The 60,948-nt window shown below is 41.9% G+C and overlaps 1 protein-coding gene across 1 annotated transcript; it reads right to left on the minus strand.

Moving 5' to 3' along the window:
- Nucleotides 1–30,777: 30,777 nt before the first annotated feature.
- PSKH2 (protein serine kinase H2) lies at nt 30,778–49,137 on the minus strand. The gene is made up of 3 exons (XM_058529001.1): nt 48,680–49,137; nt 43,403–44,069; nt 30,778–31,083 (listed from the first exon to the last, which is right to left on the minus strand). Exons 1-3 carry the CDS (start codon nt 49,135–49,137, stop codon nt 30,778–30,780), a joined length of 1,431 nt encoding a protein of 476 aa, XP_058384984.1.
- Nucleotides 49,138–60,948: the final 11,811 nt, after the last annotated feature.

Genomic DNA, 60,948 nt, shown 5'->3' on the forward strand with positions numbered 1-60,948 from the left:
ATGGGATTTGGAGAGGATAGTGTCTATTCAGATATATAGTGTCTATCTCCTAGGGTTGTTATGATTCTTAAATGAGTTGTTGTTTGTCAACTGCTTAGAACAAGGTCCGGCACACAGTAAGCTCTATCTTAGCACTTGCTAAGTAAAATAAATAGATACCTATACTCAGTGGACAAGCTTGACGTCTCATACCCATCATATTTCTCCTTCCTCACACTCACTATCTTCTTTAACTCATAATTCCTCATATGCGTCCCTGAAACAGCTTCTGCCTGGCTCTTGACTTCACGCTTCATGGGGAGCAGGGGGAGGTGGGGTACCATAAACGAGGGGAGACTGGAAAGCACTTCTAAAACTAAATAACAATGCAGTGAAGCAAATCCTAAGCACCAAGTGGATGTCACAGACAGTAAATGCTCTGAGTTCAGAAGAGATTGAAAGTTCTGTGGGCAAAGTGATGGTGAATGTATAGAGGACGGAAGAAAGAATAGAATGAGACACAGAAAGGATGTGAAGGGCGCGTTTCAGAAGACAGAAGCCATGGCGGAGAAGGCTCAGAAGCTGGAAGCACAGAGTGAGTCCAGCAACCAGTGTGTCCCGCAAGGTTTCTGCTTCACAAAACCGCTGCCTCTCGTGTTGTCAGTTCAAGTCAGAAAATGTGCATGAGTGTGTCGATGAGATGAGTACGCTGATTTCATAAAAAATGTCATTTTTCCACGGTCTTGAACTCAGCATCTCCAATCTCCCATTAAAGTAATTTCTCTTTCAGATCAGAAACAAAGTCTCATTTCCTTGAGCCTCAGTTTTTATTGTTTCTAAGCGTGCACATTACTGATCCTTCTAGTCTCAGAATTTCTGTTCTGTGCCTGCAGTCATTTTTTGGATAAGGAAATTATTTATAATTTTAAAATATTTTATCTGTTAGGTAGTCTCTCTTTCAGGAGGAACGAAAACTCTTATTTTTTATTCTGGAAATATAGCTGCTTCTTCCAAATTTCGTCTGTGGGCACCTGTTCTTCACTTGATTTCATGCAGACACAATAATAGAAGCACTCTATGTTCTCTCAGCTGCCACAATTTAGACAAAGCTACTATAGGTTTTATTATATTCAGTAGGAAAAAAAATAAAGCTCTTAACATTCTCCGGTATTGCTTTTGCAATTTATAAAAAGGTTAGTAAAATGGCGCTCTGAAAACACTCTCACCTTCCACCACAGGCAATATATGTCCCCAGGAGAACTGCTGTTGGCTTTGTGGCGGATCCTAACTCGCTCAGTGGAAACGCCCCTTCCAAATCGGTGGTCACTGGTTAATTCGGACTCCCTCGCTCCTTCACAACGCTTCACATTTTTCCTTTCTCCCTGTTACTGCAACTGTCTGTTTAAGGCTGCAGAATGTTAATATTTTTAAATTTTGTATGGCTCTTCAGAAAAACATGAACTAGTCCTCCAGCCTCTCCACATCAGCAGTTTCCTTGGATCGGTGTTCGGCTTTGATCCATCAGGTTGGGTACAATAAAGGGGGTTTAAATCTACCCTCTGCTTCCGCCAAGTGGCCCCACAGTGCAGGGGGGGTAGAAGAAAGGCCTTTGACCCTCCGTGCTCTTTCTCCGTCTCTGCCTTTCCCAACCTCACCTCCAAATGATGGAGAACGTCCCATCGTGTTTATCTTTGTGTCAGTTCATATCTTGTGTTATTTTTCTAATGTTTTGCTCCTTTTGAAACTCAATGCAAACATTACCCTGTGGTGTTCTCTCTTTCCTCTCGGGGATCTCTGACTCAGAGGGAGCCGGGCCCTGAGAGAACACGCACATAGGTAAGTCCAACCAGATCCTCGCTGGGCTGGAGGCCTCCGTACCGATGAAAGTGGACCGGGAGCTGTCCTCCTCATTCAACGCATTCTCCTCTTCTTCCCGGGCACTATCTAGAAACTGAAGGTTGTAGCTGCCCACACTTCTGCTAACAGTGGCATGTGACCCCACTTCTCACCAATGGAATGCAAGCAGAAGTGATGTACGCAAAGTCTGCTTCACTTGGTTAGTAGGAAATTCCCTTCCTTTGACTTGCTCTGTTACCTCTCTGTGCTGACTGGACACAGATACATCTGAAACGCAGCTTCAGCTACCAGACAAGCCAGTGCCCTGGGAAAGGGAGGAAAATGATGGAAGCAACGTGTGTTCCTGAATGACCGTACAGAGCAGATCTGTCCCCAGCCTCAACCAGGTTGACTGCTGCATGAGAGGCAAGAGGCTCCAGTCTTTGGCAAGTCACTGTGTGTTGTACATTTCAGTCTTTTTTTCTTCAGCAACTAAGCTTTTACTCTGATTGTTCCTCGGAGCCAAGACAGATTTATTCCTTCTCCTCCCACATTATCCCACGGGGGATGCAAATGCCCTGTGGGTGTGGGAAGGAAAACACATCTCTGCTGGCCTCTGCTACAATCATTCCCCATACAGCCCACTCAATGTTTAATGCACTCACATCTTGTACAATGCTCTGGATGAGGCACTGTGCAAGAAATGATGCCAGTCTTGCTTGCTCAGAGAGGAGAGGAAAACACACCCTACATGAGGGATCACGAGACACCTCAAAAAGGATATAATGTCCGATGGGGCCTCATGTGTGCAAAGGACTTCACAGATAGAGATAAAGGAATGGAAATTCTAAGCAAGAGAGAATACACTAGCAAAGAGACAGAGGCAAGAAAATTCCTCAGCTTGGCTAGAGCATGATGGGCATGGAGATAAAACCAAAAATATATAGTTGGAGGCCATTTTTGGAGAATTAGTAGATGGGAAAGACAGGTCTAGGACAGTATAGAGAGCCCTGAATGGCAGGCTTTATCGTTAGACAACAGGAAGACACTGAAAACCTCCATCTCCAGGTATCATAATTCAACCAGGCCTAGACAAGTACTCTTTCCTCTTTTTACTTGAAGTGACTTTTGTTGCTGTTTGGGGACAAGTGGCATCATCCATTTAGTGAATTTCCTTGAAGATAGAAGGTGTTTTATAAATATCAAAATTAAAGCACTACTAATATTTTCAAGGCTATTATAGACCACACCACTCAGTTACTTAGTATTCCTATGAGAATGCCAAATTTTTCCATATCTACTTTTCAGTCTGATCAGTGAATTATATGAGAAATATTAAGCTGATTGAAATGTATTTAGAACTATATGAATTCTAAATCTGTACATTTAGAGTGTGTTTTTCCTTGGTTGGCCACACTGTCAAATCAAAATTCATACTTACATGCTCTAAACAAGCATAGTTGCTTTTTTAGATTGCATTTAAGAACTGTAAGTAAGAGGAATGTACATATTTCCTATTTATTTGTGTTTCAATGACACCCTTAACAGTGATGGTGTCTTTTCTCTACCACTTGCAAAACTAATTCATCATTATTTCTCCACAAAAGTGGTGCTGATGGGTTAGCATTTACAAGCACACCTAGCATAAGATTCATAATAATATTCCTTTTTCTGCCTGAGTTACTATACAATGATGGTAAGAATTATAAATGTATCAGGTGAGCTTCAATTGATTATTTTAACAGGATTATGGGGAAATGATGCCTCACTGCAAAATTTTACCCGAAGATTACTCTTACTTCTGAGAGTAAAATTGCTTTCAAAATCCTTAATTCGTGAGGCCAGCCCCGTGGTGTAATGGTTAAAGTTTGGCTGGCTCTGCTTCAGTGGCCCAGGTTTGCTGGTTTGGATCCCAGGCGTGGTCCTACACCACTCATCAGCCATGCTGTGGTGGTGACCCACATACAACATAGAGGAAGATTGCCATGGATATTAGCTCAGGGATACTCTTCCTCAAGCAAAAAAAGAGGAAGATTGGCAACAGATGTTAGCTCAGGGCCGATCTTCCTCAGTAAAAAAAAAAAAAAAAAAAAAAAAAACCTTAATTTGTAACAATGTTACCATAATTAAAAAGTGGAAATAAAATCTATAGATATTTTAGATAGATAAAGATGATAGATCAATTGATAGATGGATAGATTTTTTTCTGAATTATATACAGTCTCAGTCTGGCCAGATACCTACCATCTCCCCCATCACCCCCGCCACACTCACCCCTGAAAACTGTGCATCTTACCTATGAGTCTGGTGATATAGAATAAGAGAAGATGAGGGAATCATGATACTAAAAATCACTAATATTCTTCTCAGGGAAAAGGCGAAAAACTACCTTCTATTAACTCACTTTTTAAGTTATTTTCCAGAAACTCTAGTTCCTAATGCCCCACCTATCCACACGACATTAGGATCTCAACTACACCACTGCATATCCCCTTGCCACTGTCCTCGGAAATATTCCAATTTCTCGCTTACTACAGAAAAAAAAAAATCACTCTTCCCTCATCCTGTTGAATTGTTATTCTCCCCCTTCATTACATACTTCGACTAGCCTATTAGTCTACTGAGACTAGCCTATTAGTCTACTGAGTTGGGCCAAGGATGCACAGAAGTGTCATGATCTTAAGCACTGAGAATTTGGAGCTTCAAAGTTCCTCCTGGGTAACTGATCTCAACTCCAGCCTGACATGCTGATCTTCCTAAAAGCCAAACGAAGAGGATTTGATGAAGGAAGAAGCAAAGAATGGAATTAATTTGTTCAGCACCAAACATCCGAGAGAAATTCGTGTGACCTCACAAAGGAGAATGTGAAATGTGTGCACATCTCCAAGAGCATATTAAATCTGTGACAAATAACTACAGATTAATCCTAAAATCCAAAACAAAATGAACTACCCTGACCCACTCAGTTTCAATATAACATAAATAAATAAAATACAATAAACAAAAAAAAATGTACCTAAGAGAAAAAGAATAGGAGTTAAGACCTGGAAATATTTCCACTAATGAGACTAATTTGCTGTTTGAGCACTTTCACTGTCTCTTAGCATCTTTAGGTTCCCCTCCTCTCGCTGTTCCTTTTCTTCTATTTCCATTGGATTTTAATAATGGAGTATTAATACTTTCATCAGCAGGTATACAATCCCTGCTGACCTTGTTCTGTTATTACCTTCCACAAAACATGTGCCAAAATCCAGGTCTCTTGATTTCCCGGGGCTCTGACTTACCCCAAATCTGAGAGCAGCCTGGCTCTTGCAGCTGTTCTCACGACCCCTACCAGTACATCCCACCCAAGCCTACACACAGACCTTTTGTCACCCGCCCTCTGGACTGAGATCCTGGTCCAGAGTTAGTGTTCAATCAATGTTAGCTGCTCTGTCATCGCCACTATCGTCATCATCACCATCACCATCATCATCACCATCATCATCTGTAGACGTCCTGATTCCTTGTCTGGATTTCTGACCCTTAGCTCCCTAGCTAGTTAGCTTAGGTTAGCACTCCTGTATAACTGGTGGTACGACCTCTCAATTTTGCTCAGAAATACAGAACCTACGTGACTCCTCCCTATCTTAGCCAATTTCCCTGGCGTTCACTGTCAGGCCTTCCTAAATCTTCATTATCTTTAGTTCTTCCTTCCATAGAATCACACTTTGTTAGAGGTAGAAGGCACCTCAAAGATCATCTTGTTTAACCTCTACTTTTTAAAGGTGAGAAAAGCAAAGTTTAGAATTAGTAAAGAGAGTAACCAGAAGTACAACGCACTCTTCCCTCTGGGAGCCCGCCGCACCTTTCCCTACGGCCATGGTTCTCAGCCAGGAATGATTATTGACCCCCAGGCAGTGTCTGGAGACATTTTTGACTGTCACCACTGGGGAGGGGAGGTCTGCTACTGACATCTAGTGGTCTTTAGCAGCATCCTTGGCCTCTACCCACATTTAACCCTACAATGGTCAAAGGTGTTATCTCATGTAGGAGGAAAATGAGGTCAAGAAGTTAACCCAAGTCACTCAGCTAGTAAGTGCGAGAGCCATCAGTCCCAGGCCTTTCTGACTTCCAGGCACCATTGACCCTCCACCGTGGCGTCCTTCTGAAAAGAAAAGTAAAGAATTGACCTGCACTGTTAGTATTATATTATATTACATTATATATTAAACCATATTAGCATTATTTTTTCATTTTCCCAACATTAGACCATTTATAATTCTGCTGAATTTTACAAATATAAACTCATCTCCCCAGGGGAAGAAAACGACCACTGTCCTCACTTGGCGAGGTGAGGAAGTGGCTCCAATAAGTGGCATTGGGACCTGGGCCAGGTCTCAGGGCAAGTCCTGCAGAGATTCACCAGCTCAGCAAAGATGAGACCATCTTTCAGACAACACTGGGGTCAGAATAAGTTACCGTATTTTGTTCTCATTTTAATAAGAACTACACGAGGAAAGAGAGATGTTTCCTGGACTTGGATGCACTTTCCTTTCACGAGCTGTTTCCTCTGTAAGTCGATATGCCCCGGGGGACTTCTACCAAAAAGGGTGGCCTTTCTGTGTGCTCTGCATATGAGGCAGGTGGCAGCAGGTCCACAGAGCCCTGACAAGATGGTGGAGGGACGGGAATAGGAAGAAAACAAACATGAGAAACAAAAGTCTCCTAAGAAGGTCTTTCAGAGTTTTATCCTGTCAGCCACCTGCAGAAGACAGAGAAGCAAAATGAAACCCTTCAATTTCTAAGGTGGAATTTTGATCCAGAGAGTGGCAGATGATTTCACGGCTCATGCTCTGACATTCAATATTTTTCAGACTCAGCCATCGGCACCCATGTTCTCTGTCCAACCCAGGATCTCATGTTTTATCAATGATTCAAAGTGCACTCACGACTTTTTGTGTTATGTGCAACCTACACACACGGACTTAATTTGCAAAATCATAACAGTGTTTTGGTGGGATCATGTTGCCTCAGTGGAATCTGGTTGGTGATTTGTCTTCAATCCTTATAATTGCTTGAGTGACATGAGACCTAGAATAGTCAGGGAGACCACAATTACCATAAGTAATACTTTGAGGCACTGCAGCTCCATTTTTCCTTTCTCTTGCCCCAGCATTATTTCTAATTTAGCACTGATATCTTTATATTGCTTATTCGCTTACCTGACTGATTCTTCTAGAAGCATATAAATTCCTTGAAGATAGAAACCACGTCCCATTTTTCTCTTTACTCCCAGAGCCTAGGATAGTAGCTGGCACAAATTAATTGTTTAATAAGTATTGGTCGAGTCATCTAATGAATGCGTAAATAATTAATCGCATGAGTGAAGGAACAAGCCATGACCACTGGATTTCTCAGTAGGTCTTTGTCTGCCATCAATAAGGCCACAGAGCCCACATTTTGCACTATTAGAGCATCAGAGAATAGACAAAGGAAGAGTCTCTGAAATACCAGGAAACTTTCTCTGGGGGAGAAAACTAAGCAGCTTCTGAACACTTCACTCAGAACTCTGAATAAAGCGAGCAGCTTTCCAGGGCTTATTGACTGTGTGCACTGGTTAACTTGAGTGTCACACTGCTGAAGACAATATACTCGCCGCTCCAAAACCTCAACAGAAACGAGAGGAGCCAATATTGCTCGAGCACAAGGAGCTCTGGTTCTTCTACCTCCCAGAGATTAAATACCTGTGCATCGGTGGCAACGAACTGGATGAACACCACGATCCCGCTAAGCTGGAACATTCTGTCACCACCAGGGCAAACAATAAGAGAACTCTAGAGACACAATTCCAAAATAATCTTAATGTCGGCATATCCATTCTATTCAATCCACAGTCTCTGCATGATAACTGGCAAGTTGTTTATCTTCCTAGTTTCCGTTTTCTTATCTGAAAATGGAGATTAACAAGTAAGTGAGTTTATAGCACTTGGCAGGGAACCGGACACACAATAAACAAATGTTGACTGATAAAGTTTATAATATTGTCCTTGATATTAAAGACACAAAAAACAATTATTACAAGTTCAGAGTGCTACAGAAACACAACGAAAGTACCCAACCCAGTACGGTGCTGGGGGAGTTCTCCTGAAGATGTCGCCTCATCTGAGACTTTGAGCATAATTAGGAGTTTAGGTGTCATCAGGTGAAGGGGGAGATGGCACTGCAGGCATAGGGGACAGAATGAACACAGGCATAGAGGTCAGAAACCACACGGTGTAGGCCAGAAACCACAAGCTGTCTGGTGTTGCTGGAGTCCAAAAGCTGGAGACACAGCAGGAGAGGCAGACAAGGGCCATCAGGGAGGGTTTTGTTTTGTGATGACAGCCACTGAGCTATGTTAAGCAAGGAGCCACTTGACCATATCTGTCATTCAGAAAGAAAGTTCTTGTGGCTGAGTAAAGGATGGGGACGACGTTGGACTTGACCCGAGCCCTGTGCTCGTGGACAATAGCGAAGCTTTAGAAATCCCTTTTGTGTTCTGGAAACACTTACTTCAGGGAAGTAAGTCCCCATATGACTGAGAGAAGACTCATGGATGCCCCCTTTCTTTACCTGTGACAAGGCCACACGCAGACCCTCCAAATGCCCGTTCTTTGCTTCATAAATAATTAGCTGAACTCTTTTGTTCTCACTGATGAATCAGAACAAAATGCTTGTCAATCAAATTTTGGTTAAGGTGAACTTTGACCCCTATCAGCTTGAGCCAGCATGCAGCCCCTCCTTAACAACCCCATCTGAGAATGTTCTCTGATACACGTCCGATCATGCCCCTCCCATTCATCCCACTTTCCCACACCCAGTTCTTTCTAGCCTTGCTTACTTCTCCCCCTAAAAGAAATACCCTTTCCATGCTTGCCGATCTCAGGGTCAGAGCATTCTCCCTATCGCAATCGTCCATTTCACATCCCCCACCTTGCAATAATCCTTTTGAATAAAGTCTCTCCTTACTAAGTTTGCTTTTATTTTTCAGTGGACTAGACGGAAATAAGCCTGGCGACCACGAGGGGACATTGCACTAGCGCAGCCCAGAGTTGATGAGCATCTGAACTAGGACGCTGAAGTGGTATGGGGCAGCAGAAAGCGTTTACAAGAGAACTAGGTGGGAACTGGCGATGCGCTAGACAAGGGAGAGAAAAAAGAGTTCGCACTTTGCCTGGGCGCCCTCGCCGTGTGTGTGATCTCTCCCTGGGAGCCCCTGTCAGAGCCACCTGGTGCCTCCTCTGTGCTCCCTCTGCACCTACTGTGTCCCCATGTCCCCAGCCTGTGCACCATGTAATCATTTGTTTCTGTCCCTGTCTCCCCACAGGCTGTGAGCTCCCTGAGAACAGGGTTATGATTACTCACCCCTGTACGCCCAGGACCGAGCAGAGAGCCTGGTGGCCTCGAAATGGTCACCGGGTGTTTAATGACTTGAATTAGAGATTAATTCATAAAACTGACTTGTGATTTTTCAAGACATCTGTATGTGCCCACGTTCTCATTAAATAATTATAAAGTATTCAGGGTAGAAGCCCTCTGGCTTCTGAATTGACATAAATGACGGGAAAATCATTTCAGCTAATATTTATTCTAAATGTACTGTGTGCCAGGCACTGTGGTGGGCAGTTTGAGTGCTCTGTGTCCTTTAATCTTCAAAGAAATCCTAAGAACCGGATATAAACACTATCATCCTTATTTGACTGATGGGGAAACTAGGACTGAAAGAAGGTAAGCCATTTTCACTGAAGACGCAGAGCTGGGATCCTCTCCGTGTGGCCCAGAGAGCACACACTCAATCCCTCCGTCTTCAGTCTCAGGATGGCCATGACCAGCTCATCACAGGAGGGACTGCTCATCTCTCCCCATGAAGGAACATTCGAATAATTACATTTCAAAAAGAGAGAGAGATCATGAAAACGAGCAATGGAACTCACTCTTTCAGGCAAATGCCAGAAAGACAAAAATGGCTTGAGAATGTGCATGCCATCTTTACAATTCCATAGAAATGCCGACTGAGGGATGAGATGGGATCCGGGAACCTTGATGAATGACACTAACCATCATTCAGTGTAAGAATTACCTTCCAAAGAATTGCAGCCAGGGACACAGAAAAAACTGAAAAGCATCATTTTTGCACAAGTGTTTGCTTTTCCAAAACACTCTGTGTGCATTTGCTTGGCCCACTTCTGCATTTAAACAGCTGGAAAATGCAGAGATTTAGAACAGCCAGCGTGGCGCACTCTGGAGCTGATCCTCTGCCAATGTGGCATTTCCTCGGGCACAGCCTCGCAGCAGTGCGATGGGACTGAGAGCGACCAGCACTTCAATTGCCCCGAGACATGTCTTATATTATTTCAGCTGACACATCCTCGAGTGATGGCCGTGTCATAGACTTTAAACGTACAAAAAGCATGACTAACACTAGCCGTGGGCGCAGCCAGCTTCCAGAAGAGAATAGAGACATTTAAGAACGAGAATGACCCTAAGGTCGCCTCCAACTGAACTGTTTCCTTCTGAGAGGTCGTGGTTGGGTTAACTCTGTTTCCTAACCTCTGAATGGGGAGTAATAATATCGGTTTCTGGTTCTTCTGAGGATCAAAGTGATGTGTAAAAAGGACTGAGGTCAGGAATTTGTGTGTAAGCATTGCTCCACTGACGTTCTCTAGTTTTTCTTGCTCTTATATAGGTTTGTGTGTGTGTGTGTGTGTGAGGAAAATCAGCCCTGAGCCAACATCCATGCTAATCCTCCTCTTTTAGCTGAGGAAGACCAGCTCTGAGCCAACATCCACCGCCAATCCTCCGCCCTTTATTTTTTCCCCCAAAACCCCAGCAGATAGCTGCATGTCACAGTTGCACATCCTTCCAGTTGCTGTATGTGGGACGCAGCCTCAGCATGGCCAGAGAAGCGTTGCGTCGGTGCACGCCCAGGACCCCAACCCAGGCCGCCAGCGGTAGAGCGCGTGCACCCAACTGCTAAGCCATGGGGCCAGCCCTCTTGTGTAGGTTTTTGAACTGAATTTCAAATAATCAAGTTCATTCCTAGAAAATATAATCAAGCAAAATTAGATATCTTTCAATAAATATGATGAAAACATAAACAAGGGTGATGTGATGAGAATAACTCTTGATCAATGACATCTCCTCTGAGGAGGTAGGATTTGAGAGGCCCAGATGTGAGCCCTGGGTCTGGGACAGCTCATGAGGTTGGTGCAGAGGCCGGGACCCCAGGCAGCAGACTGCTGCAGTGATCGGGCCTAGAAGCTGCACCAGACAATGAATTGAGCTGGTCTGGAGTCCAGCTTTCTAACTGTGCCCCATCCAGTAGCCTCATGAACGTCATTTTGTGCACCTCTGTCTCCTCATCCTTAATAAGTTGTTCAGACTGCTCAGGTCATTTGCAAATCAGATGTTTATACTGGTCTCCTGTATATATGCTCTTTCAACTTTGGACAACATTGCAACTTAGTTCTGATTTCATTGAGATCCCAAAAGGTGAAAAACAAAGGAGATTGCCCTTGCTAATGTGGGTGGGCCTCATCCAATCAGTTGAGGGCCTTTAGAGCAAAATCTGAGATTTCCTAGAGAAGGAATTCTGCCTCAAGACTGTAACAGAGAAATCCTGCCTGAGTTTCCAGCCTACCAACCGGCCCTACACATTCCAAACTCAAGACTACAGCATCGACTCTTGTCTCAGTTTCCAGCCTGTGGCATGCCCTACAGACTTCGAATTTGCCAGTCCCTACAATTGCATGACCTAACTTCTTAAAATAAGTCTATATTGATAAATTTTAAAAATCCTGAAAAGTGCTCTTTTTGTTGGATTCCCTCTATAATCTTTCTCTGGGAAAAATATCTTTCCTTCTTGATTGAACAAACAAATGAACAAAAAAACACAAACAAAACAGCAAGAGCTTCCCCTTCGCGTTTGTCCCCTCATTGGTTCCAGGCTGTGTCATAACACCATTTATTCTGTTTCCAGGTCGTGTGCTTTGTGATTGCATGCTGTAATGTTACAGCAGAGCCTGGAATGAAAACACAGTCATGATTTGTTCAAGGTTAAAATCAACACAATATAGGGGCTGGCCCGGTGGCGCAAGCAGTTAAGTGTGGGCATTCCGCTGCAGTGGCCGGGGGGTTCGCTGGTTCGGATCCCGGGCACGCACCAATGCATCGCTTGTTAAGCCATGCTGTGGCAGTGTCCCATATAAAGCAGAGGAAGATGGGCACGGATGTTAGCCCAGGGCCAGTCTTCCTCAGCAAAAAAAAAGAGGAGGATTGGCATTGGATGTTAGCTCAGGGCTGGTCCTCCTCACAAAAAAAAAAATCAACACAATATGGTAAATATATATATAAATCAAGCATTGCTTCCAAAAAAGCTTGATGTTCGGTCTGTTATTCATTAATCTAGTCTTCTAACTGCAGGGAGGTTTTTGTATTAGGGAAAGAGCTACGAAACAGAGAGTTTGATTCCTAGTCTGCCATAATCTCGGACAATTTAAACAACCTTTCATGGTTTATTTGATTGTGAACAAACACCTGACGATCATACATAGTCATCGTTTTAATCCTGTCAGGGCCACGCCTCACAGCTGACAGCCTTCTGCCTGTGATGAGTCAGGCGGGGGCTCTGGGAACACAGTTCACGTCCCCGAGAACAACCGTGACTCACTCACTTCACCTCCTTCTAACCTATCTTTCTCAATGCAGGTTTCTTTTGCAAACAGTAGAAGTGGACTTCCAGTCCCTAAGGTGGCCTGAGCTCACGGGAAAAAACGTCACTCTTCTGAAGACATGAAAATTCTGGATACTGTACAAGAATGGAATGTTTAAAATGCGTCCCTGAGGGGGCCGGCGCCCTGGCCTAGTGGTTAAATTTGTGCGTTCTGCTTCGCTGGCCCAGGGTTCATGGGTTCAGATCCCAGGTGCAGACCTACACACCACTCATCAAGCCATGCTGTGGTGGCGTCCCACATACGAAGTAGAGGAAGGTTGGCACAGATGTTAGCTCAGGGCGAAACTTCCTCAGCAAAAATAAAAATAAAATAAAATGAATCCCTGAGTGCAAATGGGGGGAAAAGCTTCTCAGGTACATTTTAAACGAAGCCAGAAGTGGTGCCAGAGCCACGGGCAGAAGCAAAACCAGAGAGGCCGTCGGCCATGAGCTGGACTAAAGCCTCGGGCTGGAAGTGGACTCTGAGCCCCTGTGAGGACAACAGTCCCCCTGGTACGCAGGGGGTGGGTGCTGAACTGAGGAATTTTCTGTGTAAATCTGGGAGCCTTGGGAGGCCCCCCAGTCCTGAGACTACACACCGACCCACCCGCCCCTCCGGGCTCAGGGGGACAGGCACAGGCACAGGGGCCCTGGGCGGCAGGAGACTCACTCCTGAGAAGCCAGAGCATCGAGGCCCAGCCTGCGTGAGTGCGGGGCGGGAGGTGGTGCCGCCCACCTGAGGCCCTGCCCCAGAGGAGGAATTGTCACCCAGACCAGTTCAGACCTGCAGAGGCCACTGTGAACCCACCCCACAGGGACACTGTCACAGCCCCGGGCCCCAGGGAGACGGCCACGGAAAACGGTTTTCACGTGGTTGAGCTCACAGTCAAAGATCACAGATGGCCGAGGGAGTGAGCCGCCATGGAGAAAGCCAGAGGATGCACCAGAGGACAGAGGATCCTGCTCAAGAACTTCTGATCACAGGGCAACCCGAAATAAAAGAAGGCCTAATAACAAAGCTAACAGCTATTGAGCACTTACTGTATACAAAGTGTTATGCTGATTGCTTTACATTTGTGATCTCATTTGTTGCTCACAGGAACCCTTTGAGGAGGCATCACTGCCATACTTTATTGAGGAGACGGAAGCACAGGGAGGTTAAGTGACCTGCCCAAGATCACACAGCTCATGACCAAAGGAGTCAGAATGCAAACCAGGCGGTCTGACCCCAGAACCGCTGCCTTTATTCAGCCTCTGCACTAAACTTCTTCCCTAGTGGGGTCTCTAAGGCAAGAGGTAATGAAAAGAGCAGAAGAATTAAAAAATAGAAATATAATTGTTGGAACAAAGCTCAATGAAAAGATTAAACAGTAGATTGAACAGAATTGAAAGCATTAGCAGAACTGGAAGCTAGATTTGGGGAAATTACCCAGAATTTGACAGGGAGTGATAAAGAGAAAAAATTAAATAGTTGGAAGATAAATGAAGGAGTCCCAATGTTTATTTACTAGAAGTAGCAGAAATAATTAATATAGTCCGTCAAGGAGAGAGATTTGAAGAGCAAATTCTTCTTTGAAGAAGAATTTCTCAGAATTAAATGTTAAAATTCACAGTCAGGTACACATTTGGTCTTTGACAATCTGATATTATTTTAATCATCTCGGCATTTATTAACAATATGATGTACTGCAGACTTATCTTCTCTGAAACTCAGTTTTCCCCACCATGAAATGGGATCATGAACACTATTTCAAAGGCTCTCTTTAAAGACCAAATGACATTTATGTCTGGAACACCTTAGCCCGGGTTCTAATACACAGGGACACTCAATATCTAGTAAATCAAAATTTATTGAAGTCATCAAATATTTTCTTATCATAATCCTATTTTTCTGATATGTTTTCTCCCCTCTTCTTTTGTCAAAGTTTTCTGAAAATAAAGAGGCTCATTGCAATGCATCTTCTTTGTTCCTAGGAGTACTACTATCTTGATTTATCTTATACTATCTTGATATAGAAGACAGTGAGTATTTAATAAAGGTTAGGCCTGAAAATATAAGAAAAATGGAACATTTTGCCATATGGTAATAATATCTATGTATAATTTTTAAATGAAAAATCTATTTTGTAACCTTCTAAAATGTATATCTATAATCCATTTACTTTTTGAAGAATATACAAAGACTTTATAAAAGTAAAATATGGGTTTATAAATGGTGCCCTTTCCTTAAGCTTCAGTTTGAACTAGCGTCACTCCAGACCTCCAAAATACGAACAGACGAATGCCTTATGGCGCCATCTGGTGTCAAAGGGTTATTAATACAATCTGCTCTACTACAAACAAGCATCCCTATGGTAGGTATACAGAGATTTCAGGAGCCATTATTAGGAAGGGGCCGCGAGAGCCTGCGATGCTAGGTTAGAAGTCCTTCGTCTCTGCTAACATCACGCTCTGTACATATTACCTATTGAGTCCATGTGCTTTGTTCCCACACCCGCCCATTTCCACTGCCCTGGACAGGTAGGAACCCAGTCTCACTCGTCTCTGCCACGCTGTATGAAGTACCTGGAACAAGGTAGGTGCTAAGTAATTCTGAATAGATAAGAATAAAAATATCAAAAATTTGGTAGAATTACACTGCCACTTACGAGGAAAAATTTTGACGCCCAAAATGATCACCTTCCAAGATAAAGGTGTATCATCACAAGAATAACAAAAATCTCTGGTGATAAAACTATACACAATCATTTCTTCTGTAAGTTGCTTTAATTGAGGCTTTCAGCATTTTGAGCTTGATAGCCTGATTGTGTTGTCAAGGGTCCTTATTCACAGAAAATGCCTCACATTTGTGTGGCACTCTAGAGGCTGGAGAGATGTGAGGGGAGCATTTGCTTAGTCAGAAGCACACGTGGGTCTCAACTGTCTCCATCTGTATCCTTAGGGACGGCATACCCAGCTCCAGCAAAGAGTTACCCATCTGTTTGTTTGCTTGTGTTTTTGCTCATTTGTTTTTCAAGGGTACAAATTGTTTTTTTTGTTGTTGTTGTTTTTGTGAGAAATATCGGCCCTGAGCTAACATCTGTCAATCCTCCTCTTTTTGCCGAGGAAGACTGGCCCTGGGCTAACACCCATGCCCATCTTCCTCCACTTTATATGAGACGCCGCCACAGCATGTCTTGCCAAGCGGTGCGTCGGTGCGAGCCCAGGATCCAAACTGGCGAACCCCGGGCCACCGCAGAGGAGCTCGCACCCTTAACCGCTTGGACCACTGGGCCGGCCCCCCGAATGGTCTGAAATATTTCAACGAAATAGAGTAAAAAATTGGTATTTTCATTGCTTGTGAGAAGTTGCCAGCTACTGGTAATAAAAGTTTTCACATTTTCCACTTCTTTGATAAGAAAGCACCTGTTAGACACAACGACTTCCCAAAATCGAGCAAAGCCACTTGACTGCAGCCTCCCTGAAAGCAGAAACAAGTTGTCAGACCCACAAAATTCAGTGAGAGCAGTTGTAGACACTCCAGAGTAACAATAAGGTCAATTTCCTTTCTTTTATCGGTATTTCAGTTCACAGAAATGTGGGAGCAGATGGACAGTCTATTCCTGCCCCTGCCTCAAACTGAAGGTCATAACCCACCACTACTTGTGGTCTTTCAAGCCTCACCCTGACCAGGGTCCTGCAGCCCTCTCCCGGCTCTGGTGTCGGCAGCAAAGGGCAGGATGGGGGTTTACCAAGAATACTTCATTAAAACAAGCTGTTTTGGGGCCAGCCTGACGGCACAGCAGTTAAGTGTGCGTGTTCCGCTTCGGCGGCCAGGGGGTCGTGGGGTCAGATCCCGGGCACGCACCGACGCACCGCTTGTCAAGCCATGCTGTGGCGGCATCCCACATAAAGTAGAGGAAGATGGGCACAGATATCAGCTCAGGGCCAGTCTTCCTTAGCAAAAAGAGGAGGATTGTCATGGATGTTAGCTCAGGGCTGATCTTCCTCATCAAAAAAAAAAAAAAAAAAAAAGCTGTTTTGTACAATTTACCAGTAAATTGTAGAATAAGGTGTTTCAGCTCTGGAGTTTTTGTTTGTTTTCTTCCTAGTGGGTAAAACAAAAATGGGGAGAGGAGATGAATTAAAAAATCTTGCCGAAATAGCATAACACACTGTCCTTGCATAAATGTTTAGTTCTGTTCTCTACCCTCTAATTCATCTTTGGGATCATTTGCCACTGGAAAGTAAAGGAATCCAAATTAAATCAAGATATGGTTTTTCACCTATTGGAGTAGGCCGGATTCCTTTTAAACTACCAGTACCCAAATATATTGGCAAGGGTGTGGGAGGTATAAATTTATATGAAACTTTCTAGACAGTAAAAAGTGCATGCCCTTTTACATAGCAATTCCCTTCTGAGGATTTATCCCAAGAACAAACGTAGAAAGAAGGATGTTACAAGAATTTTCATTATACCATTTATTTACAATAACAAAGTTTTGGAAACAATCTAAAAGCTCAAAAGTAGGATAATGGCTAAATAAGTTACAATATATCCACATGATGAAGCGCCATATAGTCATTTTAAAAAGCGTATGCAAGAATATTTAAAGAGACAGAAAAAATTCACAATATAAAAGTAGAGGGAAAAAAGCACACTACCAAGCAGTGTGTACGTATTTATGAAGTATGGCAATGTGAGTTAGATGGCTCTGGGTGGTGTTATTATGGGTAACTTATCTTCTCTTTTTGGTTTACAGACTTGTACAATGAGCATGTATGTCTACTGTAATGTGAAAAATAAACAATAAAAGTTATATATAAAAAGTTAAAAGGAAAACGAGTCACATGTTGGATAGAGTCATGAGCCTGAATGAAGAAACAGCAACAGCCATTGTTCTTCCAAGATAATCGTAACTCTGTATCTGCAGCTCAGCAACTATAGCAGAGGCCAGCCAAGGGTCATCGCTGTTTGTAACCCAGGTGATGGGATTCCACGAATCTACTTCTGCTTTTACTTTCATAATAACTGATACTAATGTTGTCCTGTAGCAGGACTATAACAGGCAATGCACACGTGGAAGGTTTACGCTGAGAAAAACGGTGAGAATGGGACTCACACGATTGTGGCAAGACTTCGCGAAGGGACTTTGTTGGAAGCTGCAGCACGCACAGTGTTTCTTAACCTGAAGGCTACAGCGTGACCACAGCACAGGGCGTGTGGTGCGTGTAGGGAAGGGGGAGGAGACTGGAAAGATGCCTTTAAGTGTCCTGGAAGACTAGAAAGATGGCACGAAAGGACTTTTGTTGGAGTTTGCATATATTCAGTAGGTTACTGGCAGGACTTTTTTCAAGCGTTTTAAGCACACTGATGCCACAGTTTAGATCTGTGTTTTAGAACTGTGTGTGTGTGTGTCTGTGTCTGTGTGTAACATGGAAGATTAATTGAAAGAAAAGGAACCAGAGGCAGAGCTACCAGTCTGGAAGCTACTGCAGCAGTGCAGAATTTAGAAAAATAAAAATAAATGAAAAAGCCTGAAATAGGGCTAGGAGAACAGTAATGGAGAAAATGGAGAGGATTAAAGAGGCGCCGTGGAGGTCGGGAGAATGGGGCTGGGTGATCAGATGGACCCAGACGGCGACTGAGGAGATATTTAGAAGGTGACTGTTCAGGCTGTGATGATGCGATCAGCACAAGCCATGGAGGTTTTGATCATCACAGTTCGCATGAATAGAAAACGTCCCACAACTACAATCTGCTCCCCTTTAACAAGGGACTACGTGCCACGCCATCCTGGCTTATTATAGCGACAGCGAGCCCCTCCAAACCTTGGAGGACATGGCATTTGTTACTGTATGTCCAGCTGCCTCTGCAGTAAGCACAAGGTTGGAAGAGCAGTGGTGTGGATAATTTAAAACAGGACATTTTTAAAGTATCAGTTTTAGAATATAGTTATGTTCATGAAAGAAGCAAATTTTGACCTGGCCAAAAAAAAAAAAAAAGAATTCATTGTATTTATAGGTTTTTTGCCATTGCTGCTGCTGCTGTTTTTTCTTTTTTTTGTTTGTTTTTTTAATAATTTTTATTTATTTTTTTCCCCCCAAAGCCCCAGTAGATAGCTGTATGTCATAATTGCACATCCTTCCAGTCACTGTATGTGGGACGCGGCCTCAGCATGGCCGGAGAAGCGGCGCGTCGGTGCGCGCCCGGGATCCGAACCCGGGCCACCATCAGCGGAGCGCGCGCACCCAACCGCCAAGCCACGAGGCCGGCCCTGCTGCTGCTGTTTTAAGTGACATGTGAAGTGGACATTCTCAGCTTCTCCTTGAGCCTCACGTCATCTCTCGTTCGGGGGGGGGGGGCCCACTGGGCCCGAGAGAAGGGCAGATGGATGGGGTGGTGGTTAGTCATCGTCCAGCAGGAAAGCCACGTGACCAGGAGTCATATGTCCGCCTCACTGGCTCCTTGTGGAAGGACAGCCAATCTTCTGGGCAAAGCGTCCGTGCATTTTCTGCTCCTTGACTTGTATTGACTGCATCTCACTTCTCATTTTCCTCTTGTATATTCACAATGGTAATGATCATTGGCTGAAACAAATTTCAGAATTGGCAAATCTTTTGAAAGTATATATAATATACTATGTATAATATACTATATATAAAATATATAGTTATATATAAGTGTATATAATATTGACCATTAACTTGGAAATGCCACTACAATCTATTGAAAACAAAATAGAACTTAAGACTTAAAATAGAATAGTAAATATATAGTTATATTATTCTTAAAGATTAAAGTTGATTTTACCAGAACAAAATTTTTTAAGAAAAAGTTTTTAAAGAATAGTGCCTTGAATATAGAGAAGGCTGGAAAAAAATTATGCTGATTTGCTGATAGAAAAAGGTGATATTCTGCCCCCAAAACTATTCAAGGATCATTATGAACCTTGGGCTTCAACCCTTCCCTCTCTGATTATCTTTATAATTACCTTCCCTCTCTTGATATCTTTATGATTATATCTCCAAGTTGATCCCTTCTCTCTGTAACTAGAAGTGGTCTTTCCCATTTTTAAAAAAGCAATCCTTTTCCTAAGTTGTAAACTATTAGCATATTAGGCATTGCAAAGAAAATGATGCTATCTTCCTGTTTTTTCTTCTTGACAAATTATAGACTTGGCTATTGACCACAAATTATACTCTTAACCATCTTGCAGAGAAATCTGTTGGGAATAACAACATTATTTGTGGCTTTTATTGGCCTTTCCTCTGTGGACCAGATTCAATTCAGCTTATGTTCCTGAATTCAAAGCAGAACTCAGGATATTCAATATAATCGATAACAAAGCTATCTGACTGTGCAGATCATTAGAAATAGTCTTTTGATAGCTTACATGAATGATCTCCAAACTTTCTTATCTAGTCCTTATCAGTAAATATATTTATATATTTATATTTACTTTAAAATTATATGCAAATGCTACTATCTGAATACATTCTTTAGGAAAAATACACAAAACTAGAAATTTCAAAAGGGCAAGCTAAAGATTTTAAATTTTATTTACTAATAAAAATATTATTTGTTAATAAAATATATTTTACTTTCATTAGAATATATATTTAATAAGATCCATATGATTAATGATGCTTCATTATTGTTGAAAACCTTGTTTAACACTTTCTAACACTGTAATTAGATGTTTGTCTCTAAATGAGATGCATTTCTCTGCTTGTTTTCAATGACTGTCACAGTTGTAAAAGATGCCTCACATGGATGCATTCCAGTGGAAGTAACGTATCAAAGCCTGCATTTTCTAAATTGCGACACCCAGATTTCAATTCATCCACCAATTATGTAAAGGTTTTTGATAAAGCTGTATCCATAGGTTTCCTTCTTCCCTGAAGGCTTGGGTGGGTAGAAAGGTTGAGGATCCAGTCTGGACTGATTTTTGCCCCTTTTCTCTTTTTCCATCTAGCAGCCACAAGGTATTTGTTTAGAAAACTTTAAAGAAAGCTCTATTTTCAGAATCGCCCATAGCTGAACATAGAAAACAGTTGCTTCCGTAATACTGATCTCTCACGGAAAATGGTTCCCACTAGGACAATGCACTTTCCACTAAGAAGACCACTTTCTGTGCTGGCTTTTGTACATAAAGCACTTCACAGCTGGCATTCGTGCAGAGTCACACTTCCAAACAGCCACCTTCCTCCCTGGCTGTCCTGCCAGAGGGCAGTGAGCACGGCCCCCTCAGCTGTTCGCTCTCCTGCTGTTGGGATCGCCAATGGAGACGGGCCATCCCGCAGAGAGGTGCCAGTCCCGGGCCCCTGACTTGGCAGGAGGCTGGATTGGTGAAAACCTCAAGCCCGAGCAGGGATTCACAAGGTCACTCTGGGGTGCCTCCTCCACTCTGGAGGGTAGCTTTGCTTCAGCTTGACTCTGGCTGGGGAAGAAGGGTCCTGTGGTTTCTCTAACGACATCGCAGTGTATGCCAAGAAGTGACTATGTCCTCGACTCCCTTCCTTTTTGTTTTCCGTTTCCCTCTCTCTCTCCCCTGCCATCCATCCCCTTCTCACTGTTCTGCCTGTCCCTAACCCAGACTGGGGAATACGAGTAGCTGGTATCTACTGTGGCAGGAAGTGTTCTTAGCACTGCAGTGATGCTCATGCAGGCGTCTAGCCCTGAGCTTCACTGACCACTTTCAGACGTGAGCCAGCTCTGGCAGGGAGCGAGCCGGGCTCTTCTGAAGTTGCTCTAAACTGTGGCCAGAGCCGCCACAGAGAGCTGGTACCAGGAAACCTGCCTGGGGCGTGAATCTAACTTTAGACGGTTTGTGAGAACAGGCAGATCTCTCCCTCTGCATCCAGAGAACCACCCAACTGAACCCCGCAAGTTAATCCCCTGGATGGCTCCACACACACGCAGCAGCATCTGCGCCCTCCTGCTCCCAGCTCTCTGCCCTGTTGTTTAAATGCAGGAGGTACTGATGTTGAAGGGGCAGGAGGTGTGTGTGGTTAAGGACCCAACATCAAAGTCTACCATCCTTCCACCCTGCCCAAACCTTTGCAGCATCACAGGAAGCAGATGAAATCGGCTGTTCTCTGGTCCTGCTGCAGCACGTATCCAAGAAAAGAGTTCCTGCTCTGGCTCTGTTCCTAAAACTAGGATTTTCTCTTGCCAACGAGAGGAGACTCTCTTCTATCTGTAGCTAGATCACTTCTTTTCTCAAGAAAATGTGTTAATAATTGGTAAGAATTCCTATATAAAATAAAGTCATAGGCAGTCACTTTTTAACATGTAGATTAAGAGGCTCTATCGTCACAAACTAGGAATGCTTTTAATAGACCGGGAACCCTATGCTCTGCTATCTGCTGGAAGGAAGGGCTGGCGATCTTTTAAAGTCAAAGTCGTCACTTTTGTCAGATGATCCCCAACTTCTAACTAGCATAAAGATATCGATTCTACTCAATATGTTAATTTACCCAATTACCCTAGAAATAGTTCTTCATGCCCATTTTAGAAAAAGATACACCAAGAACGGACACTATTTAATAGTAAAGGTTCTGTGAAGCTTTACTGAAATTTTTTTACATCTGAAGTAAATATTTTTACATAGACACAAAAGACTTTACAAATATAAAATTATCTCTGCCCTTGCTCTGCTGTGGCCCTAATTGCCCTTTCCTCTGGCACCACAGCAGGCTCCAATTTCTGGAGGAAATCCTGGCAGCTCCCAAGGATGTGCCCTCATCCCACCTCCACGTGGAGGGGACATAGCTTCTCTTCAGCATGTGTGGGGCACAGGGCTGACAAGCTGTGTGACAGGCCATCATCCCGGTTCCTGTCACTAGGTCAGCCTGAAATCATTGCTGCGTAATGCAAGCCAAAATTGTGTTGAGAAACAATATTTTTGGCATATCACTTGAAAGATGTGTAAGCTATCCCTTTGGATTTCTTTGGGTTTCCTAAAATCCCTCTCCCCAGTAATGCAGACAAACATGAAGTTCCATGCCTGGACCATAGGCTCTGAGCAACCTTGATCTGTTTTCACAAATAACCGGTTGGCCTCATTGAGGGATGTGATGAACAAGAGACTCATTGAAAATTCTCACTGTCTTTACTATAAAGAAGTTGCTAATTACATGGCACATCCTCTACAGGAAAGCCTACAAGAAATTTGCTTTTGAGTCTCAGAGTCAGGAATGAAAGTGCTTCCTCCGAGCAACTAATTAAAATTACTTTTTTTTTAATTTTTACAGACACTTTGAAGCATGTATCTACCTGTTTTCCTCCTTGAATGGACTGTGGGAAAGTTGAAAGTCAAATCTGAAGTTTATCCTTAGCAAATTACCTTCCACAATTTATGGTTTTTAAATTTTTTAATGTCTTTATTTATAATTTTTGTGTAATTATTTTACCTTCTAGCTTCTCCCTGTCCCTTCTACTTAAATTTTTATTTTTTCCTGCTTTCCTCCTCCACTCAGTTCAAATCAATTTTTATCTCATTTTTATCTATTGATACAAGATACCTTAAAACATCTGAAACAGGGAAATGAATATGCAAATAAATAAAGATGGGAATATCTGGTACTTTGAATTAATTATTTCTCAGAGGCAAATAAAATTTCTCTTTTTTCCTGAATTGATATACCAGAAATAATATGTAATTTTATAGAACTGTAAAATTGTATAGAATGTTCTTCAAAACAAATCCACTAGTTAATATTGAAAGCCCCATTTCATGGAAGATTGAAAGTGGAGCCCCAAAGCCGGGGCCAAAGGCAACAGAAGAGGAAGACAAAGGTTTAGGAAGGCAGCTGAGGGCAGACACCAAGTGTTACTTCCAGAGCAAACCATGGGTGATAATTCCCGTCTGCAGTGGGTTGAAGAGTGACGCCCCTGAAAGATATGTCCAAGCAGAACCTCAGAAAGTGACATCATTTGGAGTAAGGGTCACTTAAAACATAATTAAGGTAACGGTCTAGAGAGGAGACCATCCTGAATTAAAGCAGGCCCTAAGTCCAACAACAAGTATCCTTATAAGAGATAGAAAAGGAGAGACACAGAGACACACAGAGGGGAAAGCCACATGAAGACCAAGGCAGAAATTGAGACAGCCACGAGCCAAGGAACCCCAAAGACTCCAGCAACAACAGAAGAAGGAGAGAGACGCGAAGCAGATTCTCCCTCAGACCCACCCAAGGAGTCAAACCCGTCCATACCTCCATTTCAGACCTCTGGCCTCCAGAACTGAGAGAGAATAAATTTCTGGGTTTTTTGTTGTTGTTGTTGGCGTTGTTGAGGAAGATTGCCCCTGAGCTAACACCGGTGCCAGTTTTCCTCTATTTTGTACGTGAGCCACCATAGCATGGCTTGATGAGTGGTGTGTAGGTCCGCACCCGAGAACTGAACCTGGGATGCCAAAGCGGAGCGTGAAAACTTAACCACTACGCCATGGGGGCAGCCCAAATTTCTGTTGTTTTAAGTCACCCAGTTTGTGATCATTTATTACAGTGGCCCTGGGACACTAAGGCACCATCTTAAGTCTCAAGATTCAAGTTCACACTAATTCACGTTTTAGGTTTTAGAACCTTTCTCTGTGGACTTAATTCTTGGTTAAAGAGATTTTTTTTCAAGTGAAGCTTCTTCACTTTCAAAAAATATCCCAAATGCAAATCAGTAATTATTTGTCATATTAAGTTGAAGATGTTTGTACTTTAGCCTAAATATTTTAACTTTCCAGGAGTTTATACTCTTAAAAGACTATTCACCATCACATTTTGATACGACATATTTTTTATTTACTTATTTATTTTGTGAGGAAGATCAGCCCTGAGCTAACATCTGTTGCCAATCCTCCTCTTTTTGCTGAGGGAGACTGGCCCTGGGCTAACGTCCATGCCCATCTTCCTCTACTTTATGTGGGGCACCTGTCACAGCATGGCTTGATGAGTGGTGCATAGGTCTGCACCCGGCATCCAAACCTGCGACCCCCAGGCCGCCAGAAGCAGAGCGTGCGTGCTTAACCGCTACGCCACCAGGCCGGCCCGATATGACATATGTTAATAAACAACAGTATGATATGCAACAGAATGAAAAAGCACAATTCACGTGTGCATAATTTCTATTACTCAGATTATGTCAATCAAACATAGAACTCCTCAAAATATGGTTATCAACCTTCTGCATATGTAAGGAAAGTAGAGCTGTTTGACAAACTTTTTCTTTTTGGTGAGGAAGATTGGCTCTGAGCTAACATCTGTTGCCAATCTTCCTCTTTTTCGTGAGAAAGATTAGCCCTGAGCTAACATCTGTGTCCATCCTCCTCTATTTTATATGTGGGATGCCGCTACACATGGCCTGATGAGCAGTGCTTATGTCCATGCCTGGGAATTGAACCTGCCAACCCCGGGCTGCCAAAGTGGAGTGCGCAAACTTAACCACTATGCCACTGGGCCGGATCCAACAAACATTTTTAAAATATGCAAGCAAAGATATTAGCAAGCTATCTCATAACTGCCAGGAGACAGAAAGAGTAAGGGAGAAAATTCTAGGATAGAAGAACTCAGGACAAATAATAGACAAAATCTAAATGGAAATTAGTCAGTGGCAAAAGACAAGTTAATATTAGTGTTCAGGGTAAACTTGTTTTTTCCTATTTTAGGAAAAAAATAGAAGTGATTTTATAAAATTAATGAGAAGAAATGTGAGATTTAATGTATTTTTTATAGAATAACCTAGATATTCTTTTTGCTCTATCCGTATTAACCCTGGTCAAGTAAAGGAAAGAATACCCAAATATTTAGAAATTAGTTTGCAATACCTCATTTCACCAGGGGATGGTAGAATAAGGTCAAAACATAGGAAAATGTGCTGTTTACATTTTTCTCTCAGGAGTTCTCAACAAAGTGATAGGTGTAATTTGTAGAATTGTCAAAATCTTTTTATTCAAAAATAAACTTTAGGAAGATGATATGGCTGGTTAGCAGTGTGGTTGATTTGCTTGTTAGTCTGCTTCATTTGGTATGAGGAGAGGAGAGAGAGGAGAACCCCACCCTGGGACATTAACATATGACCCACAAGTTTGTTGTCACCTCATATCAACATAACAAGAAGTTAAGCCTGTGAAAGAACTATGAATTTCCCAGAGAAACAGTTAAAAACAGAGTTGATTTGTAAAAAGTTGGGGAGAAGAGAATTTATGACCCAACCACAAGCTTCCACTCAAAACCCTTAAAGGGTTGGAGAACAGTCACTGAGGGTCCAGGCATGGCCGGCAGGAGAGAGAAGGGTGGTTCACCTGCTCATGAACACTCCCAGTGTGCACCCCACTAGGCGTCCTGCACCCCTCCGAGCTCATCCACCCGACTTCTACAAATGGTCGAGAGATTTAGAGCTTCCCCACGAGCGAAGGAGCCGTGGGGGCAAAGGCAGACAGGGAACATTCCACATTTCATTGTCCAGTACTAACTGAGGGCCTGCTACGTGCAGACCACCAGGTTCTGGGGTTCAAAGATAAAGAAGATCTCGTCCCTGCCTGTGAGAAGTTAAAAGTGTAGGGAGTCAAGAGCCACTGTCTGCCTTCAGTCCTTCCATCCTGTAGGTTCTCTCACTAACGGTCCCCATGACAACAAGCGCTCTGACCCTGAGGAACAGTGGACTCGGGGTCAGGCTCCTCTCTGGGCCACTGGGTCCTTAAGTCTCCCTCTCTCTGGGTTCCTGACCCTTCTTGTCTGGGCCCCACTGTCTGGTCCCAGACAGCCTCGCTGGATCCCAAACTCCCAGCCTCTGCTCATCTCTGAGGCCTGACCCACCTCCTAGCCCAGCCCTCCCTCTCCTAAACCTGTTCCTTGCCCCAATATCCTCTGTTGGCCCCCAGTAATCTGGTCCTGACTGTGGACTGGAAGATGTCTGCAGGTGGGCCCTTTAAGTCTGGCGTTGATAGAAAGGCACCTCGAGGCAACCTACATAGGCAAAGGCCGTGAAAGTAAATTATCCACGGAAATTACAGATAGTTGCACCATAATTTCAAGTAGTACTGTATCCCACTGTTTCTTTGTGTCAGTATAGACAAAATTTAAGGCATCAGAGTCTGCCTTTTGCATTCTTATCTCCTGGAAGTGATCCAACATAGAGATGAAGGGAAGAGTTCTGAGTTTCTAATTCCAGATCAGCTGTGTCCCTGCTGTGTGACCAGGAATGAGTTACTGCACATCTCTGAGTCTAAATCTCCTCATCTGTAAAGCCACATTAGGAATAATACTACCTTGTAGGTTTGTCGTGAGGAGTATATCAGATAATATACATTAAAGGTCTTGGGCATAGTACTTGGCAGAGTAAGTGTTCAATAAATGTTAAGATAGAATAACATGGCTGCATGTTAAATAATTCAAGGAGTCTAAAGTATTCACATTATAAATTCTTATTGCTTGTTTTCTATCCTGAAATTTTCAAGGATAAAATATCTAACTATAAAGAACCAGCTTCCACATCTGATTACTCAATCCCCAGTTCCTCTAAGGTCAAGCTTCTCACTTTTTGATGTTGTTCACCTCCTGCCACTTGCAATTTTACTTGGATTTTCTTTTTACTATAGACTTAAAGCAAATACATAAATTAAAAATTTTTAAGGTAGAAATAGGTGTATGATGAAAAGTAAACCTTTCCCTCCCACCAATTCTTCTATTCCTATTCTTTTTTTCCAGAGATAATCACTATCTTTATCAATTCTTACAAATCTTTCAAGCTTCTGAAGATATTTTTTCACACAAATGAGATCACACCATAACTCTGCCCTGCACCTTGCTTTTCCGTGTAACACAGTAACATGTCATGTAACATAACATGCAGATGTACCGCAGCATTTTCCGCGGCTGCAGAGCAGCCCTTTCCTTAGATGTAACGTGTTTTCTTTAAGGAGTTCACCGATTGATGGGCATTTACTTGTGATTCCTGTCTCTCCAGCAATGTTTTAGGCACTTTTGCACATATACCTTTTCAACTTTGGCAAGAATATGGGTCGGACAAATTTCTAGAAATTCTACTGTTAAGTCAGAGGATGCATTTTGAATTTGAATAGATATTGCTGCCAAACTACCCCTCCCGATGAGGTGGAACCAGATTGCACTCGGCTCTCTCAACAGCTCATGAGAGTATCCACTTTCCTGCCACCTCCCACCACATGGACTATCCAAGTTTTAAACTGCACTTACCTGAGGTAGTAAAAATACTACCTCTTTGTTGTTTTAACTTTCATTTTTTAAACTATGAGTGAAATTGAGCATTTTCATGTACTTATTAGCCACCTGGATTTTTATGAGCTACCTGTCAAAATATTTGCCCATTTTTCTATTATTTTTCTATGAATTTGTAAGTGTTCTTTTTATAGTAAAGTAATTAACCCATTGCTTGCCATATGTGTTGCAACATTACAATTTAAAGAGAAACTATTTGTGTCACTAATTACACATCCATGTTGATATATCACTTACATAATTGTTCCACCTATATAGCCTAGAAGAGAAAATTAAATAGAAAATTAACGCTGATTTTATAGTTATAGTAAATGTCACTCTAGCATTTATTATTGTACTTAATAAAATAAATTGTGACGTTAACCAATGAATCATTTACTGTATTTATCCATTCATAGGAATGACCCACAGACACATTTAATAATCATATCTCAGCCTTTATATCACTTTTCTTTTTTTTATTTATAATTTTATTTATTTATTTTTCCCCCAAAGCCCCAGTAGATAGTTGTCTGTCATAGCTGCACATCCTTCTAGTTGCTGCATGTGGGACACGGCGTCAGCATGGCCGGAGAAGCGGTGCGTCGGTGTGCGCCCGGGATCCGAACCCGGGCCGCCAGCAGCGGAGCGCGCACTTAACCTCTAAGCCACGAGGCCGGCCCTATATCACTTTTCTAAAATTGACTGTACTAGGAATCAGGCCACATGTGCCTGGCCTGTAGAACTGGGCGTCGGAGCTTACTTCTTTTGATACATCACTTATAATTATCACATGGTGGGTATTTAGAATCATCAAGATATTTGATTAAATGATTCTAGAAGAAATCAGTGCTGACCAAAAAGAGCTGATAGTAGACGAATGAAGCAAGATGATCACACACTCCTTTGTAAATTCTGGTGGATGACAAATGCTGACACTAGAAAAAAATTACTATTGTCTGATTCTGCAAAATCCCATTTTACAGTAAATAATGCCCCTATTAGACTGTGAATTTCAGATGGATAGAAACTGTATCTTAAGCTTCTTTTTTTAAATTTTATTGTGGTAAGATGAGATCTACCCTCTCAACAAATTTTTAAGTGAACATGACATTATTGTTGACTATAGGCACAATGTTGTACAGCGGGTCTCTATAGAGCTGATTCATCTTGCTTGACTGAAACTTACACCTGTTGATTAGTAACTCCCCATTTTCCCTCTCCCAGCCCCTGGCAACCACCATTCCACTCTGATTCTATGAATTTGACTATTTTAGATACCTCATATAAGTGGAATCATGTAGTGTTTGTCTTTCTGTGCCTGGCTTTTTAAAACTGGCATAATGTCCTCAAAGTTCATCCACATTGTCGCATATTGAAGTATTTCTTTCTTTTTTAAGGACACTGTATTCCATTGTATGTATATACCACATTTTTTTTATCCATTCATCTGTTGGTAGACATTTAGATTGTTTCCACATCTTAGCTTTTGTGAATAGTGCTGCAATGAACACTGGAGTACTAGTATTTCTTCCAGATCCTGATTTTAATTCTTTTGGATAAATACCCATAAATGGGATTGCTGGATCATATGGTGGTTCTATTTTTAATTTTTTGAGGAGCCTCCATATCATTTTCCATAATGGTTGTAAAATTTTGCATCCCCATCAACGGTGTGCAAGGATTCCAATTTTGCCACATCCTCATCAACACTTGTTGTCTTTTGTTTCTGTTTTTGTTTTTTTGATAATAGCCATTCTGGCAGGTGTGAGGTGATATCCAATTGTGGTTTTGATTTGCATTTCCCTGATGATTAGTGACATTGGGCACCTTTTCATGTACCTGTTGGTCATTTGTATTTCTTCTTTGGAGAAATGTCTATTTGATTCCTTAGCCCATTTTTTAAATTGGGTTATTAGTTTTTTTTCTGTTGAGTTGTAAGAGTTCCTTATATATTTTGGAGATTAACCTCGTAACAGATATACGATTTGCAAATATTTTCTCTCATTCTGTAAGTTGCTTTTTCATTTAGTTAATGTTTCCTTTGTTGTGCAGAAGCTTTTTAGTTCAAGGTAGTCCCACTGGTTTATTTTTTGTTTTGTTGCCTGATAAGCTTCTTTACATGCCCCATAATTAACAATTTCCATAAATATTTGCTGACTAACTATGAAATTGACAGACTCTTGTAACTATCTTGAGTGTTACATAGGGGTTATTAACACCACACACTGGTCTTAAACATAATCAGTAATATCAGGATAAATACAATTATTCCCCATATCTAACTATGTCTGCTATGTCCCTGATTCATCATTCCTTCTCATATACATACCTTATTCTTATAATCTTATATTTTATTTAATCCATTCAATTCTTAAGAGAGTTTCTTGATCTACTATTTCTAATTATATAAATGTATTTAGTATTTACTATACTATTCGTCTCCTACAGCAGTATATTTTGGAGAAACAAATATAGATAGAGGGAAAACAACAGACCAAAAAATGTTAAAAGTAAAGGTCAACATTATCAAGCAATAACCACATGCTCTCATGTCCTGGAGCTCCAGGGTGCCTTAATCATGATGAAATGGTTCCTATGACTTAACGCTATTAATGAAGTTAATGGATCTGGCTTAAAAATGGATAAAGTGGTTTTAAAGGTATTATGCTAAGTGAAGTAAGTCAGAGGGAGAAGGTCAAATACCGTATGATCTCACTCATAAATAGAAGATAAAAACAACAACAAACAAACACATGGAGACAGAGATTGGCTTGGGGGTTACCAGAGGGGAAGGGGGGAGGGAGGAGGGCGAAAGGGATGATTAGGCACATGTGTGTGGTGATGGGTTGTAATTAGTCTTTGGGTGGTGAACATGATGTAACCTATGCAGAAATAGAAGCATAATGATGTACACCTGGAATTTATACAATGTTATAAACCAATGTGACAGCAATAAAATAAAAAAAAATTTAAAAATTAAAAAAAAGAAATGATAAAAAAAAAAGGTCGTCTGCTCACAAAAGTGAAGACAGTGGTGATTCTTCTGCCCTTAAGTTTCTCTTGCCCCACATATGCTTCGATTTGTGATAAGAACGTGACTTGGAAGACTGTGCAGATCCGGGACTCTGAGAGTGGGGAGATGCCCTCCGAAGGAGGTTCCGGGAAATGACCCTCTGAAGATTCTTCATGGAAGACGCTGCAGCCATAGTGATCACCCAGGGATGATCCAGGGCCTGCCCAGCTGACATGCGATGACCAGCCTCCAGAATCAGTAGTTTGTCTATAAAGTCCTTCGCCAAGTGGGAAATATTTGGCCAAGGCTGAGGAGAAAAGTAAATAAAATAGAATAAAATAAATATAAACACACATGCACATAGAGAATCATGTTCTTAATTATAAGGGTCAATGCATACCAAATCTAAAAGACTTTTTTTCAAGTAAGTAATTTGAATATTACGTCATTAAATACATGGTGAACCTAAAAATCCACTTTAGAGAGAGGCAAATAAATCTCTCTGGCAAAAATGAAAAAACAAACACAGAAATTCTCTTCCACACTCTGTCCAGTGAATGAGAATTCCTTTCCAGAAACCCCGTCCAGCGTGCTGCCATTAGCAATGCGAGTCCCCACGTCACGTTTACGTGAGCTGGACGAGGCACAGAGGCTGCTGTTGGTGAACTACACCAATAACAGGTTAGTACTGACCACATTCTGGTCATCTCACAGAGTCCCCGGGACTCTAAGAATGAGCTAGAGTGGAAAGCGGAACCGACTGAGGAATCATCAACTTTTCTCTCCTTTGAAAGCTTACTCTGGGTCAGGATGTCTCTATCTCCACAGTCTGGAGAGAGAAGGGGAAGAACGGTAAGGTCACTTCAGCAAAGGGTCCTCCTACGGTGCATTTCCTCCAAACACACAGGACCTTCCTTCTTCCCAACCAGTCGACTACAAGTGGGATAGCAGAGATATGACAGTGCAATACGTGCAACTAGCTATTTGGTGTTTCAGGGATCTAGCAATATTCCAGCAATATTTAAGCTTTTGCACATACTTTGAGAACACTAGCAGCAATTCATAGTGATTTGGGGAGGATGAGAACGAGAGGGCTGTTACTTTACACTCAAACTTGTTTTCTGCATTACTTACCAACACACAGCATATATTTAGAAAAAACTATATATTTTTTTGATCTCTCATCATCTACAAAGAAGAAACATTGCCCCCTGCATTTGCTGTATCTCAAAACAGCCGTTTCTGGTTGATGTGTCTTTTTAAAATTATACCTCCCAAGAAAGACAAGGGAATTCTTACCACCTACTGTCTTTGTCCTTGTGTAAGGAAAACTCAGACTCCATCCATACACATCACACTCTCCAATCTCTTAGCACTCGATTAACCCAGAATTTGAATCAAAAGAAATCATTAAAGGAATTTCTCTTCTTTTTTTCCTTCAGTGTATTTAGGTAAATGAGATATGAAAAATATTTACCTCCAAAATAAAATACATGAAATAAAGGAATGCACTTGCCAAATAGCCAAACACAGGGGAAATAAAATGTGAACCTGCAAGTCTAGACAAAGCACGTCCGTGGCTGACACTCACGATGGCATGTCCTCTGATTCTGGCCAGACATCTATTTGACCCTGGATCCAGACACATTTATCTCGGCTCAAGACTATTGAAGTGAAGGTTAAATTAGATGTTCCAATGGAAGATAATAAGACAAGCAATTTAATTTTTCTGGAAATAATATAAAATACATGCAGTGAGACTTCTAGAGAGCTCATTGCGATGACCCCAAATGAATATACATTTAAAACACAGTTGCAAAAAATAAAGTAACTGGTATCCTGGAAAAAAAATACTTCAGCCAAAGCTCATTATTCAAACATAGGTTATAAATTACAGAATTCCTGAGCCATAAGGAACAACTGGAGAGTATCAAGGAGTCTATTTCATGTTACACATCAGAAAATGACAGAAATAGGGAAAAAAATCAGAACTATTTTATTTTTATCTTCTTAATCTCAAATTAATTTCTATGTTTGATGAAGTATAAAAGAGATCAATACATGTACATGTATATATTCTATAAATGAATAAAAACTGAGTGTGCATGCTCAAAATTTTTTGAGTAATAGTGTTATGTGACAGAAACAACTTGGAGACCACATGTTGAATCAAATTCCTACTCTGGACCAGCTGTCACCTGGTGACATCACTCAGTCCCTTTACCAGATGTCACATCCGCTTTATGTTCAATCACACTTTCCTCATAATCTCTCCTCTTAGACTTCGCCATCCTCACTCTTTGCCTTGAAAAGTCCCCTGATTGGCCTTTGTCAGCATTTCAGGGAGACAGCCAGCCTGTTAACCCGTTTTAATGTGGAAAAAACTTGAGATTGAAGTAAGTGGATCTGGACTAAACAGACTGTCTGGCCGCACTCAGCGCTAAACCTCAGGGTCTCAGTTTTCTCATCAGAAAAATGGGGACGATCATATCTCTTTCACAAGATTGTTATTAGGACCAAATTAGACCAAGTATGTAAAAAATGCTTTTCAAAGTCTGAAATATTATGTAGATTTTTGTTGTTCTTGTTCTTGTAACTATTAAATCACAATTTAATTCCCTCCTCAGTTCTTTTGTGGACACATTTATCAACTATATTTAGAGAAGTGGAAGATAAAAATTATCTAAAACTTCACAGACCAACTCCATTTACTAATATCATGATAAACTCTCAAAAAAAAACCCTTTGTGTTAAGAGATAATGAACCCTGTAAAAAGAAAGGTAGCATTTTCTTTTATCCCAAGGTCACTCAATTAATTTAGTCACAATAACTTGTAATATTTGTGGACATTTCAGGACTTTTTTTCCTTTCTTCTTTCTTCCTTTCCTCACCTGATTCTTTGCCTATTTCCCTGTCCTCTCCAATAAAAATTGGCTAAACTATTTAAAACAACAATAACCAAAAAAAGTATGAAACTGAAATTTAATACTAGCAATTTCACTACTTATTCACTTTTGAGGAATAGAGGGAATCCAGAGAGATAATATCTTATCTTCTACAGCTGGCTTGACTCTTTCACCTTTAAACCAAGAAGTGAGGAATGATTGTAGTTTATTGCTTTCTAATTTCTTGGTGAACAGTTTTCTCCTAATGTATACCCAAGTGCAGGCCCTCTGAAAGAGTCTGGTTCTCTGGAGCCTGCTTATTCTCCAGCAAAGTCCTCTAGCTTCCTCTCAGCCTGGTGCTCCCTGACCATCTCTGCAGTGTTGCCTACACTGGCTCTGTTCTCCACTCCATCCTTTCCCACCTCTTCCTTGTTCTGGCAAACAGGCCCTACTTCCTTCTCTGATTTTCTGCATCAGCTCCCAAATTAAATTCTCTCTTCAGGGTTCTAGGGATTGCTCATGGCCTTGTATCCTACAGTCTCCTTCACTCTCCTTCTCACTCCGAGCCCCAGGAGTCCCTATGGAGACTCCTGGCAGCCCCTCCAAGAGAAAACAGAGTCCTACGTTCAAGATCCACATTCTCATTCTCTTCTTTTATGAACGCCAATTAATAGAGCCAATGTAATAGCTTGTGCAGAAGATAAATAAATATACAGAAACTAAGTAACTAGTTTAAAGAATGAATAGTATCCCCATGACTAGACAAAGCTTTCATATTTCTTGGCTCCTTTGCAGAAACACCCATAGAGAATCACTAGTAAAAATCATTATTAAAAAGCTAGATACTACAAACATATACACAACATATAAGCAGTCCCCAAAATTCTAGATGCACATCTTAAATGTTAAGGATTGTAATTAATGTTGAAATTTGCTAACTATCGCGCTTACTGAAGTATAGGTTAATTATCAGTGGATTTAACTATAGAGTTTTCAGAAAACTGGAAATATCTTTTTTTTTCTTTTTTGGTGAGGAAGATTAGCCCTGAGCTAATGCCTCTTGCCAATGCTCCTCTTTTTGCTGAGGAAGGTTGGCCCTGGGCTAACATTCATGCCCATCTTCCTCTACTTTACCTGTGTGACCCCTGTCACAGCATAGCTTGATAAACAGTGCGTAGGTCTGTGCCCAGGATCCGAACCTGTGAACCCTGGGCCACAGAAGCGGAGTGCGTGAAATTTAACCACTACGCCACCAGGCCGGCCCCCAGAAATACCTATTTTTTTAAGTAGACGGATAAGCTATCATTCAAATACTTGTGCTAAGAGCACTCAAAGTAGCACTTAAACCCTCAAAAATAGTAATTTTTATTAAAAATTTATACTGGTGACAATCCTCTGGCTAGCATTTCCCTTCCTTCTTTGAACTTTAGTGTGTGGCCTTGGAAGGATTTTGCTTAAGCTTTGCAATTAAATTTTATGTAAATATGCCCAAAAGTACTGATTAACTCCCCATGACTTCATTAGTTGTAGACTGTGTAAAATCATTCTTCCTCATCTCAGGAAGTAAGAGATTTTGTACACCATCTTTATGTCATAGATATTTAAAATGTTTGCTACCCAATCTACAAAGCAGACTCTAAAGTGTGTTTTATCTTTGCCAAAGCAAACTGCTCAAAGACGAAATTTTGACTAATTATGTCGGAATGCTTTATCTATTGGGGCATTTGTAAACCCTGGAAAAAGTGAATAGATATTCACAAATTTATTATAGGTGACATCTAATAAAAAATGAATAAAGAGCCAATTAATTCCACCCCAGGCTCCTAAAGAAGACATTTTTGTGAGTTAAGAGGTTCTTGACATGAGGCAAGCAATGCTTCCAGCTCTTCACTCACAAGGAAAACTCTGAAATTTAAAGAGGATTGGGTAGGGCCGGCCCTGTGGCTTAGTGGTTAAGTGCGCACGCTCCGCTGCCGGTGGCCCGGGTTCGGATCCCGGGCGCGCACCGACGCACCGCTCCTCTGGCCATGCTGAGGCCGCGTCCCACATACAGCAACTAGAAGGATGTGCAGGTATGACAGACAGCTATCTACTGGGGCTTTGGGGGGAAAATAAATAAATGAAATCTTTAAAAAAAGAGGATTGGATAAAGCTTAATTTTTTGAGCACCTACCATGTTTCAAAGCACTGAAGGTTAAAAAGAGAAGCGTTCCATTTCCCTCAAAAAAAGAGGAACATAAGAAGAGTAACAAAAACTTGAATTAGCCTTTGAACCCTGAATCAATGGTTGACCCATTCTTCCACAAAAATCTACATTTAGAACTAGTTCCTACATTATAAACCTCACAAACCATAACATAAACAATACAAGCATCATATTAAATCCAGATATTTCTAGGTCTGTAAAAACTTTATTCAAACAGTTCTTTTCTCCTCAACTCCATGAATCCTGTTGATGATATTAAGACCAAGAAACGCAGCATAATGAAGGAAGCAGATAGCTACTTTCCACTCTAATCACCAATCCTTACACTAAGGTTAACATCTACATGGTCAAAACGAAATGCACCACCGTTTCAATTCCCAGGAACGCTGTGATTGAGTTTGAGAAGAAAACATATATTCGTTCAATTTAAGGTGAATCAGAGCAGAGATTAAGAAAGTGATAAGTATAAAATGAAGTACGTTGTTAAAGATTTTATAACCATTAAAATTATTTTCCATAAAACAACTTATAAAGAAATAAATATCATTAAAAATATTGTGCACCACATTTTTTGTGAGCATAAGAATTCAGGAATTAAACCACAGGAATGAGAACCAACTTACTAGAATTATGGCCTAAGAGAAATATGATGTAATGTTCATTATTGGAATTCTAGTGATGATGGAAAGAGAATGAAAGGGAATTAAAGAACCTAATCTTCTGCTCTCCTCTCCTTTTTTCCTACTTAATAACCTGAATGGAGAAGAAATATAGTAAAGAAGAAATAAGAGAAATTAGTGGAGATAAGGAGATAGAAAGAAATTGGGGTCAGGGCTGGTGAGTATAATCCAGCAGATATGTTACTCCTAAGGGAGTGTATCAATAAACTTTTTTCCTAACAGTCTGGCAGTCATAGGTGAAGCTAAGCAGATGGCGACCATTTTCTATCAATGTCCCTGTGGAATTTTTTTAAAATATGTTTTAAATACTTGTGTTTATCCTTGTCAGCTGGCTAATGTGGTTATAAGACTCATTTTATTTACTTACTTACTTATTTATTTATTTATTTATTTATTTTTGTGAGGAAGATCAGCCCTGAGCTAACATCCATGCCAATCCTCCTCCTTTTTCTGAGGAAGACCGGCCCTGAGCTAACATCTATTGCCAATCCTCCTCCTTTTTTTTTCCCTTTTTCTCCCCAAAGCCCCACTAGATAGTTGTATGTCATAGCTGCACATCCTTCTAGTTGCTGCATGTGGGACACGGCGTCAGCATGGCCGGACAAGCGGTGCGTCGGAGCGCACCCAGGATCCGAACCCGGGTGGCCAGCAGCGGAGCGTGCGCACTTAACCACTAAGCCACGGGGCAGGCCCCAAGACTCATTTTATTATCAATTTATTTCACACGAAAAAAGGGATTACTGTGACACAGTGCAATATAATCATACAAGAATATATGATTCCCAACTCACTGGCAAGAATGTGTCATTTATTGTCAGCATTAAAATGCTAGCACCACACTTTTCTCACTATCCCATTCAAAAGATAAAAGAGATGCACTTGATAAGTAAAATTTGTACTGTAAAATATATACATATAAAACTAATAACTTATTTAAGCAAAATTCAAACTGTCAGCCCTACTATTTCCTACATTGATAGTAATAATATCAGAAATAGCTAACACGTATATAGCCCTGACAATATATGTACCAATATGTGGAACTATTCTAAGCCCTTTCCATCTATTGGTTCATTTGATCTTCACAACAACCTTGTTGGGTAGACAATCATTATTACTGTTCTACAAATGAAGAAACTGAGACACAGAGAAATTAAGAAACGTGCCCAAAGTTACACAGTTAGTAAGCGGCAGAGCTGGGAGTGGAGTGGCCAGTACTGCCCTGCACTGTGCTCCTAACCACTACACTACCCTGCTTTACAAAATACCCCCATAAATACACATTCATGTGCACACGAATGCTCTACAATTCTTAGTTTTTACTGTCAATTTATTCCCTTTTATGTGCTTTTGCATATGTTGTTCTGTCTACTTGGAATGTGTTCTCCCTTTCAGAAACTCCAACACTTTCTCCAAGACACAGCACAATCGCCCCCTCCTTCATGAGATCCCACCCAGCTGTCCTAAGCAGTAACAGTCTCTCTTCTCTCACTCCTTGGCCTCTGAGCCTTTGTTCTTACATGTATCAAACCACTTATATTTGAAGACACACGGTAATATGTGGTCTCTCAGACAAGACCACTAGATCCCTAAGAGCAGGGACACTGCGCATTTCCATGTGGGTATTCCCAGAGCTGAGCATGATTCCTAGCCGGGGAAGGCCTGAGCAGGAGGAAGGGTGGAGACCACACAAAGATGCATTCAAACGGTCTCCAGGAGAATTATGAGTCCCTTACTTACGGTGGCAGCACGAGCCCTGTCTCTATGCTGAAGGCCATCAGGACAGCATTGGTACTCAAATACAGAAGTGGGGGCTCCCTCACACAGTGGGGAGGAAATCTCTGGTCTCTTCCCCCCCTTTTCCACTGTCTGCTGTGTCTTTCCACCCCACTTGCTCCTCTGTCATTGCATTGCAGGAAACAAGTGGAAAGGAGAACTCTCACCTGACCCTGCAAAATGCACTGAGTAGAGTAAATCTAGCCTTCCAAACCCCTCATATTCCATGATGAGTCTAATAAGTTCAGCAACTATTATCTAATAGTTTCCCTTATTATAAATACATATATTATATATCTAAATATATAACTAATTATCTAATATTGTGATAATATTAGATCATAAATATCTAGAGAATCTAGAAAATATTAGATAATAAATATCTAATATCTAATTATCTAATAGTTTTCCTTATTATAAATTAAAATTTGTATTCTGTGCTCAGTGCAGTTATAGTTGAGATACATTTACTCATGTAGTTATAAATTGGAATCTCTCCATAATTTTAAAAAGCAATTTATTGTTATGAAACGCATTCTCTATGCCTAGCTCTTTGTGATATCTTATTGGAGATGGGGGGAACTATGATGGAGTCCCAGCCTACAAGGAGCCTACAATGTCTTAGAGAGATGACATACAGGCTAAATGTCAAAACAAAAGATATTTATTATAATCCTAAACACTATTCAGAAAAGGGAAAGAACAGCACAAGTGGAATGGTCACTGAAGCTTCATGAGAAGGCATATATTTCACATCAAAATCAAGAGGAATTAAACATTAATATTACAGCTAATTTTTTGCTTATACATGGGTGGAGTTAGAGTACAGATCTGCCAGATATCTAGTAAAATATTTGCTGTTTATATCAGACATATCTCTCCTTCTCACCACAAGAGACACAGCACTTAGATCTCTGGAAGTTTTTTTCCTCTTTATTTCACTTCCCCAGCTGACTTCTAGAGAAAAAAAGTGATTCACACAATGTGTCATATCTAAAATCTCAGTTACAGACAAAGGGACTTAAAAAAACAACACAAACTTGTTATCTTACAGTTCTACATGTCAAAAGTTTGAAATGGGTCTTAGGGGCTAAAATCATGGTGTCAGCAGAATTGTGTTCCTTCTAGAGCCTCTTGGGAAAATTCCTTCCTTGCCTTTTCCAGCTTCTAGAGTCCACATTCCTTGGCTCATGACTCCTTCCCCCATCCATCCTCAAAGCACATCATTTCCACCTATGTTTCCATCATCACATCTTCTTTCTCTGCCTTTGACCCCCTCTGCCTCCCTACTATAAGGACCCTTGCGATCACACTGGACCCACGTAGATAATTCGAGATAATCTCCCCATCTCAAGATCTTTAACTGAATCACGTCTGCAAATTCCCTTTTGCAGCGTGCGGTAACATATCCACAGGTTCTGGATATTAGAATGTGGACATCTTTGGGGGGCTATTAGTCTGCCTACCACAGCTACGCTGCCAGAATTGATAGTCACTCTGGTTTTTAAATGAAATTGGTGCATTTAGAAATTACTAGGCTTGTTGATAGGTGCTAGGTATATAATAATATGATGACAGAGAAAACATGATGATATGACTTTTGAGTCTATCAATGTGTGTTTCCTTGGTACTATGGACTGAATGTGTCTCTCCAAAACTCGTATGTTGAAGCCCTAACCCCTGGTGTGGCTGTATTTGGAGATGTGGCATCTAAGGAAGTAATGAAGGTTAAATGAGGTCATCAGGGTGATGATCAGGACTAATCCTGATCCCATAGGATTAGTGCCCTTTAAAAAGAGACATCAGAGTGTTCCCTCTCTCTCTCTGCACGCACACGAGGCAGAGGTCACATGAGCGCACAGGGAGATGGCGGCTTCCTGCAAGCCCAGAGAAGAGGCCTCATAATGAAGCCAACTTCACTGGCATCTTGATCTTGGATGTAAATTTCTATTGTTTAGGCCACCCAGTCTGTGGCATTTTGTTACGGCAGTTTGAGATGACTCAGACACCTGGTAATATTAGAGGAAAGTGTTAATGTGATGGACATGGGTGCCTGACAAACATGGGGAAGAAAGCTAAGGAGATCTAAATCCAATAACTCATTACAAGTAGCCACGCTCCTGCTCTGTGGTGGGTGTTGTCAGTACTCTGGGGCCACAGACGGGCATTTCCTCCAGAAACAGAGGTGCCACAGTGGAGATGATGTCTGCGCCCCGTCCACACCCTGAGCCCCTCTTTTCTGTATGTACACTCGCCTCCTCCCTTGGAGTGCTCTGCTTCTACAACCCAGCACCTCACTCTTTTTCAGCAGACCACCCTGGGGCTCCTGGAACCCCATTCCTTGATCCCCAGAGAGCATGAGAATTTGCCACCACCTCCCCACCGCCATCACCCCCGAGAGTGACACAGATGGAGGAGCGGGGAAGGTGTGAAAACTCAGCTCACCTGCATCAGGTTGGAACAACGCTGAGGAGCAACTTCCCTGCAAGATGAGGCTGACCTCTTGTGGCCTTGGCCTCCTCACCTTCCCTGCCCTGCTTCCCTCGCTCCCTTACTTGTCTCCCTGGGAGTCTCCCCTTAATATACCACTTGCACACGAATCCTCTTCTCAGGGGTGACTTTGGGAGAACTGGACCTCAGAAACCCTCTGAATTAAACCTGACAAGTTTTGGACTTTGGACACAACAGAATATTATTGTTTATTATTTTTGCACATTAAAAAATAATTGTGATATCTAGTCCAGTGTGGCCCCAATGGGCCATGCCCCCAGCGGTCACGCTCTGTGTGGTCTCCTCCACACGGACTCTGGGCTGGCCTGGGACTCACAGTAACCAACGGAATGAGGCGGAAGTGACGCTGCGTCGTTTCCTAGCCCAGCCTTGAAAAGGACTAGGAACTTCCACTGTCTTCCTCTTGGAATGTTCCCTTGTGGAAGGCCTAAACCTCCATGTAAAAAGTCTGACTGCCCTGCAGGAGAGACCACATGGAGACACCCCACAAGTGAAAGGAGGCCCTGAGACACAGAGAGAGAGGAGAGAGAAAAAGCCTGAGTGGTCCCGGTGACCTAGCTGAACTCAGCTTTCCAGCCCTCCCACCAAGATGTCAGACACTTGAGGGGCCATCACGGATAATCAACGCCAGTCAGGGCCCCAGATGACTGTAGTCCCTCCAACATCACGTGGAGCAGAAGAGGCACCAAGTTGAGCCCCACTGACCCACAGAATTGTGAGTCATGATCAAATGATGGTCATTTTAGCCACTAGGCTTGGGGATGGTTTGTTATGCAGCAATAGATAACCAAAACGGAACTGTGTGCTCTTTGCAAACAATACAATAACAGAAATACAAAGATATTCCAATTATAAAGAAGAAAACCAAAATGATCCATAATCCTCAAACCAGGAGATGAGCTCTGTTAACACTTTACGATATTTCTCCCCGGCCTTTTTCCTACGCATACATTTTCCAGTACGACTCTGATAATCCTCTGTACACAGTTTACATTCAGCTTTTTGTTCACTTGGCAGCATACTGTGGACGTTTTCCAATGTCCTTATAATTTTTAAATTAAAAGGCCTTGGACCATGTAGATTTAAGGCAAACAATCTCTTTAAACGTGGATAATTTAGGGACTCCCATGCTCTATCGTATGGATGTAGTTTATCCAAACACTCGCTTAGGGTTCTTTTCAATTTTCCACTGTCTTAATACAGCTCAGGTAAGCATCTTTATACTGAAACTTTTGCTGCGTCTGGGGTTATTTTCTTAGATTCTTAGAAGTGGAATTACCAGATCAAAATATATCAACTTTTTAAAGTTCTAGATGCTTATTTTCAAACTGCTTTCCAAGAAACCTGTAACAACTTGCCCTCCACCAGCAGTGAATGAGAGGGCTAATCTCTTAGTACCTGTAGCAGCAATGAGTAGAATTAAGTTGAGTTTGCTTTGGGTTTTTTAACCAATTTGAAAGATCAAAAAAAAACAGAAGATTTTTTTCATCTGCATTTCTTTGGTTATTGGTGAGGCTGGACATTTTCCAAACTTTTAATAATCAACAGTAGTGCATTGTCTGTGGATTCTTCCCATTCCTTCCTATTTCCCTGTGTAAGCCTTAGTTCTCAATTATCAATTTGTATGAGTTTTTTTAAATATATACGTGTACAATAAGATCTTAAAGTTCTGTCAGAGCATAGAAAATATTATTTTTCAATTTGTTATTTAGCTTTTAATTTTGCTTAAACTGTTATTGAAATAGATGTTACACTTTAAGTAGGTATAATCATAACTATTAATATGTTTCTTTATGAGGAAAAAAATCCTTTTATAGTCAAACAGAAAGTAAAGTTGATCACTTGCTCAACATGAAATGAATTTCCTATTTTGTCTGGCTTCCCACACACAAACACTGGTGACTTTCCTTCCCCAAACAAAACAACAAAAGGTTAACGCACTCATGAACACCGGGAGTTCCAAGTTTGAACCATGGATAAATATTTCACACAAGCTGTGAGGTTAAACATGTCACTAAGGAAACACTACCTCACTAAAAGGCCTTGGACCACGTAGATTTAAGGCAAACAATCTCTCCCCAAACACCGGAGCATCATGCTGAGCTCCTGAGCACACATTAGTCACTCAGCTGGCCCAGGCTCTGCGTGCTGATTGAAGAAAAAACAGCAAACAGACTCACTTATCTATTTGTCAATGTCATGTGCTAACCACAGACAATTCTGTAATCAAGGCCCGTGCTGCCTTGAGACCAATGGCTCTCAGCCAGGGATGATTTCGCCCCACAGGGGACATTTAACAATGGCTGGAGACAATTTGGGTTGTCACAGGTGGGGAAAGTGTATATCTAGATATATCAGTATCGACCAGTATCCACCACTAGTGTATCTACTGGTATCTGGTGGTTATCTGGTGGGATACTGCTGAGCATCCTATGAAACACAGGACAGCCCCACCCTCCCTCTCCCCACTCCACCCCCAAAGAGTCATCCAGCCCTAAACATCAATAGTGCTGAGGTTGAGAAACTCTACCTCAGGCAAACTCGGTAGCAATAAAATGAACTCTTACCTCTCCTGTATAATCGTATTTGCCTTTCAGAATCTTCCTGTAGAGCCTTGTATGGCTTTCATCATCAAAAGGCAGGAATCCGCTAAGTAAAACAAATGTGATTACGCCGAGAGCCCACATGTCCACTGCGCTGGTGTAAGGTTTCCTTAGCAAAACCTCGGGGGCCATGTACTCTGGGGTCCCACAGAGCGTCCTCATCGTCCAGTCACCGCTTTTGTTCCCAGAGTGTGCCAAACCAAAATCTGTGATTAAAATTTTCGACTCTGCACCTGGATGATAATATAAGAGATTTTCGGGCTTTAGGTCCCTGTGAGTGATTCGCAATGCGTGCAAATACCTAATCCCATCAGCGACCATCTGGAGGATTCTGACAGCGTCCTGCTCTGTGAAGGATCCCTGGGTCATGAGGCGATCAAAGAGCTCCCCTCCCGTAGCCAACTCCATCACCATGTAAACTCGATCCTGGGTTTCAAAGATCTCCAGGAGCTGGACGATGTAACGATGGCTAACCCGCCTCAGGACGGCGAGCTCTGAGTCGCACGCTTCTCTGCCTTCTCTCACTCTGGTTTCCATCACTTTTATTGCAAAAGGTTTCTTGGTGGTCTTCTGCTCCACCCTGACAACCTTGCTGAAACTGCCTGTCCCAATAAGAGCCTTGATGTCATATCTGTCAGAAAGAAAAACCAAATCTGTTATCCTCTGAAGTGATGCTTTGCAAAATTATCTCAGTCGATGCTTTATATCATCTTTTCTATCTTTATAGTCCCTCATTCAATTTCCATGCATGTTAGTGCTTAAGTGTGTTTATTTTTTTTTTTTTATAATTTTATTTATTTATTTTCCCCCCCAAAGCCCCAGTAGATAGTTGTATGTCATAGCTGCACATCCTTCTAGTTGCTGTATGTGGGACGCAGCCTCAGCATGGCCGGAGAAGTGGTGCGTCGGTGCGCGCCCGGAATCCGAACCCGGGCAGCCAGCAGCGGAGCGCGTGCACTTAACCGCTAAGCCATGGGGCCGGCCCGTGTTTATTGTTTTTGAAAGCCACCCCAAGTCCTCTTTCGAAATGGAGGCAAGTGATATAAAAGTAATTAATTGGTAGAAAGACAAACAATCTTAATAACAAGAGCTACCATTTATTACACATTTATTACGTGCCGGGAACTTTTTTTTAATTCTTATATTTACAATATCCCTGCTGGGCGACATAATGCTATCTCCTTTTTCATACAAGGAAATTAAGGACAAAAAAGGTAAGTGATTCCCCAAGGCCACACAGATTGTAGCTGAAATGGATGGGATTTAAATCAACCCCTTCAAATGCGTTTCACCAAAATTTCCTTGGGAAATTTTAGGACCTCCCTCTGCCATATTCTTTCCTCCCTTCAGCTCTTGATTTTATCGTTCAGCAAATCAGGTGGAGAGAATAAAAAGGAAGCTTAGTCTTGTTTATAACTTCACAAAAGAGGGAAGAAACCGTATCAGGAGACAGGGGACAAAGGGCAGGCTTCCTCTGGTTACTTGACCGTGAGCTCTCAGTCCCGGGCACATCTCGTTATGTCGTCCACAGTTGCTCCTTAATAGATGACCACTGAAAAAGTAAACCTGCCTATTATTAGGGCAGGTTTCAATATGGTTTCAATGGTGGGGGTGGTGATAGCACCACCCTGCAGCCACCCCCCTCCCACGTGCAATCACCCCCTGCTCTTGCAATTTCTACACAGCAAACAGAATTTTAACATGGGATTATGTCAGTAACGTGTAAAGTAATTCTCTCTCAGACAGGCCAGGAAGCCAGCTAGGATTTCAAAGGCTAGGGATCTTAAACTTGAATTATCTGTGTAAATGTCTAGGTAAATTTAAGAATCCTATCAAATTTAAGCCTCTATCTTTATTTTAGAAATGTTGAGAAAATGCTAGACTTAGAATCGTGCTTTGGGCCAGCCCCGTGGCGTAGTGGTTAAGTGAGCACGCTCTGCTGCTGGCGGCCCGGGTTCAGATCCCGGGCACGGACTGACGCACTGCTTGTCAGGCTATGCTGTGGTGGCGTCCCATATAAAGTGGAGGAGGATGGGCATGGGTGTTAGCCCAGGGCCAGTCTTCCTCAGCAAAAAGAGGAGGATTGGCATGGATGTTAGCTCAGGGCTGATCTTCCTCACGAAAAAAAAAAAGGGGGTCATGCTTTTACAGCTGGGAAGAATATTAGAGAATGATTTAATCCAATCCCTCATGCTATGCATGAGGAAATTTGAAGATCAGGTTAGCAGATTGGTTGTTCAAGTTGTAGAGTCAGGGTTAGAACCCAGATATCCTTACCTGCATAATTTGGTGCTTTTCCCACTTTATTAAAACTTCCCCCAAGTAAGGATGCTAGGAATGGAATGTACTCAGGGAGTACATGGGAAGAAGGTAAATCTTTAAGTCACATACTCAACGCCAAAGATTCAAATGCAAACACCAATCTGTGCTTTAAATAGCCTTACTCCTTTTTGCCAAGCTTAGTCTTCCTGTAATTGTCTTTTTCTTTTTTCTTTTTTTTTTTTTTTTTTTTTGGTCTATGTATTTATTTCTTATATTCCTGTGCTTACTGAACAAAAATGGTATTTGGCTGTTCCGGCTTACAGAAAACAGCTTTGTTCTATATGGTGCATTTAATTTTCTGGCCACTTACCTTATCAAAACATAGCAGTTTAGTAATCTTAAATAGATTCTATCCCCTCTTCTCGTTCCAAATCTGCTTTTTTATTCACATGCACTCTCAGTGTGATTTTGAAGACAATCACAGGCATTTCAAATTTATTACTTTGCAGACCAACCAAGTCTTACATTAATCTAATGTGGATGAGAGCACTTGCAAATACTAATTTATCACTATGCCCTCAAAACTGCAGACAAATTCATTTGTTCATGGAATTAATCATCAGATATCAGATGAATTGCCATTTCTGAGACACTACACTCTTTTGCTCAAATAAAAGTAGCTTTATTCCATACTGGTAAGGATCTTCATATACCATATATTTGAAAAAATGCCTATAACTTAGCATTGGAGGAAACAGCAGGCTTTAAACCAAGATTTAGAGCAGTGGAAATAAACGGCTTCAGATTGAACAACAGATGTCCCGTAACAAATTCCTGAAGCTGCAGCCTTGTTTCTGAGCCCTTGACGGCCATGGATGTCGACCATTTTTATGATGCGAGAGGCTATATCTTGTGCAGTGTCTGGCACAGAGGGGACTGCAATAAACGATGACTGAAAGAATCATTCACTGAATACATATTATTCCCAAATTATCACATATATTTTGAAAACATTAAGGATCGAATCAAGCACGGGAGACTGCATTTACCGGGCTGTTCCATTTGCTCCACTCCCACCCCCACGGAGCAGTCTCAACGTCAATTTGGTAGGTGATGCAATTTTACATCATCCCGAAGATTATGGAAATTGAAATTATTATTTTAACCTCAGCTGCTACGAACTGGGAATTTTTTGAACATAGATAAAAAAATAAAACATGGAAACAATAATAATATCACAACCTGTTTGACAGAAGCAATTGTAGTGAATTCCCAAGAAGAAAGTGGATACAGTCAGGTTTAAATTCTATCATCTCTATTCTGCAAGAGTCATAATGGAATCACAGCGGAGAGGAAAAACAACTGTGTTCTGGATCTAATTCTCCCACCAAGTTGGGCAAGTCACTTAATATCTTGGGCTCAACTCCTGGTCCAGAGAAGGGCCTTGAGTTAGTCTCTACAGCCCTGCCAATGTTAAGCTCCTCTGCTTCTATGACCCGCTCACACTCTAAGGGGCAGGGACTACCCTGGAGGTGGGGGTTATGAGGATGGATAAAGACTAGACCAGAGCAGCCCTCACCTCCCTGGCCACAGATGACCAGCAGTGCCATTTAACCAATTCAGTCTGGACAAGACCTAATGTCCACTCTGATTCAAGCTCAGTTGGATCAGCCAGCTTTGTTCTTCCCTAAGCTTCGCAGCTCCTGGACTGGTCCTCAAGTCGTCTTTGTACTAGAAGTTCCCAAGAAGGCCAGGAAAAGTCTCTGCATAGACCCTGGTCAGAGCACTGTGGGGAGGTGAGCACACAATTCTAGGACTAGAAGTGTCCTTGAGAAGCCAGTCGAGCCACCACCACTGTGTTTCACCAAACACTGCGGGCTGGAAGGGGATTCCACAATTTCCTTCCTCAACACGTCCAGCATGGTGCACTCTGAGGAAACTGTCTCAGGCCAACCAACCTGCCATCCCAGCTCTTTTCCTACATAGAGTCAGCTCGGTCTCACGTGTGCTTCATGCAGACAATGGTGAGCATTGCTCTAATATCTAAAGGAGCACTCGTGCCAGGCACAGTGCAGCATAATTCACGTGCGTTACCTTAATATCCTCACAGCATTCTTACAAGGTAGATATTATTACTCCCATTCTACAGTGGCAGAAACTGAGGAAGGAGAAAGTAAGGAACATTCCCAATGACAAAGGACAGAAGAGACAGAAGTGGATCTCAGTCTCGCTGATTGGAAGGTCCGTTTCTAGTCCACTATGATCTCCTTTTCTAGAATTTAGTACAGACCCTTCACAAACCAGGCTTGTCTGAACCCAGCGCCGTGCATCTGTGGCAAGGCCCCATATGTGCTGTGGGGGCTGGGAGGCCCTCCTCCTCCCCGGCTTAGGTCAGGGATCCCTCCCTTCCCTTGCTGCTGTTCTCCTCTCCCTTCAGTCTCCAACTTGCCCTGTGCTCTGCCCTCCCTGCTCAGGTGTCAAAGAGAAACTGCACTGGACACTTGTTAAAAGCAGCAAGGAGGGCTTTATTCCAGACCACTGCAGCAGGGGTCAGAACTACTGCAATAGAGAGAGAGACTGAACTCAGCTGTTAAAAGGCGGTGGAGTTCTAAGCGCCGGAGGGAGCTCGTAGAAAATGACTGGAGGATGTTGCAGGGAGGTCGTCAGTGCGACTGGGGCTTCTGTGTATTACAGAAGTGAGATCCCTTCTGCCCACAGAGACTGGTCCCCAGGGTCCCTGTCTTTCTTCATGATTACATTTCAAAGGGGTGGCGCCCGGGCCCTCGAGCCAGACATCGCTGAGTTGTGGAGGCTCTGCATCTCCAAGGGGCAGAGAGCATCTAGGAGAGTCAGGGTCCCGGAAGCAGACAGAAGGCCGTCTGGGGTTGAGTCCCGCCGCGGGGAAGGTCACGGCCGACGTGGCCCGCGGTCCGCCTGGCTCCGCCCAGCCCCGGGCCGGCCCGTCGCGCGGCGCCTCACCTGGCGAGGACCCGGGGGTCGAACCTGGCTCGGAAGCGGGCCACCTGCATCCTGCGCGCCGCCTCCGCCGCCGCCTCGGGCCCGCGGCCTCCGCGGCCGCCCCCGCCCGGACCCTCCGGCGGGCCCGCCTTCCCGCTGGCGCCGCAGCCCATGCCCGCGGCTCCCGGGCGGGGGCGGGGGCTCCGGGGCCGCCCCTTTATCCCCGGAGCCGCGGGGGGCGGGGGCGGAGTCCCACGGACCCCCGCTGTGGGGGCTCCGACGGGGGATGCCGCCCGCACCCCCGCTGCCCGCTGACCCACACGACAGATAGACCTGGCAAAGCAGGGGACCAGAGGGCGGGGGCCTGAGCTGAACCCCCCGGCCTCGGGGCCCTCGTCTGTCGGATGAGAACGTGAACCTGCGGAGTCACGTGATTCTAGGAGGGGTGTCCTCCCTCTGAAGGACTTGGGTGTCGCCATGCTGAGCGCATATCCAGATGACGTGAACGTTACATACATTTTTATGTCAAACTCTAGGAGCCTATAATGTTTCAAGTATAAAACATCACTGTGCTCTGTTGCATTATTTAAGCACACTGGTCTGTGCTCCCCCCTCCACTAACCCCCTCCCCCAGCTGGAAGAGACGTGGGCTTCGCTCTCTGGGGGAGTCATGTGAGAGAAAATCTCCCGGCAAAACCAGACGTCTAGAACCCAGCCCAATACACTGTGCAAACACAAGGATAAAATCCCTGAAAAAAATTCTATAATAGATATTACATACAATATATTATATAATGTCACTGTATAAGTGTATATTTATATACAATTCTATATCATATTATTAATTATAATTATTATGTAATATATAATCTTGTATTTTTATACATTTCATCCTTATATTCATAATTATCTATGTATGTATGTGCATGTATACATCATACTTTTGATAAATGATATGTATAGATTAGATATCAATATATTGATTCTATGTAATTTACATTGATAAATTCTACATAAATGGCGTGTGGGAAGTGAAATTCAGTCAGGATGGAGAAGGCCCAGCCCAGGCGGGCTCTAGAACCAGAACTGGAGGCCACATCTCCGGACTTCCAGTCCAGTGCTCTCTCAATTGTGTCGTTTCCTTTCTAATTTCATTTAATTTTTAGTTTGGTTTAACAGAGAACATCTGTGATGAGCCAATTAGTCACAAATTTGCCCAGAAGAACTGTATTTTGAAGGAAGAGCTGAAATATGACTTGGGTGTAGCTGAGAGAAAATGAGCCCATCCTGCAGAGGGAGCTTAACTGCCAAGTGATGGACTGGTCTTGGGAAAGAACCCTCAGATTTCTCAAGGACTAGGAAACAAGGAGAGAAGGTTGGCTTGAAGCAGGTGGACGGCTCGTGCGTTGTGTCTCAAGCTTTTGAAGGAACTGGCAGAACGGGCAACATAAGCAGAAGGGAAAAGAGAAGACAAGGGCACAAATGGAGAGAAGTAAAATGTTGGGGCGCTGCTCCCAGAGCAGTGTCCGCTGCTCAGAAAGCCTGCTGTGAGGGCTGTTGACACCTGCGCCCAGCAGATGGGAAGCACCCACCGCACATCCCAGACCTGGGCAGCAGTGAGGGCGATTCCACGAGGCGATCCCTCTGCACGTCTGGGTTCTCCCCGCAGCACGAGCCGCAGAAACAAGTGGTGCAGCCACCCCTGGTGTCTGGCCGCAGCCGGCCTCACAGCAGGGAGGGCTTTGTCCAGAGCCTCCCGCCAAGCGTAAACCATGTTCCCTGGAAATTGGCTAATAACAGTCACTGATTTTTAAGCCCTTTAAAAATGAAAACAGTAATAGAAACCACTGGTTAGTTCTCTTTTTCGAAACACCGATTACTAATGGGAAGGGTTGTTGACACTATAAATTCTGTACCTGGAGACAAAATTTAACTACATATGCATTCAAAACTTTTAAGGGCCTTCACCAAGCTTTGAAATGTTAAAATATTTAAATGTTCAAGACACGTTATAAGTATGTTCTCTTAGCCTAACCCCAGAGAAAGAAGAATGCCTAAAGTAACGTGTAGAATAGCGTGCTACTGCATAGTCTCCTGCGTGTATTTCTCTTTATTGTGCATTATTTGGGAGAGCACTCAAGCATCCTTTGGTACTACATGCTTTTTACACACTAATAAACTATTCTAACTACTTAACTTACATATTTTATCTTAACTGAAGTAATAAAATTGTTAAAATGAGCTTTAGACTTAAGGCCAGTTTTAAACAAACTTTTATTTTTGTGTCTATGTGTTTACTGCTTATAAGCAGCTTCTTGTGACACTCACACCAGCTGAATAAATGGAAATGGGGTTTAGCATTTGCTTCTGTGCTAAACTTTACTCCAGTGGTATTTTCTGAAGGGTATTAAATAAACTGAACCTTCAGCTTCTAAAGAAAAAAATCTTACCTCATCCTCAGCTCCCCGTTATTGCCTGAAAGTCACAAATTCTTGCTACATAGGCAGCTATAACATTCATAACAATGTGTAATACATTGCTGCCATCACTCAGTGCCAGCTTCTGTCCTATACCCAGTTTTTAAAAAGCAGAGTTAGACGGGCGCATGACGTTCAATCCTAGAAAGTGTCCTGGGCAACAGAGATTCTGAACCCGTGGAAACTTCCTAGAACAATGCCTGGGTTATAGTCCATAAATTGATTTAATTAAGTAACTTATAATCCAACCCCTGAAGAGTATTCCACTGAAAGGTCTTAAGAAATTATGCCAAATCGGGGGCGGCCTGGTGGCACAGGGGTTAAGTGGGCACACTCCGCTTCGGCGGCCCGGGATTTGCAGGTTCAGATCCTGAGCGCACACAGATGCACTGCTTGTCAAGCCATGTTGTGGCGGCGTCCCCTATAAAGTAGAGGAAGATGGGCACGGATGTTAGCCCAGGGCTAATCTTCCTCAACAACAACAAAAAAAGAAATTATGCCAAATAGAAAACTCATTAAAGACTAAGGGTATCATTTAGGGAAAACTCATTTCTCTTTTACATAAACAATATTGGTAGAAAAACATAAAAAAAATTATAAACATGTTGTATTCTACTCTATTGTCAGTCTTTAGTGGGCTTCAGTAAAAGAAATAGAGCAACAGAAGAAATAAGGGGCATCACACCCTCCTAGATCTTAAAAATAAAAGGCTATTACCAAAAGACGTTTTTAACAGATAGCATGAAGAATTTACTTCATTTAGCATTAGATTCTCTCGGAACAGCTGCAATTTCCTTGTTGTTTTTCAAGTTTTCATTCTCTGTAGAGCCCTCCTACTGGGATTCATTTTCTCTCAAGTGATCTGACGCCTGGAACTTCAGTCTGAAGGTGTTCATCTTCTTGACTTCCTCTTACCCGAGGTGCAAGATTTGTGTTTGTAATGACAACCAGCATGGGGCATTTTTAAGCCAGTTTCACATACACAGCGGTGATGCGGGGACCAACAGTGCAGAGCTGCTCTTGGAGCTTTCCTCCCATAAACAAATAATGAAGAGCCTCTAAGTAGGATGTCTTTGTGTGAAACTCAGAGACGGGAGGAACTTGCCTGCTACCCTTGGCAGACTATTTCTCACTATCACAACGCCTGACCAAAAAAACCCATAATAATTCGGACAGCTCAGTATTTTTCAATCACTGAAAATATTTTTTCTTTACTATAGTAGTGAATTATTCATGTTAACGTGCACATCTCTACATTTACCGCCAAAGAAAGAGTTTTCAGCTTTTGTAGAATTTCAAATTTTACAAGTTATTTATCTTATAATTACAAAAAAGAAGATAAACATTAGTATATAGTAATAAATTGTAGGTAAGAGCTCTACTGTCAAGTAAAAACACAAATTTCACTTTTTTTTTTATAGTATTGAATCAGAGATGGCGACGGCCAACTGGTAAGTGAAGCTTCCCTGTTTTAGTGCATAAACTAAAGAAGATAAAGTGAGAGAGTTTTGACTGTATTTTAGCTGATTTGCCCAAAGGAATTCTGCCTTTTCAAGTTAACATTTAGCATCCAAAGCCTTAAGGAAATGGTAATTAGAAATATGTTTAGTTATTTGGAAAAATGTTTACAATACACTGCTGTATAGGAAAAACCCTATACAGTGTGATCTCATGTTTAAACTCACTAACAAGATAAGTTCCTGTGGGGAGGAAGGAAGCCTCTGGCCACAGACAGCAAGGAACCAAGGCCTGCTGACAACTCTGTGAGTCAACTTGGGAACAGGTTCTCCAGCCCTAGCTGAGCCCTGAGAGGACTCCAGCCCCAGCTGACTGCTTGGCTCTGAAGCTAGACTTCCCAGGTTCAAGTCCTGGTGACATCACTCACCAGCTCTACCACCTTAGGAAAGTTACTTAACCTCTTGGTCCCCCCAGTTTTCTTATCTACGAATTTGAAATAATAGTAACACAGATGCTGTACACCTGAAATTTATATAATGTTATAAAACAATGTGACCTTGACAAAATAAATTTAAAAATAATAGTAATAACACAAATGTTACAGGGTTGTTGCGAATAACTCAATTCATGTAAAGCACTTAGAACAGTACCTGGAACATTTATTCATTTATTTATTTATTTATTTGTGAGGAAGATTAGCCCTGAGCTAACATCTGTGCCAGTCTTCCTCTATTTCATATATGGAATGCTGCCACAGCAAGGCTTGATGAGCGGTGTGTAGGTCCGCGCCTAGGATCTGAACCTGCAAACCCCAGCGTTCGAGAACTTAACCACTACGCCACCAGGCCTGCCCCCCTGGAACATTATTAATGCTCAATAAATACCATTATTGTTATATAATATATATAATAATTACATATTATATTAAAAACTAACATAAGTAAATGACTTTAAGAGGTTGTATTGGTTATCTATTATTGTGTAACAATTTTCTCCCCAATTTAGCAGCTGTCAAACAACAAAATCAGCTCAGAAAGGAGTCTCTTGTCTCCCAGGAATAGGTCTGCCTTAGTGTCCCCACCACACTTAGACACAGCAGAGGAGCAGAGCCTTTATGCAAACTCAGCGAAGGATCCCAAAGCACAGGGACCGGGCCCTCAGGCAGCCAAGGCCCCTGAGCAGGAGGTTCTCAAGATGCATTCTTGTGGCTGCCACAGATAAACTAGTGTCAATATAATTATTATGAAAAGAAAACAGTATTGGAATAGCTAGACAAACATTTTCAAATAAGCATGTTAACAAACAAAACTCAGAACTTGTATTCAAAGAATTTTTGCATAGTTTTCATAGACATTTCAAAGACCGGTGGCTTAGAGACTGAGTTCTAATTTAAATAAATCAAGATTTGTTAACTATTGACTGAAACATGCCCTGGTTTTCCTTGCTGCAATGTTTAATTCAAACAAGACTCTGAAAAAAGTTAACAGGGGAAAGAATCTTGGTTCTTGACTGATTTGTGGTTTTGAGGCATTTCCATAACATGTACAAGATACTTCTCATATATCTATTTAGATAATTCCCACACAAGCCTTTCTCTCCAGGGAAATAGCTCTCTCTTCCTAGAACACCATCAATTGCATCTTTGGCAATACTTTCCTCTCCAACTGTTAGTCTGTGGCCAATTTCCTCTCTCCAACATCTTGGAGACCCCTGCTGTGGATTGAAATTGGAGGTCACAGTTTGCTTCCGAACGTTAGTCTCAGAACATGGGACGCAGCCCTCCTGCCCGCAAGGAGCCTGTGGTCAAACTGAAGCCAACTGTGAAAGTTTCCAAGACCTGATTCTCTTCACCCCATTATCAGCTCATCTGGTGTCCAAATTTGCGAGGTGCTGCTCTGCTTCAGGAAAGCAGAGAATATTTAAATCCAGGTTTTATTCCTCCATTTTGTGAAGTTTTATTTCTGAAATGCTGTTGTGTTTTGTTTTTAAGACATTGCTTCTTGCTTTATTCACTTCAATTTCCAAATACATGCTGGGCGTCTTAATGAAGACAATTTCTGGGGTGGCGGGGAAGGTCTCAGGTTGTTAAAATTACATCATTGGTTTGTCCTTATATATTTATGCCTTTAAAAATGTTGAGAATATAAACACCTGCTGGGAAAAATAGCTCAGACAAAAAGCCTAATGAATAAAATCCAGAGTTGAAAAGATTCCCCAGTTCAATATTTTTGCTCCCATTTTTCTCACTCTTGATCCCAGCCATCACCAATGGTTCTCAAACTTTAATGTGCATAAAAATAACTCAGGGAGCTACTTAAAAATGCAAATTCCAGAACACCATTCCCAAAATTTCAGATTCATTGAGCCTGGGAAAGAGCCCAAGAATCTGCATTTGTAACAAGCACCCAATGTAAATGATCTACAAACCACAATTTGAAAATATTGTTTTAGACATTCAAATATAAGCTGAAGATTCGTAGCCATATTCAGTGCTATAACTCATCAATGGCAAAACTGGCCACGTAAGCAGTAAATATCTAGACCCCCAAATGCCTCACTTCCAGGGAAACAGGAATATGAGGTAGCCACTGGGAAAAAAGGAGAGAGAAAGGTTTGTCTCTGGCAAACTCTAACCAGCTTAAGCAAGGAGGGGAGCATCGTGTACTGATTACTGCAAAGGACTTACTTTACCAACCCTTTGTCATGTTTACTTTAGTTTCTTTGTTTTCCAATTTCAGAAGTAATACATGTGAGGGGAGGAAGAAATTTTCCTCTACCCTCTAGGTCCTTCTGTCTGGGCTATGAGTCAAATTGACATGAGACAGAATAACAGGAGAAAATCGAACAAGTTTAATAACATGTATACATGGGAGAAACCCCAGAAAACTGAGTAACTCGCCAAAATGGCCAAAGGCACCACCTTATATACTATCTTCAGCTAAAGACAGAAGAGGATGTTGGGGGTAGTGGTTTGGGACTTCAAAGGGGAGGAAGACAATTCACACGGAGATGGAGAAGCAAATGTTTGGTAAACAGATGTTTTCCATGCCTTGCAGAGACAATGGGACATGGGGAGGACTTTGATCAAATGGGCCTCCCTAGGTTCCTCTCTGTCTACCACACCTAGTTCATATTATACTATGGTTACCTATGGTGATACCTCCTTCCTGGGATAGGCCTTCCATCCTAAATTCTTTTAGGCAGTCAGCGGGAAGGTCGAAGCTTCGCCCTGAGTCTTTTGTTCTTAAAAATAATCAAGCCACAGAGATACATTTTGGGATGGCAAATTCTGCTCCCCTACATGTGCCTAGGGCAAAATTTTTGAAAACACAAAAAGAAAGCTAACCATTAAAAAATAACTTTAGGGGCTGGCCCAGTGACATAGTGGTTAAGTTCGCACGCTCTGCTTTGGCGGCCAGAGTTCTCAGGTTTGGATCCCGGGCATGGACGTACGCACCGCTTATGAAGCCATGCTGTGACAGCATCCAACACATAAAGTAGAGGAAGATGGGCACGGATGTTAGCTCAGGGCCAATCTTTCTCAGCAAAAAGAGGAGAATTGGCAACAGATGTTAGCTCAGGGCCAATCTTTCTCAGGAAAAAGAGGAGGATTGGCAACAGATGTTAGTTCAGGGCTGATCTTCCTCACCAAAAAAATAAATAAATAACTTCAACTTATAGATGTATATAAATGTCATTCTTTTCCATATTTATATCTTATTATTTACCAAAAATATCGTGGCATATATAATGCAAGGTAACATTTTTTCCCACCTAACAATATCCTTATTTTCCCAAGTCACTAAAAAAGTGTTTATCTAAAAGATGATCTGAAGTGGCTGACTAGTGTTCAGTCGTGTAGATACTCTCCAATTTAATCAAGCACTCATTTGTTATTGAGTCTTTAGTTCCCCTGTGTGGTGGACACTGGGATGCACCACCACCATCCCCCTCAACACATAGATATGCTACATATTCGTGCAGAAGTCTTTCCATTTCTCTTTATTGTTTCTGCCATCTGCATTGTACTCAGAAAGGCCTCTTATGCCGCATACGTTCTGATGTTGAAATGCACTGTGTAATCAGCCTCAGCACTTTCAATTCAACACTCTCTCACTTTCTACTCACCAAACAGAAGTGAGATCACCAAAGAAAATCATATCTCAGGCTTCAAGAATCATTAGAACTGACTCTCATTGCTTTTTTGTTTTGTTTTGTTTTGTGAGGAAGATCAGCCCTGAGCTAACATCTGCCCATCCTCCTCTTTTTGCTGAGGAAGACTGGCCCTGGACTAACATCCATGCTCGTCTTCCTCCACTTTATATAGGACGCCGCCACAGCGTGGCCGGACAAGCAGTGTGTCAGTGCGCGCCCAGGATCCGAACCCCAGGGGGCCAGCAGCAGAGCAGGTGTACTTAACCGCTACACCAGGGGCCGACCCCTCTCACTGCTTTAGAAGTAAAATGAGGTGGAAAGTGATGACCTCACTCTCCTGGAGTAAATCCCATTCACGGAGTCTCTGGAACCTCCCATCTTTTGTGACTTGGCGATTCACCACTCTTCATTGATCCGATTTACGGCCTAGACCTATATGAGGTCCCCTATTGTGCGTTATTTAGTAGCCTGCCATCTAGTGGTAGACATAGAGAAGTACTCTCTGGGGGAAGGTTTTTCCCCCAGAAGAATAACTGCTTTTGAAAATATAGCTCGAAGATTAAGTGAATAATAACCTCATATTCGTATAAAATTATGAATAGTTTGTAAATGACTTTTAAAATTGTGGAATGAATCATAAGCCTAGAGTCAGAATATCTTTTTTATCCCTAGTTCTGCCATTATTGATTTGTGATGCTTGTTAAAAAAAAAAAAAAAAAAAAAAAAAATTCCTTAACATTTTTGAAGTTGGATTTATCTTTCATTAAGGTTATTTGTGATGTTCCTAAGTTCTCTGTCATTTCCAATATTCTATTCTCTGTGGCGTTTGAAGCACTCTTACATCAAGAAATTTCTTTTCCAGAAAAAAAAGAAAAATCATTTCAAATATTTTTAAAAAGCCATTTTGTAACAATTTTAAAGAGAATTTGGCAAACCAAATAAAATGATCTTTTTTAAAAAACCCTATATCTTGCAGAAATAGAACTAGTTGATTGGAGTTCCATGGAAGCATGTTTTTCTTTACTGGGAGTTGACATTTCTAATACTTGGAGATATCCAAAAATGTAAGGATTAGATTCAAAAAGCTGTTCCTTTTTGAAAGATAGGCACCGATGTTAGCCCAGGGCCGTCTTCCTCAGCCAAAAAAAAAAAAAGAGGAGGATTGGCGGATGTTAGCTCAGGGCTGATCGCCTCACAAAAAAAAAAAAAAAAAAAAAAAAAAAAAAAAAAAAAAAAAAGCTGTTCCTTTTTGAATAACTCCAAATAAGGAGTTCCTCCTTATTTCTGCAACTGATGTGACATTATATCAAATGATCTCTGTGGTCCCTTCCTACTCTAAGATTGTGAGGTTTATTAGTATAAAACCTTTTCTGATTATAAATCTTTCTTCTGTGACATTTTACTAGTCTTATAATAATGTAAGATAATGACCTTTCTACCTATAATGAGTCACTTTTCTTAGTTCATACTTTCTCTTAGAAATAGCATCATCGGCATAATAATGTCATTTATTATTCCCACTGGTGAATTTTCCATCATTAGCTCATGTAATTACCATACAAGTTACTGCTATTGCAAGACAGGTCCTAGGATCTCTGTCATCAGGATAAAAAAAAAATTAAAAATGGGAAATATTTGGAGGGGAGAAGAAAACGTTGTAAGGCTATTGTCACCACACAAAAGGCACGATCTGCTTGCGGCAACACAAAAGACAATCGTCAAGAGGCAAGATGGTGGTAGAGAAAGGGCACTTTATTACAGCTTGCTAGCAAGGGGGAAGATGGCAGACTAATCTCTGAGAGAACCATCTTAAGGAGGGCACAGACTCTTAAAGCAGTGATGTAGGCCAGTGGGTTACAGGGAAGGGGGTTAGGAATGTTGACCCTCTGGTGTTACAGACTGGGAGTCGCCACACCAGATCTTTCAGTTTTCATTGATGATGGCTATCAGCATAGACTCTCTGTTCGAGGATCATCACATTCCTAAGGAACTCAAACGAACAAAGTTATCATCTTATCACAGCTGGGAGGTACATGCACAAGCAGGGGTCGTAAAATCTACAGAGCAGTTAGATCTTCTGGAGGGAGCATACCCAGCTGGGTTAGTTAGTCAGAGGTCATTCAAAGTTACAACAGGGTTTCTTTTCTACAACATGGCTTCCCTTATGTCAACCTTGTCTTGAGTCGGTATCACTATTACATTTTAAAATACATATTAATTCAAAAATACATAATTTCCTCAAGTGAAAAATGAATACTTATATAATAGTGTGATATGTGAGTTTTATAACATTTCTAAAATAATCAATGTCTAAAGCAGGATTTCCCAAATAATGTTGCAAAGAATACTACTCCTTCAGGTTGTTAAAGGCTTGAGTTGTCCAAACAAAGGGAGCCATTGTCCAATCAACTGTTCGGAAAGTGCTGTCTTCAAGTTAAGCAGCTTTAATCCCCAAAGGACTTCTCAGAGACTCCCTATGTCGGCATGCCCTTTGACCATCCAGGATGGGATGTACTGTCTATGGCATTTCTCCAATCTGTTCACAGTGCTCTTCTTCTACCCCCCACCTACCCCCAGAAAATCTCCCAGGCATCCTTAAAACAAGTCCCTGTGAATATATAAGGTAAAAGAAACCAGATTGTGAAATAACAGATGAAAAGGTAAAAAACGATTTGTTGTTTAGGAGAAAGGAAGAAGGGCTTGCTTCTATGATGAAGACTAACGGTGGTGTGGGGAGTGGAGTAGGAGACAGGGAGGAGTGGAGCTCCTTGACACGGAGTGAGCTGTCTAAACAAATCTTTTAGCGTAAACGACTGGAAGTCACTTATTTAAATTTTGATGTGACATTTTTCAAAGGAAAAAATTTACAGGGAAGGTAAATCGAATGAAAAGATGCTTGCTATAGTGTTATGGTGACCTCTTGTGGTTCAAAACCAAAATGACCCTTTGAAAAATTAATTCTGGCTGCCTGAGCAGCAAATATTTTGTGTTTAAATAACCTCTTTCGATGTTCACCCAAACTGTTATCAATGGTTATCTCTTCCAGGTAGTATTGGGGGGCTTTCATCTCTATATTCCTGTAATGGTTGAATTTTTGCAAAAAGTATGCGTTGCTTTGGTGAGCAGAAAAGAAAGCAATAAAGACAGAACAAAACATAAAGTATAAGGGAAAATGATCATCTTTCTCAAGTAGTTATTTTTCTCTGCAAGTCAGAATATAGAATTTGGATTAAAGTACTAATTAATGCCCTTGACCTTTTGAAATAAACAGCCTTTCCGGGATTTTGAACTTTTTGCCTTCACTTTATAGTTGTGCTTGTGTAAATATTTTATCTAAATATTATGAGTGATGATTGATTTTTGTCCTTTTCTAATCAGATTAAAAATTCTTGCCATAAAGCAGATTTTGTAGTAAGAAGTTAAACAGGGTCACTGAAGAACAATGAGAAATTATGAAGAAAGACACAGCCATGTCAGGTCCAGGTTTAATTAATTTATAAAAGCACAAATATTATTTCATTAAAGTACAAAAGGTAAACCACTAGGGCAAACAGCACATTACACATCACTGTTAGGACAGATTTCATAGCCAGTCGACACCTGAAATACTGCTAGTCTTCTCTTCAGGAAGAAGAAAATATTAAAACACCCTTAGAACTTTAAATTATCCAAAATCAACGAAGTATAAATGGTCCCACTTCTAACCTCAAGCCTAAGGATCCTTCTGGCTGGAGGAGCCCCGAAAGTCGATGATCTGATGACAGTTCTCGTAGCCTCCTCTGTCGATACGAAGCTGGTTAACCCAGGAGTGCGCTGGCTGGGTAACGTGAGAGCTGTTCTGAATCCACATTGGGGGAGCAATCCTGGGTTGTGGCACTGCTCTTAAATTGTCCCAGGATTGCTGGTTTTTCTCACTGTAATTCACTTTAAGCAAGTTGGGATTCTTGAAGAACGTACACAGGAGTCAAGTTCATGGTGCTTTAAAACTCCATTTTTTCAGCATAATGTATTTCTTGGTCTGATAGGGGAGGTTTGTTTTGTTTTGACATGTTCTCTTTTTTTTGCTGAGGAAGATTGGCCCTGAGCTAACATCTGTGCCCATCTTCCTCTGTTTTGTATGTGGGTCACCACCACAGCATGGCTTGATGAGTGGTGTAGGTCCACGCCGGGGATCTGAACCCAAGAACCCGGCCGCCAAAG

The sequence above is a fragment of the Diceros bicornis genome, chromosome 33 (genome assembly GCF_020826845.1).
Source record: "Diceros bicornis minor isolate mBicDic1 chromosome 33, mDicBic1.mat.cur, whole genome shotgun sequence".
NCBI lineage: Eukaryota > Metazoa > Chordata > Mammalia > Perissodactyla > Rhinocerotidae > Diceros > Diceros bicornis.

Bases quoted from the DNA above. Each gene is read 5' to 3' on its own strand.
- PSKH2 (XM_058529001.1), bottom strand. From the start codon at position 49,137: ATGGCGACACCCAAGTCCTTCAGAGGGAGGACACCCCTCCTAGAATCA. The intron at 44,070-48,679 runs GTGAGGCGCCGC...TCTTTCTGACAG, and splicing joins GACCCCCGGGTCCTCGCCAG to ATATGACATCAAGGCTCTTA. The intron at 31,084-43,402 runs GTAAGAGTTCAT...TTTTCTCCTCAG, and splicing joins AATACGATTATACAGGAGAG to CCTTGGCCAAATATTTCCCA.